The 72089-nt window shown below is 38.6% G+C and overlaps 3 non-coding genes across 3 annotated transcripts; 1 reads left to right on the plus strand and 2 right to left on the minus strand.

The window, feature by feature from the left end:
* Window positions 1-16740: 16740 nt before the first annotated feature.
* LOC112781674 (small nucleolar RNA R71) lies at window positions 16741-16848 on the minus strand. The gene has a single exon (XR_003192436.1). It is a non-coding gene; the product is annotated as a small nucleolar RNA R71 (small nucleolar RNA).
* A 14827-nt stretch (window positions 16849-31675) lies between these two features.
* LOC112781500 (small nucleolar RNA R71) lies at window positions 31676-31783 on the plus strand. Its single transcript, XR_003192275.1, has one exon. It is a non-coding gene; the product is annotated as a small nucleolar RNA R71 (small nucleolar RNA).
* Window positions 31784-52752: 20969 nt separating this feature from the next.
* Window positions 52753-52860, minus strand: LOC112780755 (small nucleolar RNA R71). Its single transcript, XR_003191571.1, has one exon. It is a non-coding gene; the product is annotated as a small nucleolar RNA R71 (small nucleolar RNA).
* Between the last annotated feature and the right edge of the window lie 19229 nt (window positions 52861-72089).

Below are 72089 nucleotides of genomic sequence, written 5' to 3' on the forward strand. Positions count from 1 at the left end.
AAACACACAAACTCATAGTAAATTCCAGAAATATGAATTTAACATAAAAACTAATGAAAAGATCCCTAAAAGTAACTAGATCCTACTAAAAACATACTAAAAACCATGTCAAAAAGCGTATAAATTATCCGCTCATCACAACGCCAAACTTAAATTGTTGCTTGTCCCCAAGCAACTAAAAATCAAATAGGATAAAAAGAAGAGAATATACTATAAATTCCAAACTATCAATGAAACATAGCTCCAATCACATGAGCGGGACTTATAGCTTTTTGCCTCTTGAATAGTTTTGGCATCTCACTTTATCCATTGAGGTTCAGAATGATTGGCATCTATAGGAACTCAGAGTTCAGATAGTGTTATTGATTCTCCTAGTTCAGTATGATGATTCTTGAACACAGCTTCTTTATGAGTCTTGGCCGTGGCCCTAAGCACTTTGTTTTCCAGTATTACCACCGGATACATAAATGCCACAGACACATAATTGGGTGAACCTTTTCAGATTGTGACTCAGCTTTGCTAAAGTCTCCAATTAGAGGTGTCCAGGGTTCTTAAGCACACTCTTCTTTTGCTTTGGACCTTGACTTTAACCGCTCAGTCTCAAGTTTTCACTTGACACCTACACGCCACAAGCACATGGTTAGGGACAACTTGGTTTAGCTGCTTAGACCAGGATTTTATTCCTTTAGGCCCTCCTATCCACTGATGCTCAAAGCCTTGGGATTCTTTTTATTTGCCCTTGCCTTTTGGTTTTAAGGGTTATTGGCTTTTTGCTCTTGCCTCTTGGTTTTAAGAGCTTTTGGCTTTTTCTGCTTGCTTTTTCTTTTTTTTTTTCGCCTATTTTTTTTTCTTTTTTTTTTTTCTGCAAGCTTTGTTCTTTGCTGCTTTTTCTTGCTTCAAGAATCATTTTTATGATTTTTCAGATTATCAAATAACATGTGTCCTTGTCATCATTCTTTCAAGAGCCAACATATTTAACATTCTTAAACAACAACTTCAAAAGACATATGCACTGTTTAAGCATACATTCAGAAAACAAGAAGCATTGTCACCACATCAATATAATTAAACTAAGTTCAAGGATAAATTCGAAACTCATGTACTTCTTGTTCTTTTGAATTAAAACATTTTTCATTTAAGAGAGGTGATGGATTCATAGGACATTCATAACTTTAAGACAAAGTTACTAACTACTAATGATCATTTAATGAAGACACAAACATAGATAAGCACATAACATAGAAAACAAAAAATAGAAGAAATAAGAACAAGGAATGAATCCACCTTAGTGATGGTGGCGTTTCCTTCTTGAGGAACAAATGATGTCCTTGAGCTCTTCTATGTCTCTTCCTTGCCTTTGTTTCTCCTCCTTCATTTCTTTTAGATCTTCTCTGATTTCATGAAGGATGATGGAGTGCTCTTGATGTTCCACCCTTAGTTGCTTCCAATAATTGTGTGGAAGGAAATGTATCCCCTGAGGTATCTCAGGGATCTCTTGATTTGCAGTCAAATGTTCTACCACTGAGCTATAGACCCTTGATGGAAGCTTTTGTCTTCCCTTTCCTCTTTCTAGAGGTTTCTCTGGCCTTAGGTGCCATCAATGGTTATGGAAAAAAAAACAAAAAAGCTATGCTTTTACCACACCAAACTTAGAATGTTGCTCGCCTTCGAGCAAAAGAAGAAAGAATAGAAGAAGAAGAAGAAGATATGGAGGAGATGGATGGATGTGTGTATTCGGCTATATGGGTGGGATTTGGTGGGAGAGAGATGTTGAATTTTGAAGGTAGTGGGTGTATGGATGTGAGTGGTAAATGGAAAACAGAAGGGATGATCATGAATGGAAAGAGAGATGATGAGGTTGGTGGGGATCCTGTGGGAGGTACTTCCTCCAGGGTGTGATTTTTCTTCTGCTGTTTTTGATTCCGTTTTCAATTTCTATATTTATTTTGTGACTCCACATGATCATGAACCTATAAAGACATATAACTAAGAAAAATATAATTAGATAAAAATTGGGTTGCCTCCTAACAAGCACTTCTTTAATGTCAGTAGCTTGACAGTGGGCTCTCATGGAGCCTCACAGATGTGCAGAGCTTTGTTGAGACTCTCCAACACCAAACTTAGAGTTTGGATATAGGAGTTCAACACCAAACTTAGAGTTTGGTTGTGGCCTCCCAACACCAAACTTAGAGTTTGATTGTGGGGGCTTTGTTTGACTCTGCTTTGAGAGAAGCTTTTTCTGCTTCCTCTCCATGGATGCAGAGAGAGATCCTTGAGTTGTAAACACAAGGTTGTCCTCATTCAATTGAAGGATCAATTCTTCTCTGTCCACATCAATCACAGCTCTTGCTGTGGCTAGGAAAGGTCTTCCTAGGATGATGGATTCATCCTCTTCCTTTCCAGTATCCAGGACTATGAAATCAGCAGGGATGTAAAGGCCTTCAACCTTTACCAACACGTCCTCTACTTGTCCATAAGCCTGTTTTCTGGAATTATCTGCCATCTCTAATGAGATTTTAGCAGCTTGCACCCCATAGATTCCCAGTTTCTCTATTACAGAGAGGGACATGAGGTTTATTCCTGAACCAAGGTCAAACAGAGCCTTAAAGATCATGGTATCTATGGTACAAGGTATTATGAACTTTCCAGGATCCTGTCTCTTCTGAGGCAATGTCAGTTGATCCAGATCACTTAGTTCATTGGTGAACAAGGGAGGTTCATCTTCCCAAGTATCAATGCCAAATAATTTGGCATTCAGCTTCATCATTGCACCAAGAAACTTGGCAGTTTGCTCTTCTGTAACATCCTCATTCTCTTCAGAAGAGGAATATTCATCAGAGCTCATGAAGGGCATAAGGAGGTTCAATGGAATCTTTATGGTCTCTAGATGAGCCTCAGAGTCCTTTGGTTCCTCAGAGGGAAGCTCCTTATTGGTCACTGGACGTCCCAAGAGGTCTTCCTCCTTGGGATTTACGTCCTCCTCTCCTTCTTTGGGTTCGGCCATGGTGCTTATGTCAATGGCCTTGCACTCTCCTTTTGGGTTCTCTTCTGTATTGCTTGGGAGAGTACTAGGAGGGATTTCAGTGATCCTTTTACTCAGCTGGCCCACTTGTGCTTCCAGATTTCTAATGGAAGACCTTGTTTCATTCATGAAACTTACAGTGGCCTTAGATAGATCAGAGACTAAGTTTGCTAAATTAGAAGTATTTTGTTCAGAGTTCTCTGTCTGTTGTTGAGTGGATGATGGAAAAGGTTTATTATTGTTAAACCTGTTTCTTCCACCATTATTAAAGCCTTGTTGAGGCTTTTGATCCTTCCATGAGAAATTTGGATGATTTCTCCATGATGAGTTATAGGTGTTTCCATAAGGTTCACCTAAGTAATTCACCTCTGCTATTGCAGGGTTCTCAGGATCATAAGCTTCTTCTTCAGAAGATGCCTCTTGAGTACTGTTGGATGCAGCTTGCATGCTATTCAGACTCTGAGAAATCATATTGACTTGCTGAGTCAATATTTTGTTCTGAGCCAATATGGCATTCAGAGTATCAATCTCAAGAACTCCCTTCTTCATAGGCGTCCCATTATTCACAGGATTCCTTTCAGAAGTGTACATGAACTGGTTATTTGCAACCATGTCAATGAGTTCTTGAGCTTCTGCAGGCGTTTTCTTTAGGTGAATGGATCCACCTGCAGAAGTATCCAATGACATCTTTGATAACTCAGATAAACCATCATAGAATATATCCAGGATGGTCCATTCTGAAAGCATGTCAGAAGGACACTTTTTGGTCAGCTGTTTGTATCTTTTCTAAGCTTCATAGAGGGATTCACCTTCTTTCTATTTGAAGGTTTGAACATCCACTCTAAGCTTTCTCAGCTTTTGAGGAGGAAAGAACTTGGCTAAGAAAGCCGTGACCAGCTTATCCCAAGAGTTCAGGCTGTCTTTGGGTTGAGAGTCCAACCATATTCTAGCTCTGTCTCTTACAGCAAAAGGGAAAAGCATGAGCCTGTAGACTTCAGGATCTACTCCATTAGTCTTAACAGTATCACATATCTGCAAGAATTCAGTTAAGAACTGAAAAGGATCTTCAGATGGAAGTCCATGAAACTTGCAGTTCTGCTGCATCAGAGAAACTAATTGAGGTTTCAGCTCAAAGTTGTTTGCTCCAATGGCAGGAATGGAGATGCTTCTTCCATGTAAATTGGAATTAGGTGCAGTAAAGTCACCAAGCATCCTCCTTGCATTATTATTATTTTCGGCTGCCATCTCCTCTTCCTGTTCGAAAATTTCTGAAAGGTTATCTCTGGATTATTGTAATTTAGCTTCTCTTAGTTTTCTCTTCAGAGTCCTTTCAGGTTCTGGATCTGCTTCAACAAGAATATTCTTGTCCTTGCTCCTGCTCATATGACAAAGAAGAGGGCACAGAAAATAATAATAATAATAATATGGATCCTTTATACCACAGTATAGGGATCCCTTTGTGAGTGGAAGAAAAGAGGGAGAAGGAATTTTCGAAAATAATTTTTGAAAAAGAGTTAGTGATTTTTGAAAATAGTTTTTGTAAAATGTTAGTAGTTTTTCGAAAATTAAGATTTAAAAATTAAAATAATAGTTAATTAAAAAGAAATTTTGAAAAAGAAGGAAGGGATTTTCGAAAATTAGAGAGAGAGAGTTAGTTAGGTAGTTTTGAAAAAGATAAGAAACAAACAAAAAGTTAGTTAGTTAGTTAAAACAAATTTTGAAAAGATAAGAAGTTAGGAAGTTAGAAAAGATATTTTGAAATCAAATTTTTGAAAAAAATAAGATGAGAAGATATTTTTGAAAAGATATGATAGAAATTAGTTTTGAAAAAGATTTGATTTTTAAAATCACAATTAATGACTTGATTCACAAGAAATCACAAGATATGATTCTAGAACTCAAAGTTTGAATCTTTCTTAACAAGCAAGTAACAAACTTGAAATTTTTGAATCAAAACATTAATTGTTATTGTTATTTTCGAAAATTTGATATAAAAATAAGAAAAAGATTTTTGAAAAACATTTTTATAATTTTCGAAAATAACTAAGAAATTTGAAAAAGATTTGATTTTTGAAAAAGATTTTTGAAAAAGATAAGATTTTTTTTAAAATTGAAAATTTGATTTGACTCATAAAAACAACTAGATTTTAAAATTTTTTGAAAAAGTCAAATCTAATTTTCGAAATTTTAAGAGAGAAAAAGGGAAAGATATTTTTTTGATTTTTTGAATTTTTATGATGAGAGAGAAAAATTAAAAACATCATTTTCATGTTTTTCTCTTTTATTTTTGAATCAAAACAAGGGATGCATGCAAGAACACTATGAATGTCAAGATGAACACCAAGAACACTATGAATGTCATGATGAACATCAAGAACATATTTTTGAAAAATTTTTAATGCAAAGAAAACATGCAAGACACCAAACTTAGAATTCTTTAATGCTTAGACACTAAGAATTCAAGAATGCATATGAAAAACAAGAAAAGACACAAAACATGCAAATGCAAAGATCAAACAAGAAGACTTACCAAGAACAACTTGAAGATCATGAAGAACACTATGAATGCATGATAATTTTCGAAAAATGCAAGATGCACATGCAATTGACACCAAACTTATAACATGACTCAAGACTCAAACAAGAAACAGAAAAATATTTTTGATTTTTATGATTTTCTAATTTTTTTGGATTTTTTTCGAAAATTATTTGAAAAACAAAAATAAGGATTTCAAAATTTTTAATATGAATTCCAGGAATCTTGCCATGTTAGTCTAAAGCTTCAGTCCAGGAATTAGACATGGCTCACTAGCCAGTCAAGCTTTCAATGAAAGCTCCGGTCCAAAACACTAGACATGGCCAATGGCCAGCCAAGCATCAGCAAACATAGATACCTCTCATGTATACAACAGCTGATATTTCATCCAACTTCATATACTTATGAGTGGAAGCCTCAGTCCAAAAGAATTTAGACATGGCTTTACAGCCAGCCAGGCTTCACATGCTTCATGAAACACTAGAATTCATTCTTTAAAAATTTTGTATAACAAATATATATATTTTTTTAAAACATTTTTATTTTTTCGAAAACAAAAGAAAAATTTTTGAAAGATTTTTTTGAAAACTTTTTGAAAGCAAAACAAAAAGAATATTACCTAATCTGAGCAACAGGATGAACCGTCAGTTGTCCAAACCCGAACAATCCCCGGCAACGGCGCCAAAAACTTGGTATGCGAAATTGCTACTCAGGTTGTGAATTGTTGTTCGAAATTGATTCCCTGGCAATGGCACCAAAAACGGATGCACAGGACCATGGTCTAAACATATCTTCACAACTTCGCATAACTAACCAGCAAGTGCATTGGGTCGTCCAAGTAATACCTTACGTGAGTAAGGGTCGAATCCCACGGAGATTGTTGGTATGAAGCAAGCTATGGTCACCTTGTAAATCTCAGCCAGGCGGATATAAAATAATAATGGAGTTTTCAAAAGTAATTAATAAAATAGGGATAGAAATACTTATGTAATTCATTGGTGAGAATTTCAGATAAGCAAATAGAGATGCTTTCGTTCCTCTGAACCTCTGCTTTCCTGCTATCTTCATCCAATCAGTCTTACTCCTTTCCATGGCTAGCTTTATGTGATACATCACCACTGTCAATGGCTACTTTCGGTCTTCTCTCGGAAAAATAATCCAAATGCCCTGTCACGACACGGCTAATCGTCTGGAGGCATCACCCTTGTCAATGGTTTCATCTTATCCTCTCAGTGAAAATGGTCAACGCACCCTGTCACGGCACGGCTATTCATCTGTCGGTTCTCGATCCTGCTGGAATAGGATTTACTATCCTTTTGCGTCTGTCACTACGCCCGGCAATCGCGAGTTTGAAGCTCGTCACAGTCATTCAATCATTGAATCCTACTCGGAATACCACAGACAAGGTTTAGACCTTCCGGATTCTCTTGAATGCCGCCATCATTCTAGCTTACACCACGAAGATTCCGATTAAGAGATCTAAGAGATACTCATTCAATCTAATGTAGAACGGAAGTGGTTGTCAGGCACGCGTTCATAGGGAATGATGATGATTGTCACGTTCATCACATTCAGGTTGAAGTACGAATGAATATCTTAGAAGCGAAATAAGATGAATTGAATAGAAAACAGTAGTACTTTGCATTAATCTTTGAGGAACAGCAGAGCTCCACACCTTAATCTATGGAGTGTAGAAACTCTACCGTTAAAATTACATAAGTGAAAGGTCCAGGCATGGCCGAATGGCCAGCCCCTCTGATCTAAGAACCAGGCGTCCAAAGATGTCTAATACAATAGTAAAAGGTCCTATTTATAATAAACTAGCTACTCGGGTTTACAGAAGTAAGTAATTGATGCATAAATCCACTTCCGGGGCCCACTTGGTGTGTGCTTGGGCTGATCTTGAGTGTTGCACGTGTAGAGGTCCTTCTTGGAGTTGAACGCCAGTTTTTGTGCCAGTTTGGGCGTTCAACTCTGGTTTTGGATCCTTTTCTGGCGCTGGACGCCAGAATTGGGCAGAGAACTGGCGTTGAACGCCAGTTTACGTCATCTATTCTTGGCCAAAGTATGGACTATTATATATTGCTGAAAAGCCCTGGATGTCTACTTTCCAACGCAATTGGAAGCGCACCATTTCCAGTTCTGTAGCTCCAGAAAATCCACTTTGAGTGCAGGGAGATCAGAATCCAACAGCATCAGCAGTCCTTCTTCAACCTCTGAATCTGATTTTTGCTCAAGTCCCTCAATTTCAGTCAGAAAATACCTGAAATCACAAAAAAACACACAAACTCATAGTAAAGTCTAGAAATGTGAATTTAACATAAAAACTAATGAAAACATCCCTAAAAGTAACTAGATCCTACTAAAAACATACTAAAAACCATGTCAAAAAGCGTATAAATTATCCGCTCATCAGCCATGCGGTAGCAGTGCCTGGTATTCTTCATCCGAGACGGGAGATCTGACAGATGATTAGCCATACATAAGCTGTGCCTGGACCATTTTCACTGAGAGGATGGATGGTAGCCATTGACAACGGTGATCCACCAACATACAGCTTGCTATGGAAGGGAGCACGCATGATTGGATGAAGACAATAGGAAAGCAGAGGTTCAGAAGCAACAAAGCATCTCCAAACACTTATCCGAAATTCCCACCAATGAATTACATAAGTATCTTTATTTTAGTTTACGTTTTATTTATCTTTCAATTATCAAAACTCATAACCAATTGAATCCGCCTGACTAAGATTTACAGGATGACCATAGCTTGCTTCGAGCCGGCAATCTCCGTGGGATCGACCCTTACTCGCATAAGGTTTTATTACTTGGACGACCCAGTGCACTTGCTGGTTAGTTGTACCTGAGTTGTGAAAAGTGTGATCACAATTCCGTGCACCATAAGTCAAGAAGCAAGTAGGCATATTATACAATTAGGCAAACTCAAGAAATCAAAGCAAACAAGCATATAGAAGATGCATATGATGAATGCCTCTCCTATTGGCTCGTGATATCACTTGTCGGTCCATAAATGCCAACCCGACACATCCTTTCGGATGTAGCTTTTCTGCCACGCCCACGGATATAGTGCTGGGCCCACTCTACTGACCTACGGATATAGTGCTGGGCACACTCTATTCACCCACAGATATAGTGCCGGGTACACCCGCATGCGTAACCCAAGGATATAGTGCCTGGCACACTCTTGCAGTAGAAAAGGTCATCAATCATAATTCATTCCCAGGGATATAGTGCCCTGCACACTATCATGCTTAACCCAAGGATATAGTGCCTGGCACACTTTCTACATTCAACCAGTTCATCAACCTCACATCATCACCAGTCATCACCATTTCTCATCTCAATCCATTTTCAATTATCAATTCTCAACATTCCAAGGATATAGTGCCTGGCACACTCTCTTTCAAACATTATCATTCCAGGGATATAGTGCCTGGCACACTCTCAACATTCATCAGGATCATTCATCCCTTTTTGAGTCCTCAACTCATCACATCCATCATCAATTCATAATTTCCATCCCAAACTCATCAGTTCATCAGTATCTCAATTCATTATCAGCAATCACCCAATTCACTACTCTTCCTTCTCTCTCAACCAACTCATCCTCAATACACCAGAAACCTAAACCTCCGTTTGCTAACTTTTCAAAGTAAAACCAATTTAAACCTCCTAAGACCTTTCCCATATTCCAACATCGAAAATTGAGCCCAAAAGTCTTAAAATGGTGTTATAGAAGCTTAAAACCTTGTTGGCAAGATAGAATAGTTGAAAAATAAGTAAAATTTAAGAAACAGGACGTTTGCGGCCGCACAGGGGTGTGTGCGTGCGCACGTCTAGGAGATTTTTAAATGTGTGCGTACGCACAGGGGTATGCGTACGCACAGGTGGCAAAACTTACAGAATCTGTTCACTCGCACAACCTGTGCCAGTGCCCCTAACAAACTGGCCCTCCCAACGTGTGCGTCCGCACAGGCCTGTGCATCCGCACAGGTTAAAATTCTTCCTTAGATATGTGCGCGCACAAGCTGTGCTAGCGCTGCAAACAGAACGCATTTCCTTGCCTATGCATGCTCACAGGTGTGTGCGTCCGCACAGGTAAAAATTTTGCAGGGTGTGCATCCGCACGAGGGTGTGCGCTCCCACATATCAGAAATCATGAAATTCTGCAACTTTGCAGAATTTCAAATTTTTAAGACCAACTTTGAATGATCATAACTTTCTCTACCAGATTCCAATTTTCACAAACTTTATATCAATTTAAAGGGTTTTCAAAGATCTTTGATTCTAAATAAATTTCAATAAATTTTGAAAACCAAGGCAAAAGTTATGATCAGACAAAGTTCACCCAAAATTCATTTTTACCCAAAACCTCATAACCTCAATTTTAACCAACCCTCAATCCAAAATCACTTATCCCACATTCAAAATAGTCCCAAGGTACCTAAACCATATTCATATACCTTTCCTTCAATCCATAACTTAGCAACACATAAAGATCATCAATTCCATAATCCAAATTTCTACTTGTAAACTCAATTCTCAACAATCTAAAACCAAACTAATCATAACCCATATAATACCAAAACAACATCAAAGTCCATACCATTTATCTCCCAATTCAAACATCTATAATATCCCAATTTCATCATTCAACACCATCAAAACCCTTAGCCACCAACATCCAAAACCATCATAATCATTCACAATCATCATCAATCAATCAACATCATCAACTACTACAATTCCTCATATTAATCTCATAAAACTCACATCTTCAAAAATAGCCATCAAAATCAACATCCATATTACCAATATCAACATACACACTCACCCACATCATTCCACATCATAATACATCATTAATACTAATACTTCTCAACAATCACCATCACCCACAAAATTAATTATTTATTATTACTCATCAACCATATCAACAACCCTCATCAACAACACAAATCATCAATACTCATTAACACAACAATCCCCAATAATCATCATCAACCACAATAATCCAATATAACCAACAATTACATCCACTCACATATAATTATTCATACACCAATATCATTCAATCCTATCTTAGGGTCAACTAGTCTAAGTTTTCAGAAACATTACACATTACATAAAGAAAACCGAAACCATACGTTGGCCGATTCCCAAATGCTCCAAACACTAAAATAAAACCACCAAACTTGATCCAAAGTCTCAACCAACTCCAACCAACACCAAAGCTCAAACTAACAACACATATATCACCAAAATCAAAACCTAAGATACATAAAACAACTACACACAAGGATTTAGTGAAACCTTACCTTATCCAATTTGAGTAGGGGTAAAATCCATCAATTACCCGCTACTAAAGATCACCTAAATAAGCAAAACCACAAAATCTACTCAAAAACTAAACCCAAAAACGAACAGAACTTAGGGCACAAAACTGGAGTGTGAAGAGAGAGATCTTACCAGATTTCTTTAAATAGAAATGAAGATCTCATCAAGAGCTTCGCGTGGCCACAAATGGCTCGTCAATCGAAAATACGTAGCTCAAGATATGGCTTCCGGAAGGTGGAGGTGAATAGTGCCACTTCCTTCTTCCTCTCTTCTTCAATAACCAGCGCCCCTTTCTTTGTGGGTTGCTGAAAATGAGCTTAAGGCTCATTAAAGAGTTCTTTTATATGTTGGGTTTGGGTCCAACTTAGGCCCAGTCCAACCTGTTAGCGTTTTTAGCTCGTTCGGCCCAACTTTGGGCCAAACCTTTAACACTAACACCCGGTTTTCTATTCCTAATATGTTTCTAGGATTTTCGACTGTTTTCACTTTTTCTCACACAGAACCTAACAAACTTAAACCGGTTTGACCGGTTCAACTGTTGGTTCGTGGTTTTTCACAGTTTTTCGCAGAAAACATATTTTCTAACTCAGAAGGACGTACTGAGTCCAAAAATTATATTTAAATCCCCAAATTCTCATTCTAACTTTACGGAACTTAATTTGGGCATTTAAATTATTTTATTCATGAAAAACCCGATTCTTACATCCTCTCCTCCTTAAAAAGATTTTCGCCCTCGAAAATTCGAACCACACGATGTAATAGATATATGCCTATATATGTATATTCTCCACGAAGTGTCCTACTTCAACGTTGCCAAACTAACAAGTTGTAAAAGTATCTCATTCACCATCATCCCAACGCGTTGAAGTTCTCTCTCACCTTCCACTGCGTCACTCTGATTATCGTCACTAGAATTCCGAAAGTTTTCCTTAAATCAAATACCAATTTTGTAACATTTTTCAAAACCTTCAAAACAAGTTTATTCTAAATGAGTTCATTGTTAAAGCTCTTTCAAAGGAGTCAAAAATCATTTACTAGTAAGTCAAACACTTGAAATCACAGTTTTCTTAAAAAAAACTTTTCAGTTTGAATTCCTTTCGATAAGATAATTTGGAAACCAAATTCACAAATGAACATAATTGGAGAACTCACTTTTCTTTTTAAACAATATCTTCCAAACCAAGAATTTTCGGCATAGTTTCAAAACCAAAGACTACTTTTGTAACATTTCGCAAAGCTGTGAAAACAAGTTCAATCTAAACCAGTTCATTATGAAAGCTTTTTCAAAAGGCTCAAAAATTCATTTATTCTTAAAGCAAAACCTTTCAATTTGAATCCCCCCCCTTTTTTTATAAGATAAATTTGCAAACCAAAATTACAAGCCAACAAAATCTTAGGACTCACTTTCCTTTTAAAATTGTATCATTTGATCAAAAGTTCCAGTTCTAGTTTCAAAACCAAATCAGTTAAACCAAAGCTCCAAACCAGATTTGAAAATCACTCTAAACCTTAAAACGGCAAAAATCATAGTTAAAAACCGCAAGGATGTTAGTTGGTATTTTCGTTGCCACTAGTGCTGAACCGCACCCATCGTCCACACAGGGAATCGCCAAGACTTCTAGTCATACCTGGTAACCATTCCGGTATGCCAACTTGGATCGTTCGTCATCACAAGTCTGAAATCCTCGACTACCGCCGCTAGAATCCTCCTTTCCCCATGGTTTACTTCCAACAAAACTCTAAGCTCTGGAAATTCTAATGACGTCTTTACAAAAGATAGAACCAAACTAACCTCAGGTCCAGGCAATATAAGACTCAAAGCATACGCTTACCTCTCGTTGGAGGATCTGACCCCGTCACCTCACATGCCTCCAAAGCAAACACACGGCCTGGTTGCTGACTCTTACCCACACCTAGGTTCCTCCCTCTACAAGATGCATATGATGAATGCCTGTCCTATTGGCTCGTGATATCACTTGTCGGTCCATAAATGCCAACCCGACACATCCTTTCAGATGTAGCTTTTCTGCTACGCCCACGAATATAGTGCCGGGTACACTCTACTGACCCACGGATATAGTGCCGGGCACACTCTATTCACCCACGGATATAGTGTCAGGCACACTCGGCGTAACTGATGAGCGGATAATTTATACGCTTTTTGGCATTATTTTTAGTATGTTTTTAGTATATTTTAATTAGTTTTTCTTATATTTTTATTAGTTTTTAAATAAAAATCACTCTTCTAGAATTTACTATGAGTTTGTGTGTTTTTCTGTGATTTCAGGTATTTTTTGGCTGAAATTGAGGGACCTGAGCAAAAATCTGATTCAGAGGCTGAAAAAGGACCGCAGATGTTGTTGGATTCTGACCTCCCTGCACTCAAAATGGATTTTCTGGAGCTACAGAAGCCCAATTGGCGCGCTATTAATTGTGTTGGAAAGTAGACATCCTGGGCTTTTCAGCAATATATAATAGTCTATACTTTTCCCGAGATTTGATGGCCCAAACAGGCGTTCCAAGTAAGCTCAAGAATTCTGGCGTTTAACTCCAAAACTGGCACAAAAGCTGGAGTTAAACGCCCAAAATGGTACAAAAGTTGGCGTTTAACTCCAAGAAAAGTCTCTACACATGGAAGCTTCAATGCTCAGCCCAAGCACACACCAAGTGGGCCCGGAAGAAGATTTCTGCATTAATTACTGATTTCTGTAAACCCTAGGCTACTAGTTCTCTATAAATAGGACCTTTTGCTATTGTATTTTATATCTTTGGACGTTTAGTCCCTAGACCTTAGAGGCTGGCCATTCGGCCATGCTTACACTATTATCACTTATGTATTTTCAACGGTGGAGTTTCTACACACCATAGATTAAAGTTTGGAGCTCTGCTGTTCTTCATGAATTAATACAAAGTACTATTATTTTTCTATTCAACTCAAGTCTATTTCTTCTCCAAGATATTCATTCGTTCTTCAACTTGATGAATGTGATGATCCGTGACACTCATCATCATTCTCACCTATGAACATGTGCCTGACAACCACATCTGTTCTACTAGCAATGGCTTGAATGCGTATCTCTTGGGTTTCTAATCTAAGATTGGAACCTTTGTGGTATAGGCTAGAATTATTGGCGGCCATTCCTGAGATCTGGAACGTCTAAACCTTGTCTGTGGTATTCTGAGTAGGATCTGGGAAGGGATGACTGTGACGAGCTTCAAACTCGCGATTGTTGGGCGTGTGACAGACGCAAAAGGATCAATGGATCCTATTCCAGCATGATCGAGAACCGACAGATGATTAGCCGTGCGGTGACAGCGCATTTGGAACGTTTTCACTGAGAGGATAGGAAGTAGCTATTGACAATGGTGATGCTCAACATAAAGCTTGCCATGGAAAGGAGTATGAATGATTGGAAGAAGGCAATAGGAAAGCAGAGGTTCAGGAGGAACAAAGCATCTTCATACGCTTATCTGAAATTCCAACCAAGGAATTACATAAGTATCTCTATCTTTATTTTATGTTTTATTCATCTTTTAATTATCAATTCTCCATCACCATTTGAATTCGCCTGACTGATATTTACAAGGTGACCATAGCTTGCTTCAAGCCGATGGTCTTCGTGGGATCGACCCTTACTCACGTAAGGTATTACTTGGATGACCCAGTGCACTTGCTGGTTAGTTGTGCGGAATTGTGACAAAGTGTGATTCATGTTTAAGAGCTCTAAGTCCTTTGGCGCCATTGTTGATGATCACAATTTTGCATACCAAGTTTTTGGCGCCGTTGCCGGGGATTGTTCGAGTTTGGACAACTGACGGTTCATCTTGTTGCTTAGATTAGGTACTTTTCTTTTTATTTTTCAGAATTTTTAAGAATGAATTCTAGAGTTTCAAGGTGATGCTCTTATCATCCCAAAAGCTGATTGATTCTCATCAATTTAGCTACTGAATGTAATGTCCTGCTGAGGCTTGGCCAAACATGTCTAATCTTTTTAGACTGAAGCCTTAGACTAACATTGCATGATTCTTGGAATTCTTATTAAAAGTTTTGAATCCCTTTATTTTCTTTTCCATATAAGTTTCGAAAATCACAAAAAAATTTATAAAATCATAAAAATCAAAAATATTTTATGTTTTTTGTTTGAGTCTAGTATCAATTTTTAAGTTTGGTGTCAATTGCATTCTTCCTGCATTTTTCGAAAACATGCAATATGTTCTTCATTAATCTTCAAGTTGTTCTTGATGATTTCATTGCTCTAATCTTTAAATTCTCTTGTTTTGTGTGTTTCGTTGTTTCTCATATGCATTCTCAATTTGTTAGTGTCTCCTATATGAAAATTTTTAAGTTTGGTGTCCTGCATGCATTGTTTATTTGATCTTAGTTGCAATTTTTATTGTTTCTCATCATTAAAAATTCAAAAATATTTTCAAAATTGTGTCTTTTCAAGTCAGTAATACAGAGAATTGAAGATTCAGAACATTCAGCAGAGGAATCAAACAGAAACAGCTGGGCGTTCAAAACGCCCAGTGAAGGTAGCATTTTGGGCGTTAAACGCCAGAATGGATGCCATTCTGGGTGTTTAACGCCAGGATGACACTAGAGGGAAGATTTTGTTTTTAACTCAAATTTTTTTCAAATCTTCATAATTTTTCAAAATCAAATCTTTTTCAAATCATATCTTTTCAATCATATCTCTTCAAAATCAATTTCTTTCCATTTTTTATTATTTTCGAAAATCCTTATTATAATTAATGATTTACTTCAAAATTTTCTAGTTGTTACTTGCCTATTAAGAAAGGATCAAAAGTTTTAATTCTAGAATCATATCTTCTAATTTCTTGTTAGTCAAGTAATCAACTTTAATTTCAAAACTTTTTCTTTTTAATTTGATTTTCAATCATATCTTCTCAATCATATCTTTTCAATCACATCTTTTTCAAAATTTATTTTCAATCATATCTTCTTAATTTCTAATTTCAAAATCACTTAATTTCTTTCCCAATTTTAGTTTTCGAAAATCATCACTCAAATTTTCAAAATTTCTTTTAATTATTTCAAAATCTTTTTAATTTATTTTCGAAAATTCTTCCTCTCTTCTCACACCCTTCTATTTAAAGGACTAACACTCCTCCTCAAGGTACAATTCGAACTCCCTCCTACTTTATATGTTCGAATTCTCTTCTATCTACCTCCTCCTTCTATTCTTCTTTTTCTCTGACACCTCAAGGAATCTTTATACTGTGACATAGAGGATTCCCTACTTTCTTGTTCTCTTCTCTTTCATATGAGCAGGAACAAAGATAAAGGCATACTTGTTCAAGCTGATCCTGAGCCTGAAAGGACCTTGAAGAGAAAACTAAGAGAAGCTAAAGCACAATTCTTTCTAGAGGGCCTAACAGAGCTTTTCAAAGAAGAAGAAACCATGGCAGCCGAAAACAACAATGCCAACAATGCAAGGAAGGTGCTTGGTGACTTTACTGCACCTACTCCCGACTTCTATGGGAAAAACATCTCAATCCCTGCCATTGGAGCAAACAACTTTGAGCTTAAGCCTCAATTAGTTTCTCTAATGCAACAGAATTGCAAGTTTTATGGACTTCTATTGGAAGATCCTCATCAGTTCTTAGCTGAATTCTTGCAAATTTGTGACACTGTCAAGACCAATGGGGTTGACCCTGAAGTCTACAGACTTATGCTTTTTCCTTTTGCTGTAAGAGACAGAGCTAGGACATGGTTGGATTCACAACCTAAAGAAAGCCTGAACTCTTGGGAAAAGCTAGTTAATGCCTTCTTGGCAAAGTTCTTTCCACCTCAAAAATTGAGCAAGCTTAGAGTGGAAGTCCAAACCTTCAGACAGAAGGAAGGTGAGTCCCTCTATGAAGCTTGGGAAAGATACAAGCAACTTATCAGAAGATGTCCTTCTGACATGCTTTCTGAATGGAGCATCATAGGAATTTTCTATGATGGCCTGTCTGAACTATCCAAGATGTCATTGGATAGCTCTGCTGGAGGATCTCTTCATCTGAAGAAGACGCCTGCAGAAGCTCAGGAACTCATTGAAATGTTTACAAATAACCAATTCATGTACACTTCTGAAAGGAATCCTGTGAATAATGGGATAGCTCAGAAGAAAGAAGTTCTTGAGATTGATACTCTGAATGCCATATTGGCTCAGAATAAAATATTGACCCAACAAGTCAATATGATTTCTCAGAGTCTGTCTGGAATACAAGCAGCAACAGGCAGTACTAAGGAAGCTTCCTCTGAAGAAGAAGCTTATGATCCTGAGAACCCAGCAATGGAAGAGGTGAATTACATGGGAGAACCCTATGGAAACACCTATAATCCTTCATGGAGAAATCATCCAAATCTCTCATGGAAGGATCAACAAAGACCTCAACAAGGTTTCAACAACAATAATGGTGGAAGAAACAGGTTTAGCAATAGCAAGCCTTTTCCATCATCTTCTCAGCAACAGACAGAGAATTCTAAGCAAAGCCACTCTGACTTAGCAATAATAGTCTCTGATCTAATCAAAACCACTCAAAGTTTCATGACTGAAACAAGGTCCTCCATTAGAAATTTGGAGGCACAAGTGGGTCAGCTGAGTAAGAAAATTACTGAACTCCCTCCTAGTACTCTCACAAGCAATACAGAAGAGAATCCAAAGAGAGAGTGCAACGCCATAAACACGTCTCACATGGCCGAACCTGGAGAGGAGGAAGAGGCAGTGATCTCTACTGAGGAAGACCTCAATGGACGTCCACTGACCTCCATGGAGTTCCCTAATGAGGAACCATGGGAATCTGAGGCTCAGACTGAGACCATAGAGATTCCATTAAATTTACTTTTGCCATTCATGAGCTCTGATGAGTATTCTTCCTCTGAAGAGGATGAAGATGTTACGGAAGAGCAAGTTGCTAAGTACCTTGGAGCAATCACGAAGCTAAATGCCAGGTTGTTTGGTAATGAGACTTGGGAGGATGAACCTCCATTGCTCATTAAAGAACTGGATGACTTGACTAGGCAGAGATTACCTCTGAAGAGATAAGACCCTGGAAAGTTCTCAATACCTTGTACCATAGGCACCATGACCTTTGAGAAGGCTCTATGTGACCTGGGATCAAGTATAAACCTTATGCCTCTCTCTGTAATGGAGAAGCTAGGGATCATTGAGGTACAAGCTACAAGAATCTCACTGGAGATGGCGGACAATTCAAAGAAACAGGCTTATGGACTTGTAGAGGATGTCCTGGTAAAGGTTGAAGACCATTACATCCCTGCTGATTTCCTAATCTTAGAAACTGGGAAGTGTATGGATGAATCCATCATCATTGGCAGACCCTTCCTAGCCACAGCAAAAGCTGTGATTGATGTTGACAAAGGAGAATTGATCATTCAAGTGAATGAAGACTCCCTTGTGTTTAAAGCTCAAGGATATCCCTCTGTCACCATGGAGAGGAAGCATGAAGAGCTTCTCTCAATACAGAGTCAAACAGAGACCCCACAGTCAAACTCTAAGTTTGGTGTTGGGAGGCCACAACCAAACTTTAAGTTTGGTGTTGAACCCTCACACTCAAATTCTAAGTTTGGTGTTGGGAAGTTCCAACATTGCTCTGAACATCTGTGAGGCTCCATGAGAGCCACTGTCAAGCTATTGACATTAAAGAAGCGCTTGTTGGGAGGCAACCCAATTTTTACTTATCTATGTTAAATTTCTATTTTCTTTTGTTATTTTATGTTTTCTGTAGGTTGATGATCATGTGAAGTCACAAAAACAATTGAAAAAAAAATAAAAACAGAAGGAAAAACAGAATGAAAAATAGAACACCCTGGAGGAGAAACTTACTGCCGTTTAAACGCCAGTAAGGGTAGTAGAATGGGCGTTAAACGCCCAGTTTGGCACCATTCTGGGCGTTTAACGCCAGAAATGGGCACCAGACTGGCGTTTAACGCCAGGAATGGGCAAGAAGCTGGCGTTAAACGCCAGAAATGGGCAGCAGCCTGGCGTTTAACGCCAGGATTGGCAGCAAGGGGCGTTTTGCACGCAACATGGTGCAAGGATGAGAAATCCTTGACACCTCAGGATCTGTGGACCCCACAGGATCCCCACCTACCCCACCTTTCTCTCTCTTCTTCACCCATTCACCAATCACCTCAATACCTCTTCCCCAAAAACCCCTCACCTATCAAATCCCACCATTCTCTTCACCACTCACATCCATCCTTCATAAAACCCCACCTACCTCACCATTCAAATTCAAACCACTTTCCCACCCAAACCCACCCATAATGGCCGAACCATACCCCCCCCTCTCCACTCCTATATAAACCCATCTTCACTCCTTCATTTTCACACAACATACACACTACCCATCCCCCTTGGCCGAAACACAAAGCCCCCTCCATCTCCTCTATTTCTTCTTCTTCTACTCTCTTCTTTCTTCTTTTGCTCGAGGACGAGCAACCTTCTAAGTTTGGTGTGGGAAAAGCTAAAGCTTTTTTTGTTTTTCCATAACCATTAATGGCACCAAAGGCCGGAGAAACCTCTAGAAAGAGGAAAGGGAAGGCAAAATCTTCCACCTCCGAGTCATGGGAGATGGAGAGATTCCTCTCAAAGGTGCATCAAGACCACTTCTATGAAGTTGTGGCCAAGAAGAAGGTGATCTCCGAGGGCCCTTTTAAGATCAAAAAGGGCGAATATCCGGAGATCCGACATGAGATTCGAAGAAGAGGTTGGGAAGTTCTCACCAACCCCATTCAACAAGTCAGAATCTTAATGGTTCAAGAGTTCTATGCCAATGCATGGATCACCAAGAACCATGATCAAAGTGTGAACCCAGACCCTAAGAATTGGCTTACAATGGTCCGAGGGAAATACTTAGACTTTAGTCTGGAAAATGTAAGGTTGGCATTCAATTTGCCTATGATGCAAGGAGATGCACACCATACACTAGAAGGGTCAACTTTGATCAAAGGTTAGACCAAGTCCTCATGGACATCTGTGAAGAGGGCGCTCAATGGAAGAGTGATTCAAGAGGAAAGCCAGTTCAACTAAGAAGGCATGACCTCAAGCCCGTGGCTAGGGGATGGTTGGAGTTCATCCAACGCTCAATCATTCCTACTAGCAACCGATCTAAAGTTACTATAGACCGGGCTATCATGATTCATAGCATCATGATTAGAGAGGAAGTAGAAGTTCATAAGGTTATATCCCAAGAACTCTACAAGGTAGCGGACAAGTCTTCTACTCTGGCAAGGTTAGCCTTCCCTCATCTCATTTGTCACCTCTGCAATTCAGCTGGAATTGACATAGAGGAAGACATCCTCATTGATGAGGACAAGCCCATCACTAAGAAAAGGATGGAGCAAATGAGAGAACCTCACTAAGAGCATGAGGAAACTCCTCATCATGAAATCCCTGAGATGCCTCAAGGGATGCATTTTCCTCCACAAAACTATTGGGAGCAAATCAACACTCCCTAGGAGAATTAAGTTCCAACATGGGACAACTGAGGGTGGAGCACGAAGAGCATTCCATCCTCCTCCATGAAATTAGAGAAGACCAAAGAACCATGAGAGAGGAGCAACAAAGGCAAGGAAGAGACATTGAGGAGCTCAAGCACTCCATAAGATCTTCAAGAGGAAGAACAAGCCGCCATCACTAAGGTGAACCCGTTCTTTAATTTTCTTGTTCTTTATTTTCCTGTTTTTCGAATTTTTATGCTTGTGTTTATTTATATTTGTGTCTTTATTACGTGATCATTAGTGTCTAAGTGTCTATGCCTTAAAGTTATGAAAATGAATCCATCACCTTTCTTAAATGAAAAATATTTTTAATTGAAAAAGAAAAAGAAGTGCATGAATTTCAAATTTTAAAACAGTTTAATTATTTTGATGTGGTGGCAATACTATTGTTTTTCTGAATGAATGCTTGAACAGTGCATATTTTTGAATTTATTGTTTAAAGAATGTTAAAATTGTTGGCTCTTGAAAGAATGATGGGAAAAGGAGAAATGTTATTTGATAATCTGAAAAATCATAAAATTGATTCTTGAAGCAAGAAAAAGCAGTGAAAAGCTTGCAAAAAAAAGATATATGCGAAAAAAAAGAAGAAAGAGAAAGAAAAGCAAGCAGAAAAAGCCAATACCCCTTTAAACCAAAAGGCAAGGGTGATAAAAAGGATCCAAGGCTTTGAGCATCAGTGGATAGGAGGGCCCACAGGAATAAAATCCTGGCCTAAGCGGCTCAACCAAGCTGTCCCTAACCATGTGCTTGTGGCGTGAAGGTGTCAAGTGAAAACTTGAGACTAAGCGGTTAAAGTCGAGGTCCAAAGCAAAAAGAAGAGTGTGCTTAAGAATCCTGGACACCTCTAATTGGGGACTCTAGCAAAGCTGAGTCACAATCTGAAAAGGTTCACCCAGTTATGTGTCTGTGGCATTTATGTATCCGGTGGTAATATTGGAAAATAAAGTGCTTACGGCCACGGCCAAGACTCATAAAGTAGCTGTGTTCAAGAATCAACATACTTAACTAGGAGAATCAATAACACTATCTGGATTCTGAGTTCCTATAGATGCCAATCATTCTAAACTTCAAGGAATAAAGTGAGATGCCAAAACTGTTCAGAAGCAAAAAGCTAAAAGGCACGCTCATCTAATTAATACTGATCTTCATAGATATTTTTTGAATTCATTGTATATTCTCTTCTTTTTATCCTATTTGATTTTCAGTTGCTTGGGGACAAGCAACAATTTAAGTTTGGTGTTGTGATGAGCGGATAATTTATACGCTTTTTGGCATTGTTTTTAGTATGTTTTTAGTATATTTTAATTAGTTTTTATTATATTTTTATTAGTTTTTAAATAAAAATCACTCTTCTGGAATTTACTATGAGTTTGTGTATTTTTCTGTGATTTCAGGTATTTTCTAGCTGAAATTGAGGGACCTGCGCAAAAATCTGATTCAGAGGCTGAAAAAGGACCGTAGATGCTGTTGGATTCTGACCTCCCTGCACTCAAAATGGATTTTCTGGAGCTACAGAAGCCCAATTGGTGCGCTCTCAATTGCGTTGGAAAGTAGACATCCTGGGCTTTCCAGCAATATATAATAGTTTATACTTTACCCGAGATTTGATGGCCCAAACAGGTGTTGCAAGTCAGCTCAAGAATTCTGGCGTTTAACTCCAAAATTGGCACAAAAGCTGGAGTTAAACGCCCAACTGGCACAAAAGTTGGCGTTTAACTCCAAGAAAAGTCTCTACACATGGAAGATTCAATGCTCAGTCCAAGCACACACCAGGTGGGCCCGGAAGAAGATTTCTGCATTAATTACTGATTTCTGTAAATCCTAGGCTACTACTTCTCTATAAATAGGACATTTTGCTATTGTATTTTATATCTTTGGATCATCTTTGGACGTTTAGTCCCTAGACCTTGGAGGCTGGCCATTCGGCCATGCTTACACTTATGTATTTTCAACAGTGGAGTTTCTACACACCATAGATTAAGGTGTGGAGCTCTGTTGTTCTTCATGAATTAATACAAAGTACTATTGTTTTTCTATTCAACTCAAGTCTATTTCTTCTCCAAGATATTCATTCGTTCTTCAACTTGATGAATGTGATGATCCGTGACACTCATCATCATTCTCACCTATGAACATGTGCCTGACAACCACCTCTGTTCTACTAGCAATGGCTTGAATGCGTATCTCTTGGGTTTCTAATCTAAGATTGGAACCTTCGTGGTATAGGCTAGAATTATTGGCGGCCATTCCTGAGATCCGGAACGTCTAAACCTTGTCTGTGGTATTCTGAGTAGGATCTGGGAAGGGATGACTGTGACGAGCTTGAAACTCGCGATTGTTGGGCGTGTGACAGACGCAAAAGGATCAATGGATCCTATTCCAGTATGATCGAGAACCGACAGATGATTAGCCGTGCGGTGACAGCGCATTTGGAACGTTTTCACTGAGAGGACGGAAGTAGCCATTGACAACGGTGATGCCCAACATAAAGCTTGCCATGGAAAGGAGTATGAATGATTGGAAGAAGGCAATAGGAAAGCAGAGGTTCAGGAGGAACAAAGCATCTTCATACGCTTATCTGAAATTCCAACCAAAGAATTACATAAGTATCTCTATCTTTATTTTATGTTTTATTCATCTTTTAATTATCAATTCTCCATCACCATCTGAATTTTCCTGAATGAGATTTACAAGGTGACCATAGCTTGCTTCAAGCCGACAGTCTCCGTGGGATCGACCCTTACTCACGTAAGGTATTACTTGGACGACCCAGTGCACTTGCTGGTTAGTTGTGCAGAATTGTGACAAAGTGTGATTCACGTTTAAGAGCTCCAAGTCCTTTGGCGCCATTGTTGATGATCACAATTTCGCATACCAGTAACCCAAGGATATAGTGCCTGGCACACTCTTGTAGCAGAAAAGGTCATGAATCATAATTCATTCCCAGAGATATAGTGCCATGCACACTTTCTACATTCAACCAGTTCATCAACCTCACATCATCACCAGTCATCACCATTTCTCATCTCAATCCACTTTCAATTATCAATTTTCAACATTCCAAGGATATAGTGCCTGGCACACTCTCTTTCAAACATTATCATTCCAATGATATAGTGCCTGGCACACTCTCAACATTCATCAGGATCATTAATCCCTTTTTGAGTCCTCAACTCATCACATCCATCATCAATTCATAATTTCCATCCCAAACTCATCAGTTCATCAATATCTCAATTCATTGTCAGCAATCAACCAGTTCACTACTCTTCCTTCTCTCTCAACCAACTCATCCTCAATACACTAGAAACCTAAACCTCCGTTTACTAACTTTTCAAAGTAAAACCCAATTTAAACCTCCTAATACCTTTTCCCTATTCCAACATCCAAAATTGAGCACAAAAGTCTTAAAATGGTGTTATAGAAGCTTACAACCTTATTGGAAAGGTAGAATAGTTGAAAAACAAGTAAAATTTAAGAAACAAGACGTGTGCGGCCGCACTGGGGTGTGTGCGTGCGCACGTCTAGGAGATTTTCAAATGTGTGCGTATGCAGAGGGGTGTGCATACGCACAGGGGGTAAAACTTACAGAATCTGTTCACTCGCATAACCTGTGCCAGCGCCCCTGACAGACTGGCCTTCCCAACGTGTGCGTCCGCACAGGTTAAAATTCTTCCTTAGATATGTGCGCGAACAAGCTGTGCTAGCGCTGCAAACAGAATGCATTTCCCTGCCTATGCGTGCGCACAGGTGTGTGCGTCCGCACAGGTCAAAATTTTCGCAGGGTGTGCATCCGCACGAGGGTGTGCGCTCGCACATATCAGAAATCATGAAATTCTGCAACTTTGCAGAATTTCAGATTTTTAGCACCAACTTTGAATGATCATAACTTCCTCTACAAAATTCCAATTTCCACAAACTTTATATCGATTTAAAGGGTTTTCAAGGATCTTGAATTCTAAACAAATTTCAATGAATTTTGAAAATCGAGGCAAAAATTATTATCAGAGAAAGTTCACCCGAAATTCAATCTTATCCAAAACCTCATAACCTCAATTTTAACCAACCCTCAATCCAAAATCACTTATCCCACATTCAAAATAGTCCCAAGGTACCTAAACCATATTCATATAACTTTCCTTCAATCCATAACTTAGCAACACATAAAGATCATCAATTCCATAATCCAAATTTCTACTTGTAAACTCAATTCTCAACAATCTAAAACCAAACTAATCATAACCCATATAATACCAAAACAACATTAAAGTCCATACCATTTTTTCCCAATTCAACCATCTATAATATCCCAATTTCATCATTCAACACCAGCAAAATCCTTAGCCACCAACATCCAAAACCATCATAATCATTCACAATCATCATCAATCAATCAACATCATCAACTACTACAATTCCTCATATTAATCTCATAAAACTCACGTCTTCAAAAATAGCCATCAAAATCAACATCCATAATACCAATATCAACATACACACTCACCCACATCATAATACATCATTAATACTAATACTTCTCAACAATCACCATCACCCATAAAATTAATTATTTATCATTACTCATTGGTGCACGAAATTGTGATCTCAGACAATGGCGCCAAAAACTCAGTACGCACGTCTTAATAAATCGTTTTTCATTCACAACTTTGATACAACTAACCAGCAAGTGCACTGGGTCGTCCAAGTAATAAAACCTTACGTGAGTAAGGGTCGATCCCACGGAGATTGTTGGTATGAAGCAAGCTGTGGTCATCTTGTAAATCTCAGTTAGGCGGATATCAAATGGTTATGGAGTTTTCAAATAATAATAATAAATAAACAGAAAATAAAGATAGAAATACTTATGTAAATCATTGGTGAGAAATTCAGATAAGCGTATAGAGATGCTTTCATTCCTCTGAACTTCTGCTTTCCTGCTGTCTTCATCCAATCATTCCTACTCCTTTCCATGGCAAGCTTTCTGTAAGACATCACCGTTGTCAATGGCTACATCCCATCCTCTCTGTGAAAAAGGTCCAAATACTCTGTCACGGCACGGCTAATCATCTGGAGGTTCTCGATCATACTGGAATAGGATTCACCCTCCTTTTGCGTCTGTCACTACGCCCAGCACTCGCGAGTTTGAAGTTCGTCACAGCCATCCCTTTCCAGATCCTACTCGGAATACCACAGACAAGGTTTAGACTTTCCGGATCTCAGGAATGGCCATCCATGGGTTCTAACTTATACCACAAAGATTCTAATATGTCGGACTCGGTCCTCTGTATTAGATATCTAAGAGATACTCATTCTAGCTTGTTTGCATGTAGAACGGAAGTGTTTGTCAGGCACGCGTTCATAAGTGAGAATGATGATGAGTGTCACATAATCATCACATTCATCATGTTCTTGGGTGCGAATGGATATCTTAGAAGCGGAATAAGTTGAATTGAATAGAAAAACAGTAGTACTTTGCATTAAATCATGAGGAACAGCAGAGCTCCACACCTTAATCTATGGAGTGCAGAAACTCTACCGTTAAAAATACATAAGTGATGAAGGTTCAGGCATGGCCAAATGGCCAGCCCCCAACGTGATCAATATGATCCAAAGTTGAACTAAAAATCATAAGATATAAATACAATAGTAAAAAGTCCTATTTATACTAAACTAGTTACTAGGGTTTACAGAATTGAGTAAATGATGTAGAAATCCACTTCTGGAGCCCACTTGGTGTGTGCTTGGGCTGAGCATTGAAGCTTTCACGTGTAGAGGTCTTCCTTGGAGTTAAACGCCAGTTTGTAACCTATTTCTGGCGTTTAACTCTGCTTTGCAACCTGTTTCTAGCGTTTAACTCCAGAATAGGGCAGAGAGCTGCCGTTGAACGCCAGTTTGTGTCATCTAAACTCGGGCAAAGTATGGACTATTATATATTTCTGGAAAGCCCTGGATGTCTACTTTCCAACGCAATTAAAAACACGCCATTTAGACTTCTGTAGCTCTAGAAAATCCACTTTGAGTGCAGGGAGGTCAGAATCCAACAGCATCTGCAGTCCTTCTTCAACCTCTGGATCTGATTTTTGCTCAAGTCCCTCAATTTCAGCCAGAAAATACCTGAAATCACAGAAAAACACACAAACTCATAGTAAAGTCCAGAAATGTGAATTTAATATAAAAACTAATAAAAACATCCCTAAAAGTAACTAGATCCTACTAAAAACAATGCCAAAAAGCGTATAAATTATCCGCTTATCACAACACCTAACTTAAATTGTTGCTTGTCCCCAAGAAACTGAAAATCAAATAGGATAAAAAGAAGAGAATATACTATAAATTCCAAACTATCAATGAAACATAGCTCCAATCAGATGAGTGGGACTTGTAGCTTTTTGCCTCTTTAATAGTTTTGGCATCTCACTTTATCCATTGAAGTTCAGAATGATTGGCATCTATAGGAACTCAGAATTCAGATAGTGTTATTGATTCTCCTAGTTCAGTATGTTGATTCTTGAACACAGCTACTTTATGAGTCTTGGCCGTGGCCGTAAGCACTTTATTTTCCAGTATTACCACCGGATACATAAATGCCACAGACACATAACTGGGTGAACCTTTTCAGATTGTGACTCAGCTTTGCTAAAGTCCCCAATTAGAGGTGTCCAGGGTTCTTAAGCACACTCTTCTTTTGCTTTGGACCTTGACTTTAACCGCTCAGTCTCAAGTTTTCACTTGACACCTTCACACCACAAGCACATGGTTAGGGACAGCTTGGTTTAGCCGCTTAGGCTAGGATTTTATTCCTTTAGGCCCTCCTATCCACTGATGCTCAAAGCCTTGGGATCCTTTTTATTTACCCTTGCCTTTTGGTTTTAAGGGTTATTGGCTTTTTGCTCTTGCCTTTTGGTTTTTAAGAGCTTTTGGCTTTTTCTGCTTGCTTTTTCTTTTTCTTTCTATTATTTTTTTTCGCATATATTTTTTTTTTCTGCAAGCTTTTGTATTCACTGCTTTTTCTTGCTTCAAGAATCATTTTTATGATTTTTCAGATTATCAAATAACATTTCTCCTGTTCATCATTCCTTCAAGAGCCAACATATTTAACATTCTTAAACAACAACTTCAAGAGACATATGCACTGTTCAAGCATTCATTCAGAAAACAAAAAGTATTGTCACCACATCAATATAATTAAACTGAGTTCAAGGATAAGTTCAAAACTCATGTACTTCTTGTTCTTTTGAATTAAAAACATTTTTCATTTAAGAGAGGTGATGGATTCATAGGACATTCATAACTTTAAGACAAAGTTACTAAATACTAATGATCATGTAATAAGACACTAACATAGATAAGCACTTAACATAAAGAAAACGAAAAACAGAAAATTTGAGAACAAGGAATGAGTCCACTTTAGTGATGATGGCGTTTCCTTCTTGAGGAACTAATGATGTCCTTGAGCTCTTCTATGTCTCTTCCTTGTCTTTGTTGCTCCTCCCTCATTGCTCTTTGATCTTCTCTAATTTTATGAAGGATGATGGAGTTTTCTTGATGTTCCACCCTTAACTGTCCCATGTTGGAACTTAATTCTCCTAGGGAGGTGTTGATTTGCTCCCAAAAATTCTGTGGAGGAAAGTGCATCCCTTGAGGCATCTCAAGGATTTCTTGGTGATGAGCTTTTTCCTGCGTCTCTTGAGATCCATGAATAGGCTCTCTTGTTTTCTCTATCCTTTTCTTAATGATAGGCTTGTCCTCTTCAATGAGGATATCTCCCTCTATGTCAATCACAGCCGAATTGCATAGGTGGCAAATGAGATGAGGAAAGGCTAACCTTGCCATAGTGGAGGACTTGTCAGCCACCTTGTAGAGTTATTGAGGTATAATCTCATGAACCTCCACTTCCTCCCCAATCATGATGCTATAGATCATGATGGCCCGGTCTATTGTAACTTCAGACCGGTTGCTAGTGGGGATGATTGAGCGTTGAATGAACTCCAACCATCCTCTAGCTACAGGCTTAAGGTCCAGTCTTCTCAGTTGAACCGGTTTGCCTTTTGAGTCAATCTTCCATTGAGCTCCTTCCACACATATGTCCATGAGGACTTGGTCCAATCTTTGATCAAAGTTGACTCTTCTTGTGTAGGGGCGTGCATTCTCTTCCATCATTGGCAAGTTGAACGCCAACCTCACATTTTCTGGACTAAAATCTAAGTATTTCCCCCGAACCATGGTGAGATAATTCTTTGGGTTCGGGTTCTTACTTCGATCATGGTTCCTAGTGATCCATGCATTAGCATAGAACTCTTGAACCATTAGAATTCCGACTTGTTGGATGGGGTTTGTTAGAACTTCCCAACCTCTTCTATGGATCTCATGTCGGATTTCCGGATACTCATTTTCTTGAGTTTGAAAGGGACCTCGGGGATCACCTTCTTCTTGGCCACAACATCATAGAAGTGGTCTTGATGGGCTTTGGAGATGAATCTTTCCATCTTCCATGACTCGGAGGTGGAAGCTTTTGTCTTCCTTTTCCCTTTTCTAGAGGATTCTCCGGTCTTAGGTGCCATCAATGGTAATGGAAAAACAAAAAGCTTATGCTTTTTACCACACCAAACTTAGAATATTGCTCGCCCTCGAGCAAGAGAAGAAAGAAAAGAAGAAGAAGATATGGAAGAGAGAGAGAGAGGGTTGTGTTGTGTGAGAATGAAGAAGAATGGAGAGGTTTATATAGTGGAAGGAAAGGGGTTAAGGTTCGGCCATATGGGGTGGGTTTGGGTGGGAAAGTGATTTTGAATTTTGAAGGTAGGTGGGGTTTATGAGGTAGGTTTATGGGGAAGATTGGATGGATGTGAATGATGAATGGGTAATAGGGAAGAGAGAGATTGAGGTGATTAGTGAAGGGTTTTAGGAAAAGGTGTTTATTGGGAAGAGAGGATGAATGAGAAGAGGGGAGAGTATGAGTGGAGGTAGGTGGGGATCCTGTGGGGTCCACAGATGCTGAGATGATCCTGTGGGGTCCACAGATCCTGAGGTGTCAAGGATTTACATCTCTGCACCATTGAGGCATGTAAAATGCCTTTGCATGCAATTCTGGCGTTTAAACGCCAAATTGATGCTTGTTCTGGGCGTTCAACGCCCAGATGCAGCATGTTTCTGGCGTTGAACGCCAGTTCTATGCTTGTTTCTGGCGTTCAGCGCCACCCTTCCTCAGTGTGCATTCCTGGCGTCTGAATGCCAGGATGTTGCTTGTTTCTGGCGTTCAACGCCAGATCCATGCTTTGTTCTGGCGTTGAATTCCAGCCAGATGCTCCTTACTGGCGTTTAAACACCAGTAAGTCCTTCCTCCAGGGTGTGATTTTTCTTCTGCTGTTTTTGATTCTGTTTTTAATTTTTCTATTTATTTTGTGACTCCACATGATCATGAACCTAATAAAACATGAAAGAACAATAAGAATGAAAATAAAATTAGATAAATAAAAATTGGGTTGCCTCCCAACAAGCGCTTCTTTAATGTCAATAGCTTGACAGTGAGCTCTCATGGAGCCTCACAGATGTTTAGAGCATTGTTGAGACTTCCCAACACCAAACTTAGAGTTTGGATATGGGAGTTCAACACCAAACTTAGAGTTTGGTTGTGGCCTCCCAACACCAAACTTAGAGTTTGACTATGGGGGCTCTGGTTGACTCTGCAGTGAGAGAAGCTTTTCATGCTTCCTCTCCATGGTTATAGAGAGATATCCTTGAGTTTTAAATACAAGGTTGTCCTCATTTAGTTGAAGGATCAATTCTTCTCTGTCCACATCAATCACAGCTCTTGCTGTGGCTAGGAAGGGTCTTCCAAGGATGATGGATTCATCCTCATCCTTCCTAGTATCTAGGATTATAAAATCAGCAGGGATGTAAAGGCCTTCAACCTTTACTAACATGTCCTCTACTTGTCCATAAGCCTATTTTCTGGAATTGTCTGCCATCTCTAATGAGATTCTAGTAGCTTGTACCTCAAAGATTCCCAGTTTCTCCATTACAGAGAGTGGCATGAGGTTTATTCCTGACCCCAGGTCACATAGAGCCTTCTCAAAGGTCATGGTGCCTATGGTGCAAGGTATTAAGAACTTTCCAGGATCCTGTTTCTTCTGAGGTAATCTCAGTTGATCCAGATCACTCAGTTCATTGGTGAGCAAGGGAGGTTCATCTTCCCAAGTCTCATTACCAAATAATTTGGCATTCAGCTTCATGATTGCACCAAGGTACTTGGCAACTTGCTCTTCGGTAACATCTTCATTCTCTTCAGAAGAAGAATACTCATCAGAGCTCATGAATGGCATAAGGAGGTTCAATAGAATCTCTATATTCTCTAAATGAGCCTCAAATTCCTTTGGTTCCTCAAAGGGAAACTCCTTGTTGATCACTGGACATCTCAGGAGGTCTTCCTCCTTGGGATTCACGTCCTCCCCTTCCTCCTTGGATTTGGCCATGATGGTTATATCAATGGCCTTGCAATCTCTCTTTGGATTCTCTTCTATATTGCTTGGGAGAGTACTAGGAGGGGTTTCTGTGATCTTATTACTCAGCTGGCCCACTTGTGCCTCCAAATTTCTAATGGATGACCTTGTTTCATTCATGAAACTTAGAGTGGCCTTAGATAGATCAGAGACTAAATTTGCTAAGCTAGATGGATTCTGCTCAGAATTCTCTGTCTGTTGCTGAGTGGATGATGGAAAAGGTTTACTACTATTAAACCTGTTTCTTCCACCATTATTAAAGCCTTGTTGAGGCTTTTGTTGATCCTTCCATGAGAGATTTGGGTGATTTCTCCATGAGGGATTATAGATGTTTCCATAGGGTTCACCCATGTAATTCACCTCTGCTATTGCAGGGTTCTCAGGATCATAAGCTTCTTCTTCAGAAGATGCCTCTTGAGTATTGTTGGATGCAGCTTGCATTCCATTCAGACTCTGAGAAATCATATTGACTTGCTGAGTCAATAGTTTATTCTGAGCCAATATGTCATTCAGAGTATCAATTTCAAGAACTCCCTTCCTTTGAGGTGTCCCATCACTTACAGGATTCCTCTTAGAAGTGTACATAAACTGGTTGTTAGCAACCATGTCAATGAGTTCTTGGGCTTCTGCAGGCGTTTTCTTTAGGTGAATGGATCCACCTGCAGAAGTATCCAATGACATCTTTGATAGCTCAGATAAACCATCATAGAATATATCCAGGATGGTCCATTCTGAAAGCATGTCAGAAGGATACTTTTTGGTCAGTTGCTTGTATCTCTCCCAAGCTTCATAGAGGGATTCACCTTCCTTCTGTCTGAAGGTTTGAACATCCACTCTAAGCTTACTGAGCTTTTGAGGAGGAAAAAACTTGGCTAAGAAAGCCGTGACTAGCTTATCCCAAGAGTTTAGGCTATCTTTAGGTTGAGAATCCAACCATATTCTAGCTCTGTCTCTTACAGCAAAAGGGAAAAGCATGAGCTTGTAGACTTCAGGATCTACTCCATTAGTCTTAACAGTGTCACATATCTGCAAGAATTCAGTTAAGAACTGAAAAGGATCTTCAGATGGAAGTCCATGAAACTTGCAGTTCTGTTGCATCAGAGAAACTAATTGAGGTTTAAGCTCAGTTGTTTGCTCCAATGGCATGGATGGAGATGCTTCTTCCATGTAAATTGGAATGAGGTGCAGTAAAGTCACCAAGCATCCTCCTTACATTATTGTTGTTAGGTGCGTCTGCCATCTCCTTTTCTTGTTCGAAAATTTCAGTAAGGTTGTCTCTGGATTGTTATAATTTAGCTTCTCTTAGTTTTCTCTTCAGAGTCCTTTCAGGTTCTGGATCAGCTTCAACAAGAATGCCCTTTTCCTTGTTCCTGCTCATATGAAAGAGAAGAGAACAAGAAAGGAAGAGGAATCCTCTATGTTACAGTAAAGAGGTTCCTTATTGCTAGTAGAAGAAGAAAGGGAATAAGAGTGAAGAAGAATGGATAATCCAAACACAAGGGCGAGGATAGGAGCAGAGATATGAGATGAAGAGAAGTGTTAGTAAGTAATTAAATAAATACAAGAAGATGAGAGAGAGAAATTTTCGTAAATAATTTTTGAAAAGGAGTTGATGATTTTCGAAAATTAAAAGGGAAATAAAATTAAAATTAAAATTTAAAACAATTAATTAATTAAAAAGAATTTTTGAAAAAGAGAAAGGTATTTTCGAAAATTAGAGAGGGAAGAGTAGTTAGGTGGTTTTGAAAAAGATAAGAAACAAACAAAAAGTCAATTAGTTAGTTGAAAAAGATTTGAAAATCAATTTTGAAAATATAAGAAAATAAGAAGTTAGAAAAGATATTTTAAAATTTTTTTTTTGGAAAAGATATGATTTAAAAAGATATGATAGAAAGATATGATTAAAATTAATTTTGAAAAAGATTTGAATTTTAAAATCAAAATTAATGACTTGACTTACAAGTAATCACAAGATATAATTCTAGAACTTAAAGTTTGAATCTTTCTTAACAAGAAAGTAACAAACTTGAAATTTTTGAATCAAAACATTAATTGTTGATAATATTTTCGAAAATTATGAGATAAAATTAAGAAAAAAATTTTTGAAAAAATATTTTTAGAATTTTCAAAAATAAATAAGAAAAATGAAAAAGATATGATTTTTGAAAAAAGATTTTGAAAAAGATAAGATTTTTAAATTGAAAATTTGATTTGACTCATAAGAAACAACTAAATTTTAAAAAGTTTTGAAAAAGTCAACTCAAATTTTCGAAAATTTATGAGTGAAAAAGGGAAAGATATTTTTTTTTATTTTTGAATTTTTAATGATGAAAGAGAAAAACATCAAAAAGACAAAATTTTGGATCAAAACATGTGATGCATGCAAGAACACTATGAATGTCAAGATTGAACACCAAGAACACTTTGAATGTCAAGATGAACACCAAGAACTTATTTTTGAAAAATTTTCAAGAAAAGAAAACATGCAAGACACCAAACTTAGAAATCTTTAATGCTTAGACACTATGAATGCAAAGATGCACATGAAAAACAACAAAAGACACAAAACAAGAAAATATGAAGATCAAACAAGAAGACTTACCAAGAACAACTTGAAGATCATGAAGAACACTATGAATGCATGAATTTTCGAAAAATGCATAAATTTTTTTTTAAAAAAATGCAAATGACACCAAACTTAAAAATTGACTCAAGACTCAAACAAACAACATAAAATATTTTTTATTTTTATGATTTTATTAATTTTTTTGGATTTTTGTATATTTTTTTTTTTTTGAAAACATATAGGGAAAAGGAAGCAATGAATTCAAAGTCCTCAATCAAGATTCCAGGAATCATACCAGGTTAGTCTAAAGCTTGATGGCCAGCCAAACTTCAGCATACCATTTTGAAACTTTAGAATTCATTCTTAAAAATTTTAAAATAATTTTCGAAAACAAAGGGAAAAATTTTTTTTTTTTTTTTGAAAATAAAACAAAAAGAAAATTACCTAATCTGAGCAACAAGATGAACCGTTAGTTGTCCAAACTCGAACAATCCCCGGCAACGGCACCAAAAACTTGGTGCAAGAAATTGTGATCTCAGGTAACGGCGCCAAAAACTCAGTACGCACGTCTTAATAAATCGTTTTTCATTCACAACTTCGATACAACTAACCAGCAAGTGCACTAGGTCGTCCAAGTAATAAAACCTTACGTGAGTAAGGGTCGATCCCACGGAGATTGTTGGTATGAAGCAAGCAGTGGTCATCTTGTAAATCTCAGTCAGGCGGATATCAAATGGTTATGGAGTTTTCGAATAATAATAATAAATAAACAGAAAATAAAGATAGAAATACTTATGTAAATCATTGGTGAGAATTTCAGATAAGCGTATAGAGATGCTTTCGTTCCTCTGAACCTCTGCTTTCCTGCTGTCTTCATCCAATCATTCCTACTCCTTTCCATGGCAAGCTTTCTGTAAGGCATCACCGTTGTCAATGGCTACATCCCATCCTCTCTGTGAAAAAGGTCCAAATGCTCTGTCACGGCACGGCTAATCATCTGGAGGTTCTCGATCATACTGGAATAGGATTCACCCTCCTTTTGCGTCTGTCACTACGCCCAGCACTCGCGAGTTTGAAGTTCGTCACAGCCATCCCTTCCCAGATCCTACTCGGAATACCACAGACAAGGTTTAGACTTTCCGGATCTCAGGAATGGCCATCCATGGGTTCTAACTTATACCACGAAGATTCTAATATCTCGGACTCGGTCCTCTGTATTAGATATCTAAGAGATACTCATTCTAGCTTGTTTGCATGTAGAACGGGAGTGTTTGTCAGGCACGCGTTCATAAGTGAGAATGATGATGAGTGTCACATAATCATCACATTCATCATGTTCTTGGGCGCGAATGGATATCTTAAAAGCGGAATAAGTTGAATTGAATAGAAAAACAGTAGTACTTTGCATTAAATCATGAGGAACAGCAGAGCTCCACACCTTAATCTATGGAGTGCAGAAACTCTACCGTTAAAAATACATAAGTGATGAAGGTTCAGGCATGGCCGAATGGCCAGCCCCCAACGTGATCAATATGATCCAAAGTTGAACTAAAAATCATAAGATGTAAATACAATAGTAAAAAAGTCCTATTTATACTAAACTAGTTACTAGGGTTTACAGAATTGAGTAAATGATGTAGAAATCCACTTCCGGGGCCCACTTGGTGTGTGCTTGGCCTGAGCTTGAAGTTTACACGTGGAGAGGTCATTCTTGGAGTTGAACGCCAGTTTGTAACTTGTTTCTGGCGCTGGACGCCAGACTGCAGCATGGAACTGGAATTGAACTCCAGTTTACGTCGTCAATCCTTATTCAAAGTATGGAAACTTTCCAACGCAATTGGAAGCGCGCCATTTGGAGTTCTGTAGCTCTAGAAAATCCACTTTGAGTGCAGGGAGGTCAGAATCCAACAGCATCTGCAGTCCTTCTTCAACCTCTAGATCTGATTTTTGCTCAAGTCCCTCAATTTCAGCCAGAAAATACCTGAAATCATAGAAAAACACACAAACTCATAGTAAAGTCCAGAAATGTGAATTTAACATAAAAACTAATAAAAACATCCCTAAAAGTAACTAGATCCTACGAAAAACATACTAAAAACAATGCCAAAAAGCGTTTAAATTATCCGCTCATCACTCATCAACCATATCAACAACCCTCATCAACAACACAAATCATCAATACTCATTAACACAACAATCCCCAATAATCATCATCAACCACAATAATCCAATATACCCAATAATTACATCCACTCACATATAATTATTCAAACACCAATATCATTCAATCCTATCTTAGGGTCAACTAGCCTAAGTTTCTAGAAACATTACATATTACATAAAGAAAACCGAAATTATACCTTGGCCGACTTTCAAACGCTCCAAACACCAAAACGAAACCACCAAACTTGATCCAAAGCCTCAAGCAACTCCAACCAACACCAAAGCTCAAACTAATAACACATATATCACCAAAATCAAAACCTAAGATACATAAAACAACTAAACACAAGGGTTTAGTGAAACATTACCTTATCCAACATGAGTAGGGATAAAATCCATCAATTTTCCGCTACTAGAGATCACCTAAACAAGCAAAATCACAAAATCTACTCAAAAACTAAACCCAAAAACGAACAGAACTTAGGGCACGAAACTGGAGCATGAAAAGAGAGATCTTACCAGACTTCTTTAAATAGAAAGGAAGAACTCATCGAGAGCTTCACGTGGCCATAAACGGCTCGTCAATCGGAACTCCGTAGCTCAAGATATGGCTCCCGGAAGGTGGAGGTGAATAGTGCCACTTCCTTCTTCCTCTCTTCTTTCATAACCAGCGCCCCTTTCTTTGTGGATTGCTGAAAATGAGCTTAAGGCTCATTAAAGAATGCTTTTATATGTTGGGTTTGGACCCAACTCGGGCCCGGTCCAACCCGTTAGCATTTTTAGCCCGTTCAGCCTAACTTTGGGCCAAACCTTTAACATTAACGCCCGATTTTCCATTCCTAATATGTTTCTAGGATTTTCGACTGTTTTCACTTTTTCTCGCACAGAATCGGACAGACTTAAACCGATTTGACCGGTTCAACTACCGATTTGCGGTTTTTCACGGTTTTTCGCAGAAAACACATTTTCTGGCTCAGAAGGACTTACTGAGTCCAAAAATCATATTGAAATCCCCAAATTCTCATTCTAACTTTCCATAACTTAATTTAGGCATTTAAATTATTTTATTCGTAAAAAACCCAGTTCTTACACCTATCTCCGAAAACAAAATGCTACCTAAAAGTCAAAAGTCTTTAACAGTGGTGATCTTTGTTATATTTATACTAGTCTAGTAACTAAGGATTACAGAAAATAAGATAAACTAGTCTTGTAGTGCGAAAATCCACTTCTGGGGCCCACTTGGTGAGTGTTTGGGCTGAGCTTGAGTGTTTTTCACGAGCTAGTACCCCTTAGGGGCATTGAACGCTGGCTAGGGACTCCAACCTGGGCGTGGATACCAGCTGCTCCCCTGCGGGCGCTGGACGCCAGGAATAGGGCTGGTGGCTGGCGTTGAACGCCTGTTTTGGGCCTTCATTTCCAAAACAAAGTATGGACTATTATATATTTCTTGAAAGCCCTAGATGTTAGCTTTCCATATTATCCTTCGAGTGCACAGAGGTCAGATCCTGACAGCATCTGCAGTCATTTCTCTACTTCTGAATCAGACTTTTGCTCAAGCTCCTCAATTTCAGCCAAAAAATACTTGAAATCACCATAAAACATACAAATTCAAAGTAGAATCCAAAAATGTGAATTTTGCACTAAAACCTATGAAAACACAATAAAACTTAAACAAAACATAATGAAAACTATGCCAAAAAGCGTATAAAATATCCGCTCATCAAAACACCAAACTTAAACTGTTGCTTGTCCCCAAGCAACCAAAAACGGAGTAGGATAAAAAGACATAGAAGGATGTAATAAATCTCAGAGTTTTCAATGAAGCTCAGTTTCAATTAGATGAGCGGGACTAGTAGCTTTTTGCTTCTGAATAGTTTTGGCATCTCACTTTCAATTGAAGCTCAGAATTATTGGCATCTTTAGGAACTTAGAATCCAAATGATACTATTGATTCTCTTAGTTAAGTTTTTTTTTATTCTTGAACACAACTTCTTTAGAGTCTTGGCCGTGACCCTAAGCACTTTGTTTTCCAGTATTACCACCGGATACATAAATGTCACAGACACTTTAACTGGGTGAACCCTTAGGATTGTGATTCACCTTTGCTAGAATCCCCAGCCAGTGGTGTCCAGAGTTCTTAAGCACACTCTTTGCTTTGGACCACGACTTTAACTGCTCAGTCTCAAGCTTTTCACTTGACACATTCGCACCATAAGCATATAGTTAGGGAAGCAGCTCATTTAAATTGCCTAGGCTAAGATTTTTCTTTTAGGCCCTCCTAACCATTGATGCTCAAAGCCTTGGATCCTTGCTCTTGCCTTTTGGTTTTAAGAGCTATTGGCTTTTTGCTCTTGCCTTTTGGTTTAAAGAGCTATTGGCTTTTTCTACTTTTTATTTCTTTTTCTGCTTTTTTTTAGCTTTTTGCTGCTTTTTCTTGCTTCAAGAATCAATTTTTGGATTTTTTAGATTTCCAATAATATTCTCTTTTATTCTCATTCTTTCAAGAGCTAACATTCTTAACTCCAACATCAAATATGCATTGTTCATCCATGCATTCAGAAAACAAAAGCAATGCCACCACATCAAATAATTGAACTATTCTTAATATTAAATTTGAAATTTATGTATCATTACTGCTTCTAAAAAAATTTTATTAAGTTCAATGAGATGATAAGAGGAACATTTTATAACTAATTGGAAAATAAAAACTTAAATCCTAATAATATTCATGCAGTTATTTAATTAAAAGACAAAAATAAAAACTTAAAGACTACTAGTGATCATGTGAATCTAAACATAAGAAATAGAAATTAGAATAGCCATAGAAATAGGGAGGTGGAACTTAACCACCTTAATCATGGGAGGCGTTAGGCTCGTCAGGGGATAATTTTTTATGCTTCAGTTCTTTAGCTCATGCCCCTGCATTTCTTGTTCCTTGACCAGTTTGCAAAGCATGCTAGTATGATCTTTTTGCTCTTCTCTTAACTGATCCAAGGTGGTTTACAATTGTGCAACAGATGCTTCCAGCTGGGTCTAATATTCAATCGGAGGGATCTCTTGAGGCTCAGGTGCCTTTTTTTTGGTTGATCAGCTATTTTTTGGGCACTTTCCATCACTTGCTTGGTGATTGGGCTTTCTGCTGGGATAAATGAGCCTTTGTTAATCATGACTCCAGCCTCTTTACACAAGCGAAAGATGTGGTTTGGATAGGCCAATCTAGCTTGAGTTGACATCCTGTTTTCAACCTTATATAGCTCAAAAGGAATCAGTTGGTGGACTTCCACCTCATTCGCCATCATAATGCAGTGAATCATCACAACCTTTCTAATGGTAACTTTGGAATGGTTACTAGTAGGGAGTATGGAATGCCCAATGAAATCCAACCAATCCCTAGCATCTGGTTTAAGATCTACTCTTCTTAGTTGGTTTGGATTAACTTTTGTGTTGTTGATCCACTTATGTCTTCTAGAATCTGATCCAACTTTAGATTAGCCACCACCCTCCTATTAAAGGATTCTAGATCATCCTTTTGGGGAGGTAACTTGAAAATCTCTCTCACCTTGTCAAGATGAAAATAGAGAGTCTTCCCTTGCACCATGGTGCGAAAAGTATGGAATCCTTGTCCATTTTTCTTTTGCTTATCTGTCATTCACAGATTTTCATAGAATTCATGGATCATTGTTATTCTAAAATTGATCTCAGGATCAGCTAGAATCTCCCAACCTCTCTTCCGAATTTGCTCTTGGATCTTCGGGTACTCATCTTCTTTTAATTTAAATTTGGTTTACGGGATCATTGTCCTCTTGCACATTATTTTATAATAAATGTCTTCATGCTGCTTTGTATAGAATCTAACAGGTTTGAAAACAACTATTTGGTTGTCTTCTTTCTTGCTTCTTGAAGTGGAATTTCCACTTTTTGGAGCCATGGAATTCGAATAGAGTGAGAAGGAAAGGCTCTTTCCACACCAAACTTAAAAAGTTTGCTCATCCTCGAGCAAAAGAGAAGAAAAAAGATGAAGAGGAGAAGAGAAATTTGAATGTGACTGAATGGTATAAATAGGGATGGGGAGGGTGGGATTTCGAAATTAAATTTAGATAAAAGATAAATAAGATATGATTCACACTTTAGTAAGAGATAGAAAAAGATAAGTTTTTAAAATCAAAAGATATGAAAAAGATAAAAAGATAATATATAAGTTATGAAAAAGATTTTAAAGTTAAATAAAAAGATTTGAAAAGAAATTGAAAATGATATGAAATTTGAAAAAAAAAACTTGAAAAGGAGTTGAAAGAGATATGAGGTTTTGAAAAAGATTTGAAAAAGAATTCAAAAAGATTTGAAAAGATTTTAGATTGAAGGGAATTTGAAATTAAAAGATGAAATTTAAAAGATTCTTATTTAGAAGATATGATTTAAAAATATAAGATATAGAAAAGATGTGTTTTGAAAAAGTGAACATCCTCCTTACCCAGAATGGCATCCATTCTGGCGTTCAACGCTAGGCTGCTCATCCCTTATGGGCGTTGAACGCCCAGATTGGCATCCATTCTGGCATTCAACACCAGGTTGCTCTTCCTCTCACGGCGTTGAAAATCCAGCCAGTGCTCCCTGGCTGGCGTTCAACGCCAGTCTTACCTCCCCCTTCAAGGTGTTGAACGCCCAGCCAGTGCTCCCTGGCTGGCGTTCAATGCCAGGATTGCTTCACCTTGGGGGCGTTTAACACCCAACCAGAACCTCCTGGTTGGTGTACCAGTCTTGCTACCTCATGGGGCCGTTCAACGCCCCTCTTTCCCACTTGCCTGATGTTCAATGCCAGTAAGGGGCCTTCCCTAGGGTTTTCTGTTTTCTGCTCTAACTATTTTTGTTTCTGTTCTAATCACTGCACATGATCACAAACTTAAACAAATGCAAAAAAAATTAAACTGAGATAACTTGAATAAACTTAATGAAAAACATAAATAACTTTAATTATAGTTGGGTTGCCTCCCAACAAGCGCTTCTTTAACGTCACTAGCTTGACGGTACTGCACTCATGTCAGCAATAGGGTGGATTTGTCTTGCTCAATCTCACCACCCAAGTAATGTTTCACTATCTGGCCATTAACAGTAAATCGTTTATCAGAGTAATTGCACTGGAGTTCATGTGACCATAGGGTGATACATTAGTGATCAGGAAGGGTCCTGTCCAACGTAACTTAAGCTTTCCAGGGAAGAGCTTTAGTATAGAATTGAAGAGCAGAACTTTCTGCCCAGGTTCAAAGACTCTGGAAGAAATATTTTTGTCATGCCACTTCTTGGCCCTTTCTTTATAAATCTTTGCATTCTCAAATGCAGCGAGACGGAATTCATCCAACTCATTTAGTTGGAGCAACCGTTTCTCTCCTGCTGCCTTTGCATCAAGGTTTAGGAGTTTGGTTGCCCAGTAGGTCTTGTGTTCTAGCTCTACTGGTAGGTGGCATGCCTTCCCATACACCAATTGATATGGTGATGTTCCTATAGGGGGTCTTGAAAGCTGTTCTGTATGCCTAGAGTGCATCATCAAGCTTTCTTGCCCAATCCTTTCTAGAGGTATTCACCGTTCTTTCCAGGATTCTCTTTAATTCTCTATTTTAGACTTCACCTTGCCCATTCATCCATGGATGATATGGGGTGGCCATTTTATGGTGAACTCCATATCAGCTTAGCACACAATCAAGCTGTTTGTTGCAGAAATAAGTTCCTTCATCACTGATTAGTGTCTGAGGGACACCAAACCTACTAAACATGTTCTTCTGGAGGAACTTCATCACTACTCTAGTGTCATTTGTGGGTGATGCAACTGCTTTAACACATTTAGACACATAATCTATTACCACAAGGATATAGGTGTTTGATTATGAAGGTGGGAAAGGACCCATGAAGTCTATTCCCCATACATCAAACAGCTCAATCTCTAGGATTCCTTGCTGAGGCATGTCGTGACCATGAGGGAGATTGCCAGCCCTTTGGCAACTATCACAGCGACGGACAAACTCTCGGGAATCCTTAAAGAGTGTGGGCCAGTAGAATCCACTTTATAGAACTTTAGTAGCTGTTCGCTCTCCTCCAAAGTGTCCTACAAAATCGAAGCCATGGCAATGCCATAGGATTTTATGTGCCTCTTCTTCGAACACACAGCAGTGGATGATTCCATCCGAGCATCTCTTAAAGAGATATAGTTCATCCCACAAGTAGTATCTAGCATCATGAATGAGCGTTCGGGCTTACTGCCTACTATATTCCATGGGGATGAATCTTATAGCCGTGTAATTTACAATGTCTACAAACCAAGGTGTTGTCCAGATTGCAAAGAGTTGCTCATCCGGAAAGGTTTCAGACACCTCAGTAGAGGGAGGAGATGTCCCTTCTACTGGTTCAATTCGAGATAAGTGGTCAGCCACTTCATTTTCTGACCCATTTTCTATCTCTGATTTCTATATCAAACTCTTGCAGGAGTAATACCCATCTTATCAACCTGGGCTTAGAATCCTGCTTTGTGAGTAGATATTTGAGAGCAGCATGGTTAGTGTAGATAATGACCTTAGATCCTACTAGATAGGACCTGAACTTGTCAATGGCATAAACCACAGCAAGTAATTCCTTCTCTGTGGTAGTGTAGCTCTTCTGCGTGTCATTTAGAATAGGCTGGCATAATAAACAACATGCAGAAGCTTGTCGTGCCTCTGCCCCAGGACTGCACCAATGGCATGGTCACTGGCGTCACATATCAATTCGAATGGTAAGTCCCAGTTGGGTACAGAGATGATAGGCGCAGTGATAAGCTTAACTTTCAGAGTCTCAAAGGCCTGTAGACACTCTTGGTCAAAGACAAATGGAGTGTCGGTAGTTAGTAAGTTGCACAGGGGTTTAGCGATTTTAGAAAAATCTTTAATAAATCTCCTGTAGAATCCTGCATGTCCCAGGAAACTTCTGATTCCTTTGACATTAGTGGGTGGTGGTAACTGCTCAATTACCTCCACCTTAGCTTGATCTACCACTATTCCTTTGTTCAAAATCCGATGCCCAAGAATAATCCCTTCAATCACCATGAAGTGACATTTTTCTAGTTTAAAACCAGGTTTCTCTCTTGGCATCGTTTGAGAACTAGGGCCAGATGGTCAAGGCAGGAGTCAAATGAGTCTCCAAAGACAGAGAAGTCATCCATGAATACTTCAAAGAACTTCTCCACCATGTCAGAGAAGATGGAGAGTATACATCTCTGAAAGGTGGTAGGTGCATTGCACAGGCCAAATGGCATCCGCCTATAAGCAAACACACCATATGGGCATGTAAATGTTGTCTTTTTTTTATCATGTAGATCTACTGCAATCTGATTGTAACTGGAATAACCATCTAGGAAACAATAAAATGCATGCCCTGCTAGTCTCTGTAGCATTTGATCTATGAATGGTAAAGAAAAATGATCCTTTCTGGTGGCATTATTGAGCCTTCTATAGTCATTGTACATACGCCACCCTGTAACTGTCCTTGTAGGAATCAGTTCATTCTTTTCATTATGAACCACTGTCATGCCTCCCTTCTTGGGAACAACTTGAACAGGGCTCACCCAGGGACTGTCAGAGATGGGATAAATAATCCCAGCCTCCCATAACTTTGTGACTTCCTTTTGCACCACTTCCTTCATGGCTGGATTAAGTCGCCTTTGTAGTTGTACCACTGGTTTGGCGTCATCCTCCAGCAGGATCTTGTGCATGCCTCGGGTTGGGCTAATGCCCTTAAGGTCACTTATTGTCCACCCAAGAGCTGTCTTGTGTGTTTTTAGCACTTGGATTAGTGCTTTTTCTTCCTGTGGCTCTAAGGCAGATCTTATAATCACAGGATAAGTATCCCCATCTCTAAGAAATGCATATTTCAAGGAGGATGGTAATGGCTTGAGCTCGAGTGTAGGAGGCTTGTCTTCCCCCTTAGGAGTTTTCAGAGGCTCCTTTATTTCCTCTGCCTCATCTAAATCTGGCTAAGCATCATAAAAGATGTCATTCAACTCTTCTTCGAGCCCCTCAGCCATATTCACTTCTTCCACCAGGGAATCAATGATGTCAACACTCATGCATTCCTCTGGGGTATCTAGATGCTACATGTCTTTGACAGTATTTAGTACGAAATTATCCTCATTGACTCTCAGGGTCACTTCCCCCTTCTGAACGTCAATGAGAGTCTGTCCTGTAGCTAGGAAGGGTCTTCTGAGAATAAGGGTTTCACTCTTATGCTCATCCATTTCCAGTACCACAAAGTTTGTGGGGAAAGCAAAGGGTCTAACTCTAACAATCATGTCCTCAATCACGCCTGATGAAAGCTTCACAGAGCCATCAGCAAGTTGAAGACATACGCGGGTTAGTTTAACTTCATGAGTTAAACAGAGTTTCTTTATTAGTGATGCAGGTATTAAGTTAATACTTGCTCCTATATCACATAGGGCTGTCTTTGTGCAAGCATCCCCTAAGGTGCAGAGTATCATAAAGCTCCCAGGATCTTTGAGTTTCTCTAGTAAGCTCTTTTGAATTACTGCACTGGATTCTTCAGTGAGGAGGACTGTTTTTGCCTCTCTTCAATCCTTCTTATGACTTAAGATGTCTTTCATGAACTTGGCATAAGAAGGTATCTGCTCAAGAGCCTCTGCAAAAGGGATCTTAATCTCAAGTGTCTTGAGATAATCCACAAAGCGGGCAAACTGTTTATCTTTTTCCGCTTGGCGGAGCTTCTGAGGATATGGAATCTTGGTCCTATACTCATCAACCTTGGTTGATGTAGGTTGAATGCCTACAAAATTGGAAGGGGGGTTAGTAGCTTGCTTAGGAAGGGCCTTATCAGCATTTGCATGTGTCTGACCATCCCTGGTTGGGCTTTCAACGCCCTTGCTGCCCCCTTCCTGGCGTTCAACGCCATGAACACTGTTCCCTTGTGGGCGTTTAATACCAAGGGTGGATATCCCTTCTTGCCATTGAATGCTAAGTATATTTCCCCCATTTGGGCGTTCAACGCCAGGAGTGGGCACCCCTTCTTGGCGTTGAATGCAATGACATTCCCCCTTGGACATGCAGCATCCTCAGAGGTATTTTGGACAGTAGTCTGGTTGTCCTCTATTAGCTTTTCTTCTTCTGGTTCCCTGTTGCTCTGAGGTTGGGTGTTCAATGTTTTCCCACTCCTCAGTTGGATTGCCTGACATTCATCTCTTATCTGCTTAGATTAGTGCTGCCTTTTTTGACTCAGCTGGGCTTCTACATTCCTTTTAGAAGCTTGAGTTTCTCGCAAAGCCTCTTGCAACTTCAGCAGCTGCTGTGCAAGGGCGTGCAGCTGCTGAGTCAATGGGCCATCCTGTTCTGGAGGGTTAGATTTAGTAGATACTGCCTTAACCTCTCCTTTTAGGGAAGTCTCATTAACCAACTACAGATACTGGATCATGGCAACTGTCTCAATAAGTTTGTGAGCCTCTTCAATTGTTTTCCTCATATGTATAGACCCACCAGCAGAGTGGTCTAGAGACATGCTAGCCATGTCTGTGAGGCCAAAATAAAAGATGTCTAACTGCACCCATTTTGAAAATATTTCAATGGGGCATTTCCTCACCATTCTTCTATACCTCTCCCAGTCATCATAAAGAGATTTATTATTCTCTTACTTGAAACCTTAGATGTCCATCCTTAACTGGGTCAATTTTCTTGAGGGAAAGTATTGATTCAGAAACTTGTCTACTAGCTATTTCCATGTTTTCAAGCTAGATTTGGGTTGGTTATCTAACCACCTCTTTGCTTGATCTCATCCAGCAAAGGAAAAGAGTAGTAGTCTGTAGACATTCTGATCTACTCTCTCAGTGTGTACTGTATCAGCAATTTGTAAAAAGTTAGCCAGGAACTCAGTAGATTTTTCCTGTGGAAGTCCAGAGTACTAGCAGGTTTGCTGCACTAGAATAATAAGCTGAGGATTTAGCTCAAAATTACTTGCTCCAATGGGAGGTATACTAATACTTCTCCCATAGAATTTAGGAGTGGGGGCCATGTAGGATCCCAAAGTTCTTTTGAACTGTTCATTCCCATTTGGGTTCATGGTGAAGAAAGGTAGGAAAGATTGGATGTTAAGAAGTAAAAAGGAAAACTAGAATTAAAATATTTTTGTTTTTATTTTATGTATTAATTGAATTTGAAAATAAAAGCTAATTAACTAAAAAGATTTTAAAATTGAATGATGAATTTTGAAAAAGAAGAGAGAGAAGGAAGTAAGAGATTTTCGAAAATAGAAGAGAGAGGAATTAGTTAAGAAGTTTTGAAAAAGAAGAAAGAGAAAACAAGTAACTAATTAAGAAAGATTTAAAAACAAGATAAGCTAGAAAATTTGAAAAAGATTTGATTTTGAAATTTGAAATTTGAATTTTGAAAATTGAATTTTAAATTTTGAATTTTGAATTGGAAACAAGATAAGATAAACATTTGAAAAAGATTTGGTTTTTGAAAAGATTTTATTTTGAAATTCAAATTTAAGATAAGATAAGATAATGATTTGAAATTTAATGAAAGATAACAAAAGATAAGATAAAGATTTGAAAAAGTTTTGAATTTTAAGTTTTAAAAGAAAGACAAGATAAGATAGAATCACAATTAAAAGAAAAGATTTGAAAATTATTTTAAAAAGATAAGATTTGAAATTTGAAATTTGAAATTAAGATAAGATAAGATAATGATTTTGAAATTAAAATTTGAATTTTTTGTAAAAATTTTTGAAAAATTTTGAAATAAAGATAGAAAAGATCTTTTTTATTTTTTGAATTAATGAAGAAAGAGAAAAACAACTACAAGACACCAAACTTAAAATTTTTAGATCAAAAGACACAAGATTTTGAAAATTAAGAAAACAAACACCAAAAGACACCAAACTTAAAACTTTTAAGATCAAAACAAGAAAAAAAAACAAGAACAACTTGAATACCAAGAAAGAACACTAAGAACAATTTCGAAAATTCAAAGGAAACAAAGAATATACAAAGGACACCAAACTTAAGAATTGACACTAGACTCAAACAAAAGACACTATTTTTGAAAATTTTTTTAAAAGAAAGCAAGAAAGTTCGAAACTTTAACAAGAACAAGAACAAAGACTCAAACAAAAAGATAAATATCAGAAAGAAAAGCAAATATTTTTGAAAATTTTTTTATTTTTTTGAAAAAGAAAACAAAAGACTCAAAACAAAATTAAAAAGTACCTAATCTAAGCAACAAGATAATCCGGTAGTTTGTCAAATCCGAGCAATCCCCGGCAACGGCGCCAAAAACTTGGTGCGCGAAACTGGCTCCCATAGAATTTGCACAGATAGACCGGCAAGTATATCGGGTCGTCCAAGTAATACCTCAGGTGAGTGAGGATCGATCCCACGGAGATTGTTGGTTTGAGCAAGCAGTGGATACCTTGCAAATCTTAGTTAGGCAGATAGAAATTATAGTTTGTCACGAAAAGCATATAAAAACAGATAAATAGAACGTTACTAGATAGATAATTATTCAATGGTATGAGAACGGTTGAGGCTTCGATATGCTTTGTCTTTCCGGATTAACTTTTCTTACTGTCTTCTCTAATAACCTTCTGATTCCTTCAATGGCAGCCGTAAGTGATTAACTCATGTCCTCTCATCAAGTTAACCTCCTCTTCTACAGCAATCCACCATGTTGAAGTGACTCATGTCCTCTCATCAAGCCACCTCTAAGTTTCTCACTGTAGCAGCAGATGAAGCTCTAAGCAATCCACTCCCCTTCACGATCTTACTCAAGGTGCCACAGACAAGGCAGATCTTCTGGATCAGAAAGTTCTGCTTCTCTGACTCTAGCCTTAACGCCACAGAGACCTCACGCACCCATAGTCAATGGGATTATATGTCACATATCCAAAGTTGCTTAGATGCTCTGTTGGAATCCACAATGCAATCTCTAGCTTTAGTTCAACGCTATCTGGGTCAGGAATCGCACGGAACCCATGTACAACAAGGGTGATTGTCACGGGTCACCCTCAATTCATAAGATAAAGAACGAGGTTGCATAAGAGAATAGAATCAGACATATTGAATGAAAACAATAATATTATTGATCCATGAAACTCAGCAGAGCTCCTAACCTTAACCTTAGGAGGTTAGTGACTCATACTGTACATAATAGTATTCGAATGGGCAAAGATCTAAAAGTCAAAAGTCTTTAACAATGGTGATCTTTGTTATATTTATACTAGTCTAGTAACTAAAGATTACAGAAAATAAGATAAACTAGTCTTGTAGTGCGAAAATCTACTTCTGGGGCCCACTTGGTGAGTGTTTAGGATGATCTTGAGTGTTTCCCACGAGCTAGTACCCCTTTAGGTGCGTTGAACGCTGGCTAAGGACTCCATCCTGGGCGTTGGACGCCGGCTGCTCCCCTGTGGGCGCTGGACGCCAGGAATTGGGCTGGTGGCTGGCGTAGAATGCCAGTTTTGGGCCTTCATTTCCAAAGAAAAGCATAAACTATTATATATTTCTAAAAAGCCCTGGATGTTAGCTTCCCAGAGTCGTTGAGAGCGCGTCATTTGGACTTCTGTAGCTCCAGAAAAGCTCCTTCGAGTGCACGGAGGTCATATCCTGACAGCATCTGCAGTCCTTTCTCTGCTTCTAAATCAAACTTTTGCTCAAGCTCCTCAATTTCAGCCAGAAAATACCTGAAATCACCATAAAACACACAAACTCAAAGTAGAATCTAAAAATGTGAATTTTTCACTAAAACCTATGAAAACATAATAAAACTTAAACAAAACATAATGAAAACTATATGAAAATAATGCCAAAAAGCGTATAAAATATCCGCTCATCAGAACACTAAACTTAAATTTTTGCTTGTTGATGAGCGGATAATTTATACGCTTTTTGGCATTGTTTTTAGTATGTTTTTAGTAGGATCTAGTTACTTTTAGGGATGTTTTCATTAGTTTTTATGTTAAATTCACATTTCTGGACTTTACTTTGAGTTTGTGTGTTTTTCTGTGATTTCAGGTATTTTCTGGCTGAAATTGAGGGACTTGAGCAGAAATCAGATTCAGAGGTTGAAGAAGGACTGCTGATGCTGTTGGATTCTGACCTCCCTGCACTCAAAGTGGATTTTCTGGAGCTACAGAACTCTAAATGGCGCGTTTCCAATTGCGTTGGAAAGTAGACATCCAGGGCATTCCAGCAATGTATAATAGTCCATACTTTGGCCAAGAATAGATGACGTAAACTGGCATTCAACGCCAGCTTTCTACCCAAATCTGGCGTCCAGCGCCAGAAAAGGAGCCAAAACCAGAGTTGAACGCCCAAACTGGCACAAAAGCTGGCGTTCAACTCCAAGAAAAACCTCTACACGTGCAACACTCAAGCTCAGCCCAAACACACACCAAGTGGGCCCCGGAAGTGGATTTATGCATCAATTACTTACTCATGTAAACCCTAGTAGCTAGTTTATTATAAATAGGACCTTTCACTATTGTATTAGACATCCTGGATTGTATTTTGATCCTGTGATCATGTTTTGGGGGCTGGCCCTCTCAGCCATGCCTGGACCTTCACTTATGTATTTTCATACGGTAAGAGTTTCTACACTCCATAGATTAAGGTGTGGAGCTCTGCTGTTCCTCAAAGATTAATGCAAAGTACTACTGTTTTCTATTCAATTCATCTTATTTCGCTTCTAAGATATCCATTCGCACCCAAGAACGTGATGAAGGTGATGATTATGTGTGACGCTCATCACCATTCTCCCCTATGAACACGTGCCTGACAAACACTTCCGTTCTACATGAAATAAGCTAGAATGAATATCTCTTAGATCTCCTAACCAGAATCTTCGTGGCGTAAGCTAGAATGATGGCGGCATTCAAGAGAATCCGGAAAGTCTAAACCTTGTCTGTGGTATTCCGAGTAGGATTCAATGATTGAATGACTGTGACGAGCTTCAAACTCGCGAGTGCTGGGCGTTAGTGACAGACGCAAAAGGAGGGTGAATCCTATTCCAGCATGATCGAGAACCGACAGATGATTAGCCGTGCTGTGACAGAGCATGTGAGCATATTTTTCACTGAGAGGAGGGGATGTAGCCACTGACAACGGTGATGCCCTTGCATAAAGCCAGCCATGGAAAGGAGTAAGACTGATTGGATGAAGATAGCAGGAAAGCAGAGGTTCAGAGGAACGAAAGCATCTCCATTCGCTTATCTGAAATTCTCACCAATTAATTACATAAGTATTTCTATCCCTATTTTATTATATTAAATTCGAAAACACCATTATCAATTTATATCTGCCTAACTGAGATTTGCAAGGTGACCATAGCTTGCTTCATACCAACAATCTCCGTGGGATTCGACCCTTACTCATGTAAGGTATTACTTGGACGACCCAGTGCACTTGCTGGTTAGTTGTATCGAAGTTGTGAACCATGGTATTGGCACCATGTTCTTGGCGCCATTGCCAGGGAAAGAAAGAGCCATGAATTTTACATCATTAAAGTGTAATCATGATTACGCGTACCAAGTTGCTCACGTTGCCAGGGATTGTTCGAGCCTGGACATCACAATTTCGTGCACCAAGTTTTTGGCGCCGTTGCCGGGGATTGTTCGAGTTTGGACAACTGACGGTTCATCTTGTTGCTCAGATTAGGTAATTTTCTTTTTATTTTATTTTCAAAAATTTTTCAAAAATATTTCTAAAATTTTCTCATATGTTTTCGAAAAAAAAATAATAAAAATGTTTTCAAAAATAAATTATTCTATGGCTTCAAAATTTTTAAGAATGAATTCTAGTGTTTCATGAAGCATGTGAAGCCTGGCTGGCTGTAAAAGCCATGTCTAAATTCTTTTGGACTGAGGCTTCCAACCATCAGCTGTTACACGACTGTAGGGTATGTCAGACATGTCATGTCTGAATTACATGCTGAAGCTTAGCTGGCCATTGGCCATGTCTAGTGTTTTGGACCGGAGCTTTCATTGAAAGCTTGGCTGGCTAGTGAGCCATGTCTAATTCCTGGACTGAAGCTTTAGATTAAGAATACAAGATTCCTGGAATTCATGTTAAAAATTTTGGAATCCTTATTTTTTCTTTTTCATATAATTTTCGAAAAAAATCCAAAAAAAATTAGAAAATCATAAAAATCAAAAAAATATTTTGTGTTTCTTGTTTGAGTCTTGAGTCATATCATAAGTTTGGTGTCACTTGCATATGCATCCTGCATTTTTCGAAAATATCATGCATTCATAGTGTTCTTCGTGATCTTCAAGTTGTTCTTGGTAAGTCTTCTTGTTTGATCTTGATGATTTCATGTTTTGTGTCTTTTCTTGTTTTTCATATGCATTTTTTGTTTCTTAGAGTCTAAACATGAAAGATTTCTAAGTTTGGTGTCTTACATGTTTTCTTTGCATCAAAAATTTTTCAAAATTGTGTCTATGATGTTCATCTTGACATTCATAGTGTTCTTGGTGTTCATCTTGACATTCATAGCATTCTTGCATGCATCACATGTTTTGATCTAAAAATTTCATGCATTGCATCTTTTTAGTGTTTTTCTCTCTCATCATAAAAATTCAAAAATCAAAAAAATATCTTTCCCTTTTTCTCTCATCAAATTCGAAAATTTGAGTTGACTTTTTTAAAAATTTTTAAAATCAAGTTGTTTCTTATGAGTCAAATCAAATTTTCAATTTGAAAATCTTATCTTTTTCAAAATCTTTTTCAAAAATCAAATCTTTTTCAAAATTCTTAGTTATTTTCGAAAATTCTAAAAATATTTTTCAAAAATCTTTTTCTTATTTTTATATTAAATTTTCGAAAATAACATAATCAATTAATGTTTTGATTCAAAAATTTGAAGTTTGTTACTTGCTTGTTAAGAAAGATTCAAACTTTAAGTTCTAGAATCATATCTTGTGATTTCTTGTGAATCAAGTCATTAATTGTGATTTTAAAAATCAAATCTTTTTCAAAATTAATTCCTATCATATCTTTCTAAAATATCTTCTTATCTTACCTTTTTCAAAAATTTGATTTCAAAATATCTTCTCTAACTTCCTAACTTCTTATCTTTTCCAAATTGATTTTCAAATTTGTTTCAACTAACTAACTAACTTTTTGTTTGTTTCTTAACTTTTTCAAAACTACCTAACTAACTCTCTCTCTCATTTTCGAAAATATCTTCCCCCTTTTTCAAAATTTCTTTTTAATTTATTAATTATTTTAATTTTTAAATCTTAATTTTCGAAAATTACTAACATTTTTCAAAAACTATTTTCAAAAATCACTAACTCTTTTTCAAAAATTATTTTCAAAAATTCCTTCTCTCTCATCTTATTCTATTTATTTATTCATCTACTAACATCTCATCTCACATCTCAACCCTCCTCACAGTTGTGTTTCTTCCATTACATTACATCCTTTGTCTTCCCCTCTTCTTCTACTCACACAAGGATCCCTATACTGTGGTATAAAGGATCTCTATTATTATTATTATTATTTTTTCTGTGCCCTCTTCTTTGTCATATGAGCAGGAGCAAGGACAAGAACATTCTTGTTGAAACAGATCCAGAACCTGAAAGGACTCTGAAGAGAAAATTAAGAGAAGCTAAATTACAACAATCCAGAGATAACCTTGCAGAAATTTTCGAACAAGAAGAGGAGATGGCAGCCGAAAATAATAATAATGTAAGGAAGATGCTTGGTGACTTTACTGCACCTAATTCCAATTTACATGGAAGAAGCATCTCCATTCCTGCCATTGGAGCAAACAACTTTGAGCTGAAACCTCAATTAGTTTCTCTGATGCAGCAGAACTGCAAGTTTCATGGACTTCCATCTGAAGATCCTTTTCAGTTCTTAACTGAATTCTTGCAGATATGTGATACTGTTAAGACTAATGGAGTAGATCCTGAAGTCTACAGGCTCATGCTTTTCCCTTTTGCTGTAAGAGACAGAGCTAGATTATGGTTGGATTCTCAACCCAAAGACAGCCTGAACTCTTGGGATAAGCTGGTCACGGCTTTCTTAGCCAAGTACTTTCCTCCTCAAAAGCTGAGCAAGCTTAGAGCTGATGTTCAAACCTTCAGACAGAAAGAAGGTGAATCCCTCTATGAAGCTTGGGAAAGATACAAACAGTTGACCAAAAAGTGTCCTTCTGACATGCTTTCAGAATGGACCATCCTGGATATATTCTATGATGGTTTATTTGAGCTATCAAAGATGTCACTGGACACTTCTGCAGGTGGATCCATTCACCTAAAGAAAACGCCTGCAGAAGCTCAAGAACTCATTGACATGGTTGCTAATAACCAGTTCATGTACACTTCTGAAAGGAATCCTGTGAATAATGGGACGCCTATGAAGAAGGGAGTTCTTGAAGTTGATACTCTGAATGCCATATTGGCTCAGAATAAAATATTGACTCAGCAAGTCAATATGATTTCTCAGAGTCTGAATGGAATGCAAGCTGCATCCAACAGTACTCAAGAATCTTCTTATGAAGAAGAAGCTTATGATCTTGAGAGCCCTGCAATAGCAGAGGTGAATTACTTAGGTGAACCTTATGGAAACACCTATAACTCATCATGGAGAAATAATCCAAATTTCTCATGGAAGGATCAAAAGCCTCAACAAGGCTTTAATAATGGTGGAAGAAACAGGTTTAGCAACAGCAAGCCTTTTCCATCATCCACTCAGCAACAGACAGAGAACTCTGAACAAAATACTTCTAATCTGGCAAATTTAGTCTCTGATCTGTCTAAGGCCACTGTAAGTTTCATGAATGAAACAAGATCTTCCATTAGAAATTTGGAAGCACAAGTGGGCTAGCTGAGTAAAAGGATCACTGAAATCCCTCCCAGTACTCTCCCAAGCAATACAGAAGAGAACCCAAAAGGAGAGTGCAAGGCCATTGACATAAGCACCATGGCCGAACCTACAAGGGGAGTGGAGGACGTGAATCCCAACGAGGAAGACCTCCTGGGACGTCCAGTGATCAATAAGGAGCTTCCCTCTGAGGAACCAAAGGACTCTGAGGCTCATCTAGAGACCATAGAGATTCCATTGAACCTCCTTATGCCCTTCATGAGCTCTGATGAATATTCCTCTTCTGAAGAGAATGAGGATGTTACTGAAGAGCAAACTGCCAAGTTTCTTGGTGCAATCATGAAGCTGAATGCCAAATTATTTGGCATTGATACTTGGGAAGTTGAACCTCCCTTGTTCATCAATGAACTAAGTGATCTGGATCAACTGACATTGCCTCAGAAGAGACAGGATCCTGGAAAGTTCATAATACCCTGCACCATAGGCACCATGATCTTTAAGGCTCTGTGTGACCTTGGTTCAGGAATAAACCTCATGCCCCTCTCTGTAATAGAGAAACTGGGAATCTATGGGGTGCAAGCTGCTAAAATCTCATTAGAGATGGCAAACAGTTCAAGAAAACAGGCTTATGTACAAGTAGAGGACGTGTTAGTAAAGGTTGAAGGCCTTTACATCCCTGCTGATTTCATAGTCCTCGATACTGGAAAGGAAGAGGATGAATCCATCATCCTAGGAAGACCTTTCCTGGCCACAGCAAGAGCTGTGATTGATGTTGACAGAGGTGAAATAGTCCTTCAATGGAATGAGGACTCCCTTGTGTTTAAAACTCAAGGATCTCCCTCTGCAACCATGGAGAGGAAGCATGAAAAGCTTCTCTCAAAGCAGAGTCAACCCAAGCCCCAACAGTCAAACTCTAAGTTTGGTGTTGAACTCCCATATCCAAACTCTAAGTTTGGTGTTGGAGAGTCTCAATAAAGCTCTGCACATCTGTGAGGCTCCATAAGAGCCCACTGTCAAGCTATTGACATTAAAGAAGTGCTTGTTGGGAGGCAACCCAATTTTTATTTATCTCACTATATTTTTCTTAGTTATATGTCTTTGTAGGTACATGATCATGTGGAGTCACAAAATAAATATAAAAATTGAAAACGGAATCAAAAACAGCAGAAGAAAAATCACACCCTGGAGGAGCATCTGTCTGGCGTTCAACGCCAGAACAGAGCATGGTTCTGGCGCTGAACGCCCAAAATGGGCAGCTTCTGGGCACTGAACGCCAGGACAGGCATGGTTCTGGCGTTCAACGCCAGAAATGGCTAGTAAATGGGCGTTGAACGCCCAAAATGGGCACCAACCTGGCGCTGAACGCCCAGAGTTGTGTGCAAAGGCATTTTTACATGCCTAATGGGTGCAGGGATGTAAATCCTTGAACACCTCAGGATCTGTGGACCCCACAGGATCCCCACCTACCTCCACTCACTTTTTCTCACCACTCTCTTTCACACAACCACATAAACACTCTTCCCCAAAAACCCTTCACCAATCACCTCAAACTCTCTTCCCCATCACCTCTTCACCACTCACATCCATCCACTCTTTCCTATAAACCTACCTCATAAACTCCACCTACCTTCAAAATTCAAAACCAATTTCCCACCCAAACCCACCCATATGGCCGAAACCTTTCCCTCCTCCCTTCCCTATATAAAGCCCTCCATTTCTTCTTCTTCTTCATCCATTCTTTCTTTTATTGCTCGAGGGTGAGCAAAATTCTAAGTTTGGTGTGGTAAAAGCATAAGCTTTTTGTTTTTCCATTACCATTGATGGCACCTAAGACCGGAGAATCCTCTAGAAAGGGGAAAGGGAAGACAAAAGCTTCCACATCCGAGTCATGGGAGATGGAAAGGTTCATCTCCAAAGCCCATCAAGACCACTTCTATGATGTTGTGGCCAAGAAGAAGGTGATCCCTGAGGTCCCTTTCAAACTCAAAAGAAATGAGTATCCGGAGATCCGACATGAAATTCAAAGAAGAGGTTGGGAAGTTCTAACAAATCCCATCCAACAAGTCAGCATCCTAATGGTGCAAGAGTTCTATGCCAATGCATGGATCACCAAGAACCATGATCAAAGTAAGAACCCGGATCCAAAGAACTATGTTACAATGGTTCGGGGGAAATACTTAGATTTTAGTCCGGAGAATGTGAGGTTGGCGTTTAACTTGCCCATGATGCAAGGAGATGAACGCCCCTACACTAGAAGGGTCAACTTTAATCAAAGGTTGGACCAAGTCCTTATGGACATATGTGTAGAAGGAGCTCAATGGAAGGTTGACTCCAAAGGCAAGCCGGTTCAACTAAGAAGATTGGACCTCAAGCCTGTAGCTAGAGGATGGTTGGAGTTCATTCAATGCTCAATCATTCCCACTAGCAACCGGTCTGAAGTTACTATAGACCGGGCCATCATGATCCATAGTATCATGATTGGAGAAGAGGTGGAAGTTCATGAGATTATACCTCAAGAACTCTACAAGGTGGCTGACAAGTCCTCCACTATGACAAGGTTAGCCTTTCCTCACCTCATTTGCCACCTATGCAATTCGGCTGGGATTGACATAGAGGGAGATATCCTCATTAAAGAGGACAAGCCCATCACTAAGAAAAAGATGGAGCAAGCAAGAGAGCCCAGTCATGGAGCTCAAGAGGCCCAAGAAGCTCATTACCATGAGATTCCGGAGATGCCTCAAATGCACTTTCCTCCACAAAATTATTGGGAGAAAATCAACACCTCCCAAGGAGAATTGAGTTCCAATATGGGACAACTAAGGGTGGAACATCAAGAGCACTCCATCATGCTTCATGAAATAAGAGAAGATCAAAAAGCAATGAGGGAGGAGCAACAAAGACAAGGAAGAGACATAGAAGAGCTCAAGGACATCATTGGTTCCTCAAGAAGGAAACGCCACCATCACTAAGGTGGATTCATTCCTTGTTCTTATCTCTTCTGTTTTTCGTTTTTCTATGTTGTGTGCTTATCTATGTTTGTGTCTTCATTACATGATCATTAGTAGTTAGTAACTATGTCTTAAAGTTATAAATGTCCTATGAATCCATCACCTCTCTTAAATGAAAAATGTTTTAATTCAAAAGAACAAGAAGTACATGAGTTTCGAATTTATCCTTGAACTTAGTTTAATTATATTGATGTGGTGACAATGCTTCTTGTTTTCTGAATGTATGCTTGAACAGTGCATATGTTTTTTGAAGTTGTTGTTTAAGAATGTTAAACATGTTGGCTCTTGAAAGAATGATGACTAGGAGACATGTTATTTGATAATCTGAAAAATCATAAAAATGATTCTTGAAGCAAGAAAAAGCAGCAAAGAACAAAGCTTGCAGGAAAAAAAAATAATAGGCGAAAAAAAATAGAAAGAAAAAGAAAAAGCAAGCAGAAAAAGCCAAAAGCTCTTAAAACCAAAAGGCAAGGGCAAATAAAAAGGATCCCAAGGCTTTGAGCATCAGTGGATAGGAGGGCCTAAAGGAATAAAATCCTGGTCTAAGCGGCTAAACCAAGCTGTCCCTAACCATGTGCTTGTGGCGTGTAGGTGTCAAGTGAAAACTTGAGACTGAGCGGTTAAAGTCAAGGTCCAAAGCAAAAAAAGAGTGTGATTAAGAACCCTTGACACCTCTAATTGGGGACTTTAGCAAAGCTGAGTCACAATCTGAAAAGGTTCACCCAATTATGTGTCTGTGGCATTTATGTATCCGGTGGTAATACTGGAAAACAAAGTGCTTAGGGCCACGTCCAAGACTTATAAAGAAGCTGTGTTCAAGAATCATCATACTGAACTAGGAGAGTCAATAACACTATTCGAAATCTGAAGTTCCTATAGATGCCAATCATTCTGAACCTCAATGGATAGAGTGAGATGCCAAAACTATTCAAGAGGCAAAAAGCTATAAGTCCCACTCATTTGATTGAAGCTATGTTTCATTGATAGTTTGGAATTTATAGTATATTCTCTTCTTTTTATCCTATTTGATTTTCAGTTGCTTGGGGACAAGCAACAATTTAAGTTTGGTGTTGTGATGAGCGGATAATTTATACGCTTTTTGGCATTGTTTTTAGTATGTTTTTAGTAGGATCTAGTTACTTTTAGGGATGTTTTCATTAGTTTTTATGTTAAATTCATATTTCTGGACTTTACTATGAGTTTGTGTGTTTTTCCGTGATTTCAGGTATTTTCTGGCTGAAATTGAGGGACTTGAGCAGAAATCAGATTCAGAGGTTGAAGAAGGACTGCTGATGCTGTTGGATTCTGACCTCCCTGCACTCAAAGTAAATTTTCTGGAGCTACGGAACTCGAAATGGCGCGCTTCCAATTGCGTTGGAAAGTAGACATCCAGGGCTTTCCAGCTATGTATAATAGTCCATACTTTGGCCAAGAATAGACGACGTAAACTGGCATTCAACGCCAGCTTTCTACCCAAATCTGGCGCCAGCGCCAGAAAAGGAGCCAAAACCAGAGTTGAACGCCCAAACTGGCACAAAAGCTGGCGTTCAACTCCAAGAAAAACCTCTACACGTGCAACACTCAAGCTCATCCCAAACACACACCAAGTGGGCCCCGGAAGTGGATTTATGCATCAATTACTTACTCATGTAAACCCTAGTAGCTAGTTTATTATAAATAGGACCTTTCACTATTGTATTAGACATCCTGGATTGTATTTTGATCCTGTGATCACGTTTTAGGGGCTGGCCCTCTCGGCCATGCCTGGACCTTCACTTATGTATTTTCATACGGTAAGAGTTTCTACACTCCATAGATTAAGGTGTGGAGCTCTGCTGTTCCTCAAAGATTAATGCAAGGTACTACTGTTTTCTATTCAATTCATCTTATTTCGCTTCTAAGATATCCATTCGCACCCAAGAACGTGATGAAGGTGATGATTATGTGTGACGCTCATCACCATTCTCCCCTATGAACACGTGCCTGACAAACACTTCCGTTCTACATGAAATAAGCTAGAATGAATATCTCTTAGATCTCCTAACCAGAATCTTCGTGGCATAAGCTAGAATGATGGCAGCATTCAAGAGAATCCGGAAAGTCTAAACCTTGTCTATGGTATTCCGAGTAGGATTCAATGATTGAATGACTGTGACGAGCTTCAAACTCGCGAGTGCTGGGCGTTAGTGACAGACGCAAAAGGAGGGTGAATCCTATTCCAGCATGATCGAGAACCGACAGATGATTAGCCGTGCTGTGACAGAGCATGTGAGCATATTTTTCACTAAGAGGAGGGGATGTAGCCACTGACAACGGTGATGCCCTTGCATAAAGCCAGCCATGGAAAGGAGTAAGACTGATTGGATGAAGATAGCAGGAAAGCAGAGGTTCAGAGGAACGAAAGCATCTCCATTCGCTTATCTGAAATTCTCACCAATGAATTACATAAGTATTTCTATCCCTATTTTATTATATTAAATTCGAAAACACCATTATCAATTTATATCTGCCTAACTGAGATTTGCAAGGTGACCATAGCTTGCTTCATACCAACAATCTCCGTGGGATTCGACCCTTACTCACGTAAGGTATTACTTGGACGACCCAGTGCACTTGCTGGTTAGTTGTATCGAAGTTGTGAACCATGGTATTGGCACCATGTTCTTGGCGCCATTGCCAGGGAAAGAAAGAGCCATGAATTTTACATCATTAAAGTGTAATCACGATTACGCGTACCAAGTTGCTCACGTTGCCAGGGATTGTTCGAGCCTGGACATCACAATTTCGTGCACCACTTGTCTCCAAGCAACCAAAAACAAAGTAGGATAAAAAGACATAGAAGGATGTAATAAATCTCAGAGTTTTCAATGAAGCTCAGTTTCAATTAGATGAGCGGGACTAGTAGCTTTTTGCTTCTGAATAGTTTTGGCATCTCACTTTCAATTGAAGCTCAGAATGATTGGCATCTATAGGAACTAAGAATCCAGATGATACTATTGATTCACTTAGTTAAGTTCTTTTTTATTCTTGAACATAGCTTCTTTAGAGTCTTGGCCGTGACCCTAATCACTTTGTTTTCCAGTATTACCACCGGATACATAAATGCCACAGACAGTTTAACTGGGTGAACCCCTTTGTGATTTAGCTTTGCTAGAATCCCCAGCCAGTGGTGTCTAGTGTTCTTAAGCACACTCTTTGCTTTGGACCACGACTTTAACTGCTCAGTCTCAAGCTTTTCACTTGACACCTTCGCACCACAAGCATATAGTTAGAGAAGCAGCTCATTTGAACTGCCTAGGCTAAGATTTTTCTTTTAGGCCCTCCTAACCATTGATGCTCAAAGCCTTGGATCCTTGCTCTTGCCTTTTAGTTTTAAGAGCTATTGGCTTTTTGCTCTTTCCTTTTAGTTTAAAGAGCTATTGCCTTTTTCTGCTTTTTATTTCTTTTTTTTTTTGCTTTTTTTTTTGCTGCTTTTTCTTGCTTCAAGAATCAATTTTTAGATTTTTCATATTTCCAATAATACTTCTCTTTTATCCTCATTCTTTCAAGAGCGAATATTCTTAACTCCAACATCAAATATGCACTGTTCATTCATGCATTTAGAAACAAAAGCAATGCCACCATATCAAATAATTGAATTATTCTTAATATTAAATTCAAAATTTATGTATCATTACTGCTTCTAAAAAAATTTTATTAAGTTTAATGAGATGATAAGAGGAACATTTTATAGCTAATTGGAAAATAAAAACTTAAATCCTAATAATATTCATGCACTTCTTAAATTAAAAGACAGAAATAAAAACTTAAAGACTACTAGTGATCATGTGAATCTAAACATAAGAAATAGGAATTAGAATAGCCACAGAAATAGGGAGGTCGAACTTAACCACATTAATCATGGGAGGCGTTAGGCTCGTCAGGGGATAATTTCTGATACTTCAATTCTTCTAGCTCACGCCCCTGCTTTTCTTGTTCCTTGACCAGTTTGCAAAGCATGCTATTATGATCTTTTTGCTCTTCTCTTAACTGATCCAAGGTGGTTTGCAATTGTGCAACAGATGCTTCCAGCTGAGTCCAATATTCAATTGGAGGGATCTCTTGAGGCTCAAGCGCCTTCCTTTTAGTTGATCAGCTGGTATTTGGGCGCTTTCCATCACTTGCTTGGTGATTGGGCTTTATGCTGGGATAAATGAGTCTTTGTTAATCATGACTCCAGCCTCTTTACACAAGCGAAAATCTTGCTTTCTTTTTTTTAAACTTGATTTAAAAATTTTAAAGTTTGGTGTTTTCTTGTTAGTAAAGTCAAAGTTCAAATCTTATCTTTTTAAATCTTTTCAAATCTTTTCTTTTAATTTAATTCTTCCCTATCTTATCTTTCTTTTAAATTTTAAAATTCAAAACTTTTTCAAATCTTTATCTTATCTTTGGTTTATCTTTCCTTAAATTTCAAATCATTATCTTATCTTATCTTAATTTTAAATTTCAAATTCAAATCTTTTTCAAATCTTCATCATATCTTATCTTTCCAACTTATTTTCAAATCTTTCTTAATTAGTTACCTGCTTTATCTTATTTTAATTTTAAAAGTTTGGTATTTCTTTAATACTCTCCTTTCTCTATCTATCTTTTTTAAAACTTCCTAACTAATTCCTCTCTTCTATTTTTGAAAATCATCTTTCAATTTTCAAATCTTTTTAATTAATTAGCTTTTAATTTCCTTCTTATTTTTTGAATTTAATTAATAATAAAAATAAAAACAAAAATATTTTAATTCTAGTTTCCCTTTTTACTTCTTAATATCTAAATTCTCCTACCTTTCTTCACCATGAACCCAAATAGGAATGAACAATTCAGAAGAAATTTGGGGTCCTATACGGCTCCCACTACTGATTTCTATGGGAGAAGTATCAGTATACCCCCTAAGCAAGTAATTTTGAGCTAAACACTCAGCTCATTACTCTGGTGCAGCAAAACTGCCAGTAATTTGGACTTCCACAGGAAGAGCCTACTGAGTTCCTGGAAAATTTCTTACAAATTGCTGACACAGTACATACTGAGGGAGTGGATCAGGATGTCTACAAACTACTACTCTTTTCCTTTACTGTAAGAGACCAAGCAAAGAGGTGGTTAGATAACCAACCCAAATCTAGCTTGAAAACATGGAAGCAGTTAGTAGACAAGTTTTTGCATCAATACTTTTCCCCAAGGAAGTTAACCCAGTTAAGGCTAGACATCCAAGGCTTCAATCAAGAGAATAATGAATCTCTTCATGATTCCTGGGGGAGGTATAGAAGAATGCTACGGAAATGCCCCACTGAAATGTTTTCAGAATGGGTGCAATTAGACATCTATTATGGCCTGACAGACATGGCTAGGATGTCTCTAGACCACTTTACTGGTGGTTCTATACATATGAGGAAAATAATTGAAGAGGCTCACAAACTTATTGAGACAGTTGCCACAAACCAGCATCTGCACTAGGTTGATGAGACTTCCAGGAAAAGAGAGGTTAAGGCAATATCTACTGAGTCTAATCCTCCAGAACGAAAGGGCCCATTGACTCAGTAGCTACACGCCCTTGCACAGTAGTTGCTGGAATTGCATGAGGCTTTACGAGAAACTCAGACTTTCAACAGGAATGTGGAAGCACAGTTGAGTCAAACTAGGTAGCAATTATCTAAGCAGATAAAAAAAGAGTGTCAAGCTATTCAACTGAGGAGTGAGAAAACATTAAACACCAAACCTCAGTACAACAGGAAACCAGGAGAAGAACAGCTGACAGAGGATAACTAAACTACAGCTCAAGACACCTCTGTGGGCGTTGAACGCCCAGGGAGGAATGTCATTGGCGTTGAATGCCAAGAAAGGGGCAGCACCCCTGGTGTTGAATGCCCAAGAGGGGACAATATTCCTGGCATTGAACGCCCAAAAGAGGACAGTATTCCTACGTTGAACGCCAGGAAAGGGATAACAAGGGTGTTGAACGCCCAAACAGGGATGATCAGACACATACAAGTGTTGATAAGACCCCTCCTATGCAGGCCAATAAACCCCCTCTAATTCTGCAGGCATTCAACCTACATCAACTAAAGTTGATGAGTATAGGGCCAAGATTCCATATCCTTAGAAGCTCCACCAAGCGGAACAAGATAAATAGTTTGCCTACTTTGCGGATTATCTCAAGACACTTGAAATCAAGATCCCTTTTGCAGAGGCTTTTGAGCAGATACCTTCTTATGCCAAGTTCATGAAAGACATCTTAAGTCATAAGAAGGATTGGAGAGAGGTAGAAATAGTCCTCCTCACTGAAAAATGCAGTGCAGTAATCCAAAAAAACTTACCAGAGAAACTCAAAGACCCTGGAGCTTTACGATACCTTGCACCTTAGGGGATGCCTGCACAAAGACAGCCCTATGTGATCTTGGAGCAAGTATTAACTTAATACCTGCATCATTAATAAAGAGACTCTGTTTAACTCACGAAGTTAAACCAACCCACTTATGTCTTTAACATGCTGATGGTTCTGTTAAACTTCCATCAGGCGTGATTGAGGACATGATTGTTAGGGTTGGACTCTTTGCTTTTCCCACAGATTTTGTGGTGCTGGAATTGGACGAGCACAAGAGTGCAACCTTCATTCTAGGAAGACCCTTCCTAGTTACAGGACGGACCCTCATTGACGTTCAGAAAGGGGAAGTAACCCTAAGAATCAATGAGGATGAGTTTGTGCTAAATGCTGTCAAAGTCATGCAGCATCTAGACACTCCAGAGAAGTGCATGAGTATTGATATCATTGATTCCCTGGTAGAAGAAGTGAACATGGTTGAGAGACTCGAAGAAGAGCTGAATGACAACATTTTATGATGCTCAGCCTGAATTAGAGGAGCTAGAGGAAATAAAGGAGCCTGCGAAAACTCCTAAGGAAGAGGATAAGCCTCCTAAACTCGAGCTCAAGCCATTACCATCATCCTTGAAATATGCATTTCTTGGAGATAAGGATACTATCCTGTGATTATAAGCTTTGCCTTAGAATCACAGGAAGAAAAAGCACTAATCCAAGTGCTAAAGACACACAAGACAGCTCTTGGGTGGACAATAAGTGATCTTAAAGGCATTAGCCCAACCCGATGCATGCACAAGATCCTATTGGAGGATAACGCCGAACCAGTGGTGCAACCACAAAGGCGACTGAATCTATCCATGAAGGAAGTGGTGCAGAAGGAAGTCACAAAATTATGGGAAGCTGGTATTATTATTTATCCCATTTTTGACAACCTCTGGGTTAGCTATGTCCAAGTTGTTCCCAAAAAGGGAGGCATGACAGTGGTTTATAATGAAAAGAAAGAAGTAATTCCCACAAGAACAGTTACAGGGTGGCGTATGTGCATTGACTACAGGTTCAATAACGCCACCAGAAAGGATCATTTTCCTTTGCCATTTATAAATAAAATGCTGGAGAAACTAGCAGGTCTTGCATTCTACTGCTTTTTGGATGGCTATTCAGGCTATAATCAAATTGCAGTAGATCCCCAGGACCAAGAAAAGATAGTATTTACATGCCCATATGGCGTGTTTGCTTAAAGGCGGATGCCATTTGGCCTGTGCAATGCACCTGCCACCTTTCAGAGGTGTATGCTCTCCATTTTCTCTAATATGGTGGAAAAAATCCTTGAAGTGTTCATGGATGACTTCTTCATCTTTGGAGACTTATTTGACTCCTGCCTTGACCATCTGGCCCTAGTTCTCAAACGATACCAAGAGACAAACCTGATTTTAAATTGGAAAAAATGTCACTTTATGGTGACTGAAGGAATTGTTCTTGGGCATCGGATTTCGAACAAGGGAATAGAAGTGGATCAAGCTAAGGTGGAGGTAATTGAGCGATTACCACCACCAACTAATGTTAAGGCTATCAGAAGTTTTTTGGGCCGTGCAGGATTCTACAAAAGATTTATAAAAGATTTTAATAAAATTGCAAAACCTCTGTGTAACTTACTAGCTACTGACACTCCATTTGTCTTTGACCAAGAGTGTCTGTAGGCCTTTGAAACTCTGAAAGCTAAGCTTATTACTGCGCCTATCATTTCTGTACCCAAATGGGACTTACCATTCGAACTAATGTGTGATGTCAGTGACCATGCCATTAGCGCAGTTCTAGGGCAGAGACAAGACAAACTTCTTCATGTCATTTATTATGCCAGTCGTATTCTAAATAATGCACATAAGAACTACACTACCATAGAGAAGGAATTGCTTGCAGTGGTTTATGCCATTGACAAGTTCAGGTCCTATTTAATAGGATCTAAGGTCATTATCTACACTGACCATGCTGCTCTTAAATATCTACTCACCAAGCAAGATTTTAAGCCCAAGCTGATAAGATGGGTACTACTCTTGCAAGAGTTTGATATAGAAATCAGAGACAAAAAATGGTCAGAAAACCAAGTGACAGATCACTTGTCTCGGATTGAACCAGTAGAAAGAACATCTCCTCCCTCTACTGAGGTGTCTGAAACCTTCCCGGATGAGCAACTCTTTGCCATTCGGACAACACCGTGGTTTGCAGATATTGCAAATTACAAGGCTATAAGGTTCATCCCCAAGGACTACAGTAAGCAGCAAGCTCGAAAACTCATTCATGATGCAAGATACTACTTGTAGGATGAACCATATCTCTTTAAGAGATGCTCGGATGGTATCATCTGCCGCTGTATATCTGAGGAAGAGACATAGAAAATTCTATGGCACTGCCATGGCTCCGATTTTGGAGGACACTTTGGAGGTGAGAGAACGGCTACAAAGGTTCTCCAAAGTGGTTTCTACTGGCCCATACTCTTTAAGGATTTCCAAGAGTTGCCAAAGGGCTGGTAATCTCTCTCATGGTCATGACATGCCTCAGCAAGAAATCCTAGAGATTGAGTTATTTGATGTATGGGGTATAGACTTCATGGGTCCTTTTCCACCTTCATACTCAAACACCTATATCCTCGTGGCAGAGGATTATGTGTCTAAATGGGTTGTGGCAGTCGCATCACATACGAATGACACTAGAGTAGTGATGAAGTTCCTCCAGAAGAACATCTTCAGTAGGTTTGGTGTCCCTCGGACACTGATCAATGATGGAGGAACTCATTTCTACAACAAACAACTTGACTCTGTTCTAAACCGATATGGAGTTTTCCATAAAGTGGCAACCCCATATCATCCACAGACAAATGGGCAAGCTGAGGTCTCAAATAGAAAACTGAAGAGAATCCTGGAAAGGACAGTGAATGCCTCTAGAAAAGATTGTGCAAGAAAGCTTGATGATGCTCTCTGGGCATACAGAACAGCTTTCAAGACCCCTATGGGAACGTCACCATATCAATTGGTGTATGGGAAGGCGTGTCACCTGCCAGTGGAGCTTGAACACAAGGCTTACTGGGCAACCAAACTCCTAAACCTTGATGCAAAGGCAGGCGGAGAGAGAAGGCTGCTCCAGCTAAATGAGTTGGATGAATTCCGACTAGCTGCATTTAAAAATACAAAAATTTATAAAGAAAGGGCCAAGAAGTGGCATGACAAAAAGATATCTTCCAGAGTCTTTAAACCTGGACAGAAAGTTCTACTCTTCAATTATAAACTAAAGCTCTTCCCAGGAAAGGTTAAGTCACGTTAGACAGGACCTTTCCTGATCACTAATGTATCACCCTATGGTCATATAGAACTCCAGAATAATTACTCTGATAAAAGATTTACTGTTAATGGCCAGAGAGTGAAACATTATTTGGGTGGTGAAGTTGAGTAAGAGAAATCCACCCTATTGTTGACATAAGCACAGTAAAGTCCAGCTAAACGACAGTAAAGAAGCGCTTGTTGGGAGGCAACCCAACCATAATTAAAGCTATTTCTGTTTTTCATTAAGTCTATTTCAATTATATCAGTTTAATTTTCATAATTGTTTCTTTAGGTTTGTGATCATGTGCAGTAGTTAAAACAGAAGCAGAGACAGTCAGAGCGAAAATCTGAGCACCCTGGGGAAAGCCCCTTGCTGGTGTTGAACGCCAGACAAGAGAGAAGGATGGGCATTGAACGCCCTCAAGAAGCAGCAAGACTGGCATTGAACGCCAACCAGGGGACACTGGTTGGGCGTTCAATGCCCCCAAGGAGCAACAAGTTTGGCGTTGAACGCCAGCCAGGGAGCACTGGCTAGGCGTTCAACGCCCTGAAATGAGTAGCTAGCTGGCCAGGATAGGGGCATTCTGGGCGTTCAACTCCCAACAAAGGTTACGGAGGTTTTTCACTTCTTCAAAACATATATTTTTCAAATCTTATCTTTTTAACTAGATCTTTTAAACAAAATTCTTTTAACCATCATCTTTCAATTTCAAATTCCTTTCAAATTTAAAATCTTTTCAAATCTTTCTCAATTCTTTTTCAAATATTTTTCAAATTTAAAATCTTTTCATATCTTTTGCAATTCTTTCTCAAATCCTTCATTAAACTTTCAAATATTTTTCATATCTTTAATAACTTATATCTTATCTTTTCTTTATCTTTTTCATATCTTTAATACTCCAACAATTTTAAAAGTTATCTTTTTCTATCTTTTACCAAAGTGTGAATCATATCTTCCTTATCTTTTATCTAATTAATTTCGAAAACCCACCCTCCCCTCCCTATATATATCATTCGCCCCACACACTTCTTTATCCACATCCCATTCAAATCCTTTTCCTCTTCTTCGTCTTCTTTCTTTTCTTTTTTGCTCAGGGACGAGCAAACCTTTTAAGTTTGGTGTAGAAAGAGCCTTGCTTTCTCACTCTATTCGAACTCCATGGCTCCAAAAAGTGGAAAATTCACTTCAATAAGCAAGAAAGAAGACAACCAAATAGCTGTTTTCAAACCTTTCAGATTCTATACCAAGCAGCATGAAGAGCATTATTACAAAATAATGTGCAAGAGGACAGTGATCCCAAAGGCCAGATTTGAATTAAAAGAAGATGAGTACCCAGAGATCCAAAAGCAGATTTAAAAGAGAGGCTGGGAAGCCCTGGCCGACCCTGTGACCAATGTTGGAATAACAATGGTTCACAAATTCTATGTAAATTTGTGGATGACAAATAAGCAAAAGAAAGACGAACAAGGGTTCCATACTTTTTGCACCATGGTCCAAGGAAAGACTCTCTATTTTCATCTTAACAAGGTGAGAGAGATCTTTAAATTACCTCCACAAAGGGATGATCCAGAATTCTTTAATAGGAGGGTGGTAGCTGATCCCAAGCTTGATCAGATTGTAGAAGACATATGTCTACCTGGAACTCAGTGGATCAATAACACAAAAGGTAAACCAAACCAATTGAGAAGATTGGATCTCAAACCAGTTGCTAGGGGTTGGCTGGATTTTATTGGGCGTTCCATACTTCCCACTAGTAACCGCTCTGAAGTCACCATCAGAAGGGCTGTGATGATTCACTGCATCATGATGGGGAATGAGGTGGAAGTCCACCAATTAATCCCCTTTGAGCTGTACAAGGTTACAAATAGGATGTCAACTCAAGCCAAATTGGCCTATCTAAACCTTATCTTTTACTTGTACAAGGAGGCTGGAGTCCTGATTAACAGAGACTCATGGATCCCAACAAATAGCCTAATCATCAAGCAAGTGATGGAAAGTGCCAGACTACTAGATCATCATCCCAAAAGGAAGACACCTGAGCCTCTTCAAACATAAGAGATCCCTCCAATTAAATATTGGACCCAGCTGGAAGCATCTGTTGCACAAGTGCAAACCACCATGGATCAATTAAGAGAGGAGCAAAAATACCAAACTAGCATGCTTTGCAAACTGGTCAAGGAACAAGAGAAGCAAGGCGTGAGTTAGAAGAGCTAAAGCGTCAGAAACTATCCCCTGAGGAGCCTAACACCAACCATGACTAAGGTGGTTGAGTTCCACCCCCCATTTCTGTGCCAGTGTGCCTATTCTAATTGTTGTTTCTTATGTTAGATTTACATGATCACTAGTAGCATTTAAGTTTTATTTAAGTTTCTGTCTTTTAATTGCATGAGCGTTAATATGATTTAAGTTTCTATTTCCCTTTTCCCAATTAGGTATAAAATATTTCTCTTATCATCTCATTGAACTTGAATAAAATTTCAATTTTTTTTAGAAGTAGTAAAGATGCATAAATTTCGAGTTATATAATAAGAATAGTTCAAGTAGCTTGATGTGGTGGCATTGCTTTTTACTTTCTGAATGCATGAATGAACAGTACATGTTTGATGTTGGAGTTAAGAATGTTAGATCTTGAAATAATGATGAAAAAGAAAAAGTATTATTGGTAATATGAAAAATCCAAAATTTGATTCTTGAAGCAAGAAAAAGCAGCAAAAAAGCAAAAAACAAAAAAAAAGAAAAAAATACATAAGTGAAAAAAAACAGAGAAAGAAAGAAAAAGAAAAATCCAATAGCTCTTTAAACCAAAAGGCAAGAGCAAGGATCCAAGGCTTTGAGCATCAATGGTTAGGAGGGCCTAAAAGAAACAAAATCTTGGCCTAAACAGTTCAAATGAGCTACTTCCTTAACTATATGCTTGTGGTGTGAAGTTGTCAAGTGAAAAGCTTGAGACTGAGCAGTTAAAGTCGTGATCCAAAGCAAAGAGTGTGCTTAAGAACTCTGGACACCACTAGCTGGGGATTCTAGCAAAGCTGAATCACAATCCGAAAGGGTTTACCCAGTTAAGTGTTTGTGGCATTTATGTATCCGGTGGTAATACTGGAAAACAAAGTGCTTAGGATCACGGCCAAGACTCTAAAGAAGCTATGTTCAAGAATAAAAAAGAAATGAACTAGGAGAATCAATAGTATCATCTGGATTCTAAGTTCCTATTGATGCCGATTATTCTGAGCTTCAAAAGAAAGTGAGATGCTAAAACTATTCAGAAGTGAATAGCTACTAGTCCCGCTCATCTAATTGAAACTGAACTTCATTGAAAACTCTGAGATTTATTGTATCCTTCTCTTCTTTTTAATCCTACTTTATTTTTGGTTGCTTGGGACAAGCAACATTTTAAGTTTGGTGTTCTGATGAGCAGATATTTTATATGCTTTTTGGCATCATTTTCATATAGTTTTTATTATGTTTTGTTTAAGTTTTATTATATTTTCATAGTTTTTAGTACAAAATTCATATTTTTAGATTCTACTTTGAGTTGTTGTGTTTTATGATGATTTCAGGTATTTTCTGGCAGAAATTGAGGAGTTTTGGCAAAGTCTGATTCAGAGACAGAGAAAGGACTGCAGATGCTATTAGATTCTGACCTCCATGCACTCGAAGAAGCAATTCTGGAGCTACAGAATTTAAAATGGCGCGCTCTCAACAACTATGGAAAGCTAAGATCTAGGGCTTTTCAGAAATATATAATAGTTTATACTTTGCTTTAGAAATGAAGGCCCAAAACTAGCGTTCAACGCCAACCACCAACCCCATTCCTGGTGTCCAACGCCCAAAGGGAGCAGCTGGCATCCAACGCCCATTCAGGAGTCCTTTGTGGTATAGGCTAGAACCAGGACACAGCATTCTTTGATCCAGAAGATCCGACCTTGTCTGCGACGCTTTGAGTAGGATCACCAAGGGAATGGACTGCTGGAGGTTCACCCCCGTTCATATTGGATGACCGCTGACCCGGCGTTAATCATTTACAGCCTGCCATGGAATGAATCACCAGAAGATGGAGTAGATGGTAAGAAAAATTGATCCAGAAGGAAGAAGCATCTCCAAAGCCTCAATCGTTCTATCATCACTGATTTCACATCTATCTAGTAACGTTTTATTCATATATCTGTTTTATGCATTTTTCACAACAACTATCATCTTTTCTAATCGCCTGACTAAGATCTACAAGGTAACCATTGCTTGTTCAAACCAACAATCTCCGTGGAATCGACCCTCACTCACCTGAGGTATTACTTGGACGACCTGGTGCACTTGCCGGTCTATCTGTGCGAATATTACGGAGTCAATTTTGTGCACCAAAGACCAAACAGACTGCACGAGGATTTGGCACATGCGGCTTGGACATATGTCGGAAAAGGGTCTATCATTTCTTAGCAGAAAAGGTTTGCTAAAAAATATGAAGAAACCACAAATTGAGTTTTGTGAAAACTGTGTATATGGAAAGGCAGACATGGTGAAGTTTTCTACAAGCAAACACAAAAGCAGAGGGTTGTTAGACTATGAGCATACTGATGTTTGGGGTCCGGCTAAGTTACTTCCAAAGGTGGTTCCAGGTACTTTGTTACGTTTGTTTATGATTATTCAAGGTATGCTTGGGTTTAGTTCCTCAAGCATAAGAATGAGGTATTCGACACTTTTAAGCGGTGGAGAGCAATGGTTGAAAACAGAACGAGAAGCTAAAAACTCTGTGATCTGATAATGATACAGAGTATACAGATGGAGCTTTCAAGGAGTTTCTGTGACCAGGAAAGCATTGTGAGACATTGGACAGTTAAAGACACACCACAACAGAATGGAGTCACAGAAAGACTAAATCGTACACTACTTGAGAAGGTAAGGTGTATGCGCTCTATTCTGGGTTAGACAGAGAATGGTGGCTGGAGTCAGTTGCTACTGTGTGCTACATAGTGAATTGATCGCTACATTCTTCTTTAAATAGAGACACATCTTATAAGGTGTGGTCAATGGAACATGTAGATTACGAGAAACTCAAAGTCTTTGGATGCACGGCTTATTATCATATCAAAGACAATAAACTTGATGAAAGAGCTAAGAAGGCAATCTTTTTGGGGTATCCAAGAGGGGTTCAAGGCTATCGTCTTTGGAGCGTAAGTGATTCTAAGTTTGTAACCAGCAAGGATGTGACCTGTAATGAAAGATCCATGGTAGCTTTGTCTAAAGTTATGATGCTAGATGATAGTGATGTTGGAAAAACTATAAACACTCAAGTGGTGGAGATAGAGTCTAGAAACCAACCAATAGACTCTAGTCATGTTCAGGTGGAGCATCTTAATGATACTCACGAAGATGAGAAGGATGATGAACTTGATCATGAGGAGATTCAGCGGGAAAACACACATGTATTACAATAGCAACAGCAGGATTCTTTGGCATCCACTAGGCCAAAGAGGAATTACAACCTCTTACAGAAGCTTGGGTCAGACAAGCCTTTGAGCCATTATGGACAGTTAAATTTTGTAGAATATGCACTCCCAGTAGAGGATGATGAGCCAGTCACCTTCAAACAATCTATCAAGGACAAGGATAGTGAGAGTTAATTGGTTGCTATAGAAGAAGAGATGCAGTCTCTTCATAAAAATAAGGCATGGGAGGTAGTCCTATTTCCCATGGGAAATACTACTATTGGTTGTAAGTGGGTGTATAAAAGAAAAGAAGTTCCTACTAAATTGGATGGTACAAGATTCAAGGCTAGATTAGTGGCCAAGGGATTCGCACAGGAAGAAGGAGTTGATTATAATGAGATATTTTCTCCTATGATGAAACACACTTCCATTCGGATACTTTTAAGTCTTGTAGCTCATGGTGATCTTGAGTTAAAACAA

Source organism: Arachis hypogaea, chromosome 19, assembly GCF_003086295.3.
Source record: "Arachis hypogaea cultivar Tifrunner chromosome 19, arahy.Tifrunner.gnm2.J5K5, whole genome shotgun sequence".
NCBI lineage: Eukaryota > Viridiplantae > Streptophyta > Magnoliopsida > Fabales > Fabaceae > Arachis > Arachis hypogaea.